Source organism: Artemia franciscana, chromosome 5 (genome assembly GCF_032884065.1).
Source record: "Artemia franciscana chromosome 5, ASM3288406v1, whole genome shotgun sequence".
NCBI classification, from domain to species: domain Eukaryota; kingdom Metazoa; phylum Arthropoda; class Branchiopoda; order Anostraca; family Artemiidae; genus Artemia; species Artemia franciscana.
In genome coordinates, this window is record NC_088867.1 from 60,711,635 (window position 1) to 60,783,723 (window position 72,089).

Sequence of the window (72,089 nt, forward strand, 5' to 3'; positions counted from 1 at the left end):
ATTAACCTTGTCTTTTGGGCTATCCAGACTCCCCTCCTACTGCCCCCAGGGCAGGGGCTGTAAGTTCTGGATTTTGACCCTTGATTACATACAACATTTACCTTTGAGAAAGGTTGGCACTTTTGACCATTAATGTCAAAAAAGATTCAGGATTTTCACGTGAACCTTTCAGGGAATATTAAGGAGAGTGTTAAACTAAATCATAACACCTTATACATATGGGTTGTCAAAAAGGTATATCATAGGAATGACTGAGTGCATTAATTTGGAACGTTTTGGAAATGGTTAGGGAGATAATTAATTAAAAAAAGGAAATATTTGCACAATACCACACCACTACTTCTGCTACTGCTACTACAGCTACCAAAACTGCTACCACTACAATTGTTGCTTCTATAGCGAATGCATTAAAATGAAAATTTGGGGAAATGCCGAGGGGAAAGTTTAAATAAATCAAAATATATTATGCGTATACAGATTGTCAAAATAGGACATCAGCAAAATATTTGGAATGATTTACTGTATTGCACAAAAGCTCTCAAGAAAAAATGAGGGGATGATTAACTGGCCAAAGGCTATATTTGCATACTACTGTTGTTTCTACTACCATTGCTCGTTCTATGATACTAGTGCTAGTCACTAGTCATTCGCCCTAAGTTGTCTTTTCTTCTTTCTCTTTTTTCCTTTCTTCCTTCATCAGTTGAGTTTCTTGTGTGTTGAGTAGCGCGATATTAATGTGGCTGTAATTCTTTGAGGGTGATAACTTCGTTTGCCCTTCCAGTCTTATTGCCTTCCATGACAGGCTAAGGGAAAATAGTGTTTGTTTTCTTTTTTAACAAATGTATATCTCATATCCAACAGTTCATGGTAACGAACTGTAGTAAGGAGCGACCCGGCTCAACAAAACTCTAAAAAGCCGAATTTTGATACCAATAGTTACATCAAAAGAATCGCATTTTAATTCTGATTTTAAATATAGGTTTAATCAAGTTTAGTCCTACCCATCAAAAGTTACGAGCCTGAGAAAATTTGCCCTATTTTCAAGAATAGGGGGAAACACCCCTTAAAAGTCATAGAAGCCTAACGAAAATCACACCCTCAGATTCAGCGTATCAGAGAACCCTGCAGTACAAGTTCCAAGCTCCTATCTACAAAAAAGTGGAATGTTGTATTTTTTGCCAGAAGACAAATCACGGATGCATGTTTATTTTATTATTATTTTTTTTCTTTTTTTCTCAGGAGGTGATCGTATCGACCCAGTGGTCCTAGAATATTGCCAGAGGGCTCATTCGAACGGAAATGAAAAGTTCTAGTGCCCTTTTTAAGTGACCAAAACAGTTAGAGGGCACCTAGGCCCCCTCCCATGCTCAGTTTTTTCCCAAAGTCGTTGGATCAAAATTCTGAGATAGCCATTTTATTCAGCGTAGTCGAAAAACCTTGTAACTATGTCTTTGGGGACGACTTACTCCCCCACAGTCCCCGTGGGAGGGGCTGCAAGTTACAAGCTTTGACCAGTGTTTGCATATAGTAATGGTTATTGGGACGTGTACAGACGTTTTCAGGGGAGATTTTTTGGTTGGGCGGAAGGGTTGAGAAGAAGGGGTTATATGGGGGAAACTGTCCAGGGAGGAATTTGTCATGGGGGAAGAAAATTTACATGAAGGAGGCGCAGCATTTTCTAGCATTATTTAAAAAAAATAATCAAAAAATAAATATGAAAGAGTTTTTTTAACTGAAAGTAAGGAGTAGCATTGAAAAGTTAAACGAAAAGAAAATATTACACATATAAGGAGTTCACTTCCTCCTAATACCTCACTCTTTACGCTAAAGTATTTCTAGTAATTTCAACTGTTTATTCTACGGCCTTTGTGATTCAGGGGACACAATTTAAGCTTTAGTGTAAAGAGCGAGGTATTGACGAGTGGGCGAACCCTCTCATATACGTAATAAAAACATACGAATATAGAAGTTTGTTACGTAAGTTAATTCGTAAGTTCCGTATATCTTTTACTAATGAAAACGTTTGTAAAATATTAAAAGTTCTAGTTGCCTTTTTAAGTACCCAAAAAACAGGAAGGCAACTGGGCCCCCCTCCTTTTTTCTCAAAATCATTTGATCAAAACTATGGGAAAGCCATCTATCCAAACAAATAAATATGCAAATTTCACTTCAATTATTCATCTGCGGAGAGTCGAAACCTAAACATGGATTAACTGAAAAACGTTCAGAAATTAAATAAAAAAAAAGATTTTTCTAACTGAAAGTGAAGAGCGACATTAAAACTTAAAACGAGCAGAAATTACCCCGTATATGAAAGGGTCTGTTCCCTCTTCAACGCCCTCTCTTTACGCTAATGTTTTTACTGTTTTAAAAAGTAAAGTTGAGAGAAAGAGTCAAACTTTAGCGTAAAAAGCGGGGCGTTGAAGAGGGAACAGCCCCTTTCATATACGTGGTAATTTCTGTTCGTTTTAAGTTTTAATGTCGCTCCTTACTTTCATTTAAAAAAAAACTTTTTTTTTATTTAATCTCAATATAGAGGTGAAACTTAGATTAAAGGAAGAGACACTACTATGCATGCAGATTGTTGAAAAGGCGTATCTCCGGTATGGATTAGGACAATAAGCTGGATCTTTCAACAAAAGCTTAAAGGGAAAGATCAACTACCAAAAAGGTAAGGGCAATAACCTGGATATTAGCACCAAATCTAATCGGGCCTATAAGGAGATATTTCTCCCTATTTAATAATATTTACAGGCCACTACTATTACCACTACTAGCATTCTGACTAATGTTTCTGTGGCGACTACTACTTAGGTGGAGGATATTGAAGTGAAAATCTGAAGATTTTTTTAGAGGAAAGTGGAACTGAATCATAAAATAGTAAGTATATACAGATTGTCAACATGACGTATTATGTTTTTGAAAATTGAAATTGATTGGATTGAAAATCGTAGCTCAGGAGTAAGGATTGTAAGCTGCGCCTTGAGGAAATATAGGGTTGTTATGGAAGGGAAGGTTGTATGAACTTTGGATGAGGCCTATTTAATTGAAATTTTTATGTTCTAGTTCCCTTTTTAAGTGTCTAAAGTGATCGGTAAGTAACTAGCCCCCCCCTCTACCCGCACTCTCTTTCACTAAATTACCCTGATCAAATTTTGAGATAGCTATTTTGTTCAAAATAGTCAAAAGAAAGCCCTGGATGCATAGTTCCTTTTGATATACCACCACCCTTCTTCCATGTCACAATATAAGAACCAATTCTTCTCTAGCGTAACCCATATTTTTTGTTATCCCCGAACACATTATACCCTTCTGGTGTAATGCAGATACGCTAGTGCTGAAACCATGGTGTAGATTGTTTTTATGGTCTACTTTCATGCTTCACTGCGAAAATATTCTTTTCAACAGTTTAAATTCCCTTTCTCTCTTCCTTCCAATCTATCACTACCTGAAAGTTTGAACTTGACCCCCCAATCTGCTTCCTATTGCTCTTTGCACACTTCTTAAACGTTTCAACTATATTTCGAAATCTATCCCCAAAATACAGCGTATATGTAATGTTGATTAGTTTGAGGCATATCGTGTCAATTTGATTTAGTTCTATCCTCTTTTCAAGTCGTGGTCTAGTGTTCACTTGTCTTCCCCCGCAACACCCCAGAAAGTTTTGACTTGAATGCAAGCTGTTCTCGATATCTTACAGATGCTTTATTTTGACGGCGTGAAAAAATATAATTTATTGTGATTTACACATCTACTTTACTATAAACTTTACAAATATTATAAGTTCAATGATCTTACAGGGCAAAAATGTTTCGGCGTATTAGAAGAATCGTGGCTCAGTCCTTTTCCCCTAAAAAATTGTCTTGCTCCACATTCCTCCTTCCTTTATATAAAGGTACTTGTAGTTTTAATTTCAAACGCTAAGCTATTCTTGAGATACTGCATATATAGTGTTTTAAGAGTCTGATAATACAGGATGTATTTCTGTTTTCCTTGCCACTCTCCTCTAAGTCAAACGTTAAATTTAACTTGTCTTCTAAAAGTTGTTCAATTTACGGAAAAAAAACAGAATTTTTCCACTGAAGGATGGGGTAAATTGGACATCTGGAATGAGGAAGTGGTTTGCAGCAATAAAAGTGTTACAGAAGGATTCAGGGGCCGGTGAAAAATTCCAGCAAGTTATATATTGCATATCTCTTTAATCTTGTTGTAACATTGGTTTGGTTTATTTGATCAGAGGTTTTTAATATAAGGTTAAATTAGTTCAAATTGACTTTTGCAATAAAGAGAAACGAAATTTTGTAATCTATGTCATACTTTCTGTCAGTCTTTCTTTGTATTAGTCCATTATATTACAGCTATTAGCTCCAGCCTTATATCCTTGCTTGAAAAGATTTATCTTCTTCTTATCGATCTTTAACAAGAGCAGTCTACCTACAGTTTATCACTAGAGAACTTCAAATTTTTTCTCCTAAAAATATAGCTGTGATTTTCTTCTATTTTAAATTTAAAAAATACTATTATAGGGTTTGATTTTCACCCAAACCAATATTTACTTTTTTCTTACTAAAAATCTAAGGGTTCAATAAATTATAATATAATAAAATTATAACATATCAAGTGCAAACTTGACAAAAGTGTTTTATTTTCATTACAGCAGTTCCGTATTCTAACATCTCCTAAGTTAAGAAACCTAAATAATACAACTCTCTTTTGTCAACCTAATTGTTTTCTGCCAATGTATATCAACATTTTCTTTGCTTTACAGCATATTCTCTACACCTAATGTGGGTTTAATTTCAGTTAGTGTAATTTTGGCTTGTTTTCCTGTCTACTCTTATGTTTGTTTAGACACATATAGCATGGGGAACTCGATTGTCGTATTCTTAGTTTGTCAGACTAGGTGGGAAAATTTTCCTTCTTGAGTGAAAATTGACAGATTTTTTTTTATTTTAAAGATGAAACCAATATTTTATATTTATTTGACTTGATTTACTGGGCCATAAAAGGGGCTATTCGTGATTTTTGGGAGGAGCAACCTTTTAATTGTAGGTATTTGAAGATTTTTTCCTCGATAACATGGGTAACACATAAGTTCCAGTCCAGAAGGTGAATAAATTATAATCTGCAGATATCTTTTAAGTCTGTTGCGCTTTCATTACGCGCTCTTCGTGTATCACTAGTCAAAACTAAAAGGAACATTACTTATTTGCTTGTGTTAGAAGTCAAATCTCTTGAATTTTCAATTTTCTGATTGCGGTAAATATGTATAAAGAATTTTATAGGTGATCAGTCAGTCCTGAAATCGAATGTCTGCTCAAACGGTAATTATGAGTCTCTTCGTTGATGGTAAAACTGGTGTACATGTAACTGAGCCTTCCTGTACCTAAACACGTGCAAGCAAACCAATTTAATTGAACTATCATGCAACTGAACCCTTGTGGTACTGAACCTCATTTAACCGAACTTTTGTTCAACTGAACTTCCATGCAACGTGTCCGTTTAACAGAACCGTTGTTTAACTGAATCCCGTTTAACTCATCTCTCATTTTACTAAATCCCCCTGCAACTCAACCAGATTTAGTTGGACCTTCGTTCTACTAGCCACCCAAGCACCTCAACCCCGTTTCACCAAACTCTTGTTCAAAGAAAGAAAAAACTGACGCTTTCGGTTATCAAACACTTTTTTCAGAATTCAAAAGAATCTTTTTTGTAATTAATTTTGGCGTTGACATGAAAGTAAATAGCATCTATCATTGACTAATTAGGTCATAATTTGATTTTTTTTTAAACTAATATTTATTACAAACCTTTAATTTATATTTCATGCTTGTAAACGAAATGGGAAGAAGAGTATTCAACAGGAAGATTTTGAAAACCAATTTAAGGTTTATTGATCATGAAGATTTCAGTGGTAGATTATTTATGGTTTCAAGCCTTTACACTTCAGAAATGACATTGAAATCGTCGTTTGGTGCCATAAGGGATTGTACGATGGTGTTGTCATGACGAAGCTATAAAAAACGCGTAACTATAAATATTGGCTTTCAAATGATCTTAAGCATCTCTCTACGATGTTCTAGTGCCAAATTAGACTGGAAAAATTAAACAGAAACAAGAGAGACTTGTAAGCGTTTCTAGCTCTTTTAAAAAATTCCCATAATTTTGTTTCTGCAAATAGCTTTGAATATTAAGACGAATCTAAATAAAACTATCATTCCTAAATCAGCATCAACGGCAAAAATTTTTAACGCTACATGTTTTTTAATGTGTTTTCAAGGTTATGATAATGGTTTTCCGCAGTTTTCTCGGTACTAGGGTGTAACTACTGCTGCAACCATGAGATTCAAGTGTGCTCGAAATTTCGCTATTTTTTCAAGTATACAAGACAGAAGAATAAATTGTTGGTTTCTAGATGGGTAATGGAGGAATAGTTTGCATTGGATAAGCATTATTTAAATAAATAAAAAAACTTATGCAGAATTAAACAATAACTAAAGGCGATTTAATTTGAGTCAGCTTTCATCACTTCCGAAAAAAACGAGTTGAATTAAATTTTCAAGTTATATTTTTGATTTGAGGACGGTTGAGTTGAAAGGGATTGATTTGAATGGGGGGTTTAGTCAAAAAGGGTAGGGTGGAACGGGGGAGAGGTTGTAAGAGTTAAAAAACGATTGAATTGCAGGGGGGCTGGAGTTGAATGAGGGTTGAGCTGCATGTAGAATGAGTTGAATGACCTTTGAGTTGCATATGAATTCAGCTGTATAGGGTTTCAGTTAAACGGGATTTGAGTTAAATGGGGTTGAGATGCAGCATAGGGGTTGAGTTAAACGGGGATTGAGTTGTACAAGGGCTCAGTTAAATAGAGTCGAGTTTCACGAGGTTTCAGTTGCACGGGGTTCAGTTACACAATGGTTCAGTTGAATGGAGGTTGAGTTGAATGAAAGATCAGTCCAATCGAGTGAGGTTGAATGAGTGTTGAGCTAAACAGAAGCTGAGTTAAACGACAGTTGATTTGCAGGGGGGGGGTTCAATTATACACGGGTTTAGTTGAACGATGATTCGATTGTACGGGGGTTTATTTACAAGGGCTGAATGGCACGGAGCTTAGCTACGAGATTGTTCTGTTGCAATCGGACCGGAAATGCTGTGTCCCTTACCGAGGTATTCACTTCAGTTTCACCAATATTAGTAAGAATATCGTTTCTACTACCTCATCTCACTCCAAACCTGATTCCAGACCTTGTCTTGGGCTTTCTTTCTTCAAGTTTATGTTTCTGAAGTCAATTTTAACTAGACCAACGTTGCCTGAACAACGTGAAGTTTTGCGGCAACCTTTGTCCGGCTTCGCCGAATAAAGTGTTGCGAGAGCAACACTTTGGTTTTGTTTCTTTGCTATCGGTTAAACGCTGAAATTGTCAGCCTATCGAAGCTTTTAAAATGTTATGTTCAAAGAAGAACGCGATCAGTAATCACATGATCAAAGGCTATTCCTCAGGGTCGAAAAAACATCAATAACAAAATAATATCGAAAGAAGGGACTAAATTGACTTTGCAGACAGTTGAACTTTATCCTTTTCGATCGTAGACATCGTGACAGATAAAAGCTTAGAACAATATGCTGTTGGATTATGGATTATATACTGGATTATATCCAGTTGGTATTATAAACCTATCTGTAACTTTTCAGGATCAGAATACCATAAATGACACTATTAATTATGAAGAAACTACTATGACATATTTTTTATCAGCTCATCACGAGCTATCGATAATACCGAAAGAAGGGACTAAATTGATTTTGCAGTCAGTTGAACGTTATCCTTATCATCGTGACGGATGAAAACTTGAAACAGTATTTTATATGATCTAGTTGGCATATAAAGCTATCCGTAACTTTTCAGGATCAAAATACCATAGATGACACTCTATTAATTATTACGAAACTGCCTCGTTGTTTTACGTTATTTTTGTACCCGTTGCGTAAACACTTAATTCTAGGCTACAGTGAGTATGGGTATGCTACACCAACTAGCAAAAGTTACAAACCCCTCTTCACTAAAGATGACTGTAGCCCAACAGACGATTATTACTTAAAAGTCCCCTACATGTCTTACCACTGGAACCATCTCTGTCTTACCATCAAATACACTGGAAAGAAATAATGGGTACACCAAATAGCGAAATTTGCAAACCCCTCACTGCCGAAGATGATTATGAGCCAACAGCCGACATTTCCTTATAAGTCCCCTACCTGTCTCACAATTGGTATTGTCCTATTTTTGGTTTCAGTGTGTACCCTACTACTGAAGTTGTCAACCCCTTGAAACTTTCAAACTAGTATATCTCATGAACGAATTTTATACCAAAAAAAGGATGACATATACCTTGATGAGCTCATCAAGAGCTATCGATTGCCGTCGAAAAAAAATTCTATCTGTCTTAGTTCAAAAGTTGATTTTTTTTGCTGTAGGCCAACTTTCTGATGTCACCACTTAGAAAGGAGCAAAGGATAAGCTCTAATTTCTTTAGCAATGACAAAACTTTTAAAGTTTAAGAGGTACATTTGATAACATTTCTCTCCCAAGTCCGTAAAAACAAATGATAAACCCAGCCGAAATTACGGCAGCACTTTCGGACCCGTGGAAAATGCCGCATTTTGCTTCTGTAAATTTTTCTATTTATCACTCAAAGAAGATATATTAGCTGTGGGGCCGGGTAACTGCCGCATATATTTAACACTTATAGATTTTAGCCATCTTCAATTTGAAAGTGGTGCCTGCCTGCTTGCATTCTGGAACGGAGCTTTCCACTCGAAAGCAGAAACATAGTTTGATGAAACAAAAGTATGGCTGCACAACTTCAGATATTCCTCTCTGACATAGGCTACATAACTCAACTTCACTTCGCACACCATAGGCTCTGGTTCGGGGACAAGCAAAAACCATCCTTTTTAGCCCCAGGCAAGAGTTCTGCGGAGCTTTCCGAAATGTAATGCCAAAAAAAAACTGGACAAAACCAAAGTGTTGCTCTCGCAACACAAATAAAGAAATTAGCTAAATTGTTATTGATCTACAAATAAATGATCACCTCATCTCACTTCTGTTTCTACAACAATTGAAAAATTCATTCCTCCATCAGTAGTGTCTCTTCTGATAAATTTTACTAATATTTCATTTAAACACAGTATTTAACGGCTGATTGACACTCAAAGCTGTCAGTAATCAAGATAGCTATTTATTACTGCTGTTATAGTGGAGGAAATATACGGAAAAAAATGGTCAAACCTAGGGGAAATTGCAACAGAATTTTTTTTTACACCAAAATGTTCAAAAAATCAGTTTAATCACACAAAAATATCCCCCTTGATTCCCCTTGCACAATTATCCCAAATTTGCCCTTGGAGGGGAAAAATGTGGGGAAAAATCCGACTTTTGTGTTTATAAATATTTTTGAGTTTAAATAGTCGTTTCCTATCAAATCAAGTATGCCGACTCCAAATCTGAATTCAGATTTTCCTTTTTTCTGTACCCTAATGCGCATTTCCACACTTAAAGGCTGGGGGGGGGGGTAAAACTCAGAATTGGAAGTATTTAGTGAGATAATGTTTAATATTTTGCTTTTGATTTTGGAAAAGAGTGGATATTCATTTCTGCTTTTCAACTTCATTTGTACAATGCCATCTATTGTGTATTATTGAAGCTGATGATGGGTTGAATTCCGATTGGATTGTGCCTGAATTTACTGAACAAACAAGTTGTATGAAATAATCAGTCTCTTTTTCTTCTAGAACCTTCAATGAAGAGAACATGGTCTGCCCGATATGCCAAAGCAGCATCAAACCCGGTGAAGACACTGCCATATTATCCGAGAAAGGAGCCGATGCCGAGAATAACGCAAACAAAGAAAGAGGTAGTAGCATAGCTGTGATGACCGGAAATGAAGTCCACACCGCGTGTCGTCGTAACTTCGGTGACAGACGTCGAATATAAAGAGAAAATAACGCTCAAAGGAAACCTGACCAGAAAGAACTGGTTGCAGCCCCTCGACCAGATCTTCAGCTCCACGCTTTGATTTTTCGAAGAACTGCCTATTCTGTGGTCAAGCAGTGAAATTATGCAAGATCACAAGTCTTGAATTCGCTAAAGCTTATGCAGTACAAACTCGTAGCTTCGACTACTCGATTAGTGAAATTTGTAAGAGCAGGAACGATCAGTGGGCCATGACAGTGTTTGGTCGGATAAATTCAAAAACTTCTGACCTTCATGCAGAAGATGCCGTTTATCATCAAATATGCTCAGTGAACTTCAGGACAGGAAAAGAGATTCCACAAAAATTATGTGGTCAAGAAGAAGTGAGTGACGTGCCTACACCAAAGAAATGGAAGGGAAGACCGTGCGATAGTGCAAGGAAAGCCGCTCTCAAAGAAGCGCTTCGGTGCTATGCCAATAGGGAAGATTCTGTACCTCTGGCGATCATTACAAGAAAGATGGCTCATATTTTCTCTGAAACTGACTGTGATATTTTGGCCTACAGTTTTCGTCAAGCAAAGGATTTGCTAGTCAGTGAGCATGGCGAACAAGTGGTAAAGACACACTCGTAACATTTAGAGATATGGTTGACAGGATGTTATGAGAATATCACCAAGAGGAAAAAGCAGACAGTGAAAAAGGAGAAAGGGATCAGGTCATCGTTGCAAAGTCGTTGGAAAGATAATAAGAAGTGAAATCAAATCCATTACGACAATGAAGGATTCCTACGAATTTCTCAACGAGATTTCGTCAGTAGAGAAGTGTTTGAGCTTCGTGTGCCCATCTCTTTGTCTACTGCTTTCATCGATAGGGGTCGACACTCCTCGTCTAATACCTTCTATCGGACAGTCTATAATGCAGGCATGCAGACCACGCGGTTTAATGTCTCCTGTACAAATAGGACTGGCTTCGTAGTTGCATCACCATTTCTCATCCCGATTTTCAATTGACACACTGCACAATCTTGGCTTCTGCTCTTCGTAATCAGAGGTAGAAGAAATTGAGAGATGTGCAGCAGTGAATCAAACGTTGTTGGAAGCGTCCGAAGAGAAAGCACATTTTTTCAGTATGTAGGAGACAACGTCGATCATGATATTGCCACTATAGACGGCCTGAATACCTTTCATGGAATGGGACTTATTGAAGTGTCTACAACTGAGTAACCGGCAACGGAGCTTTCAGTGCCAAGAAAAGAAGTAAGTGGAGATAAGATGAAGTCAATCAGCACCGTGCCGTTCTACACCTACCAAAAATCCACCAAGTTGCAACCAAGGACTTTTGTTTGCTTGACAAACAGTGATGACATGACAATGAATGGAAAGGTGAAACGCTCTAGCGCATCTCTGGCTTTTTCAAAAGCTCATACATGAGCTGGTCGGCCTTTATGTGGTCAATACACCATAAGCTACCTCACCCGGGAAAGTCGAATATTCGTTTTTTGCCAATGATTAACCACAGCCCAAGCGAAATCTCCTGTGTTTACTCTATACTTATGCATACTAACGAGCACGCTAGTCGAGCTGAAAAAACTCTAGTCAGTAACTTTGACCGACAGCTTTACTGGAAGGTGAAGTTTATCGTCGATGCAGAGCCTGTCACAAGTGCTTTAAGAAATGCTATCATTGTCCTAGGTGGATTTCATACACGCATGAGTTTCCTAGGAGCCATTGGCTTCTAGCTACTTTCATGCTACTAGAACCCCTTAAAAAGGAAAAACAGGTGTACGAGTTGCTCCTTGAAGGAGATAACATCGACGAAGTGCAGGTGTCAGAAGCAGAAAAGTTTATATATGAAATAGTTCAGAGTGCAAAAGAACGATTATCTGAGTCCAGAACTGCCCGTCTTTGGTTTCAGTATCTGGACCTACTTGAAATCCTGGGAAAGAACCTGAGAGCTGCATGAAGTGGCAACCTTGAGCTTTATTACAGTCGTTGTTGGAAATAATTCCTTACTTTGCTGCTTCCGGACACAATCTTTATACAAAGTCTACTTGGATGTTCGTGCAGTCCATGTTTCAGTTGAGGAAAGACAACCCAGAGCAGTACAGAACGTTACAAGAGTACCTGTTCATCAGAAGAACTGACAACTACTGGGTGGCACTTTTTCCTGATTTGGTGATCGAACAGACGTCAATGAGAAGTCTGAAAACGAGTGGCGGTCTGAAGAGAGGTAGAGGCATGACTGAATTGCAGCACACAATTTGGACATCTGCTATGCCTACTTTGGTTCTCGTTAACAAACGCATGCAGAACCTGACTGGCCTTGCGGAGTTGACTGTTGAAAATCACGCAGAAGCAATATCTTCGAGGAGAGCTAGAGATCTGGCGGACATCGAAAAGATAGTTTGATACATCGAGCCCCTAGAACCCTTCAGGCAGGATTCAGAGCTGTTGAGCGTGGTTAATAGTGTCCACGCTTCATCATCTGTAAGCGCAGACGTTGCCAAATCTGTCGGAGAAACCATTCTGAAGGATATGGAAGCGAAAGACATTGACAAGTATGTTTTCAGGAGAAAGAAGAAAGCTGTAACTATGGCTGAGAGGTCATCCGTGGTGATAGATAGTGAGAGGGTAATGGCCAGCCCAGCTCTAATCTTCCAACGTCTTGCCGCAGTCGCTAGCATCTGTGGTTCTGACTTGAGAGAGGTTCTTTCGTTCGAGCTCTGTAGTTTTCCACCATCGCTTTTTAGTTCACTCTAGGTGATGAGGACAGCCGAAAAAGCCTCTCTAACAAATGCACTGATGAAAATTGAGGGGCTCAATGGTCCAGTGCCCTAGCCAACCTCCCATAGAGTATTGGACGGTGGCTGGCTAGTCCACAAAATCCCGTGGACTGCCGGATCCACATACTCTGAGATGACAGGATCTTACGTAGGTTATGTCACAATACATTTCGGCCAGGCAGCGGTAGTTTTTGACTCTTACACTGATTCACCAACGACGAAAAACTGCACACAACTGAAGAGAACCAAAGGCTTGTCGTGTCCAACGATTCAATTCTCTCCTAACATGATGATTATCAAAAGTAAGGAAGATCTTCTGAGAAATCACAAAAACAAACAACGCTTCATCAACCTACTTGCTGAGAGGCTGGGGAACTCAGGATGCAAAGTTCTACACGCTCAGGATGATGCCGATGTCTTAGTTGTATAAACTGCAGAAAGTTGCACTGAAACTCCGTCGACCACTTTGATTGGGAATGATACCATGCCAAGTACCCTTCTGCTATACCATGCCAAGCTTGATGCAGGTGATTTCTTTATGCAGGCAGACACACATGGAAATAACCGACGACCGTACGACATAAAAAGGATCAAGAGCAAACTAAGAACCGAAGCAGGAGAAAATCTACTCGTTTGCCAAGCAATTTCTGGCTGCGATACAACATCTAGATTTCACGGCGTAGGGAAACCAGCAGCGGTTTCCTTGTCACTTAAAGATGGGATTTTTAAAGGTGTTTGCGAGACCTTCATGACACCAGGATCCAACCACAAGGATATCACAGAAGCTGGAGAGAAAGCTTTGCTCCGCATCTAATAAGGGAAAAGCAATGAGAAGACCCTGAAGGATGTTCGGGTGTGAGCATTTACAATGCGGATTGCAAGTGCGATTGCTTTTATTCAGGCAGAGCGGCTTCCGCCGACTTTGGCTGCTGCAAAGTACCACTTTTACAGGTGCTATTTGCAAATAATGAAGTGGCAAGACACGTCCGATTCGCTAAAGCCCAAAGAATGGGGTTGGCGCCTCTGTTCGTCACGGAATATGTATCTTACCATAATAACGGATGCTTCACCAGCACAGGGAAACCTGCTTAAGATGGTGCGGTGCCAGTGTACCAGCGGTTGCGATTCACTCAGATGCAGCAGCCGTTGGAATGGTTTGCCTTTGCTTGTGGGGACTGTAAAGGGGCGTTATGGGCTAACGCTGCAGCAATGCAGGATGAGGATGATAACGAAGACGAGCAGGAAGAAGAATTAGCTTTAGATTGTGCTTTACAATCAAGAAGTTCTAATGCAATCAAATCAAACAAATGTTACAATCAAAATGTTGAAAACAATCAAAGAGTTCTATGCGTTCCTTTTTATAACTGATTGATCTGAAGTTTTGATCTCGATTAAACAAGTGGTTTTTCAAGATGTTATACTTAGCAACCCTTCATATAACAGGCCTCTTAGAGGTGAAAATGAGGTGAATAGTTAAAAAAAATCCTGCTTTTTGACCTCATATCTGGCAATACAGTACTTTATTTGATATAAAATGATCCTTTAGCCGCAGGAATCCGGCAAATAATGTCCTGCGTACTTTAACCCCCCCCCCCCCGTTCCGTGAAGTCTAAAATTGATACTGGGGTATCAAAAACTTGATTTCTGACGTAGGATTAGGATTCGCCATGCTTGATTTGATAGAAAACGACCACTTAAACCCAAAAATACGTCCAAATAGAAATTTTGTTTTCCCCCATTCAAGGGGGGGGGGGTTTGGGTAGTTGTGCAAGGGGAATTCGGGGGGATTTTTTTTTGTGATTAAGCTGATTTTTCTGAACATTTTGGTGTAAAAAAAAATTCTGTTGCAATTTCCCCGAGGTCAAACCGTATTTTTATTCCACTACTACGAAAACGTAATAAAATAACAGCACCAGGCCACCCGTGGACAGCGAAGCTGTTCACGGCTCCTTCTCCAGCCCAATCAATTCAATTTAAACCCTACCAAAACTTAACATTTTTCTATTTCCTTACTTATGATCTCTTCCAATCCCATTTTTGGACGGCCTACTTTAAGTTTGGTCTTAAATAGATGACTAAAAGGAACGATCTTCGGCAATTTCTCTTTCTTCATCCACATAACTTTTCCTAGAAAAGTTATATACTAGTCTAATCGTTTGGTCTAGTATATATACTATATATGCTGTATATATACTATATAGTATATATAGTATATATACTAGTATATATACTAGTATATACTTCAATCGTTTGGTCATGGTACTCAATAAAGCGGAATAAAACTAAAAGCCTTCCCTACTGTTTGAAATAATGTTCTGAAAAACATCTATTAAATCCACCTCCCTTTGCCGAAGCACTCGCGATTCAAAACTATACTTCACAATTGACATCATTTTAGCTTCTAATATTCCAGTCTTGTTTCACAGACTTGTCTTTCTGTTCCTCCAAAAAAATTCGAAGGTGAAAAAAAAACATCCCGGGCCTTGACTATTCTGCTTTTAACATTTTTACTGCCTGCGTTATCTTCACTAATAATCCTACCCATGTAAGCTAAGCTACCCACTTTATCAATCTTCTTATAAACGGCCTGACCACATCGCCTTCAGTTATTCCTAGTTATATCTACTTAGTTTTTTAACATTAGCTTTTAAACCTATTCTAGCACCCTGAACTCTCATAACTCCAAAAATCGTTCATTTTGTTTTTATTTTTATTTTCCCATTGGTTTTTTTAAATAATGCTAGAAAATTTTGCGCCCCTTCATTGAAATTATTCTCTCCCATGACAAATTCCTCCATGGAGAGATCCTCCCGCATAACCCCCCTTCTCAGCTTCTCCCCTCCCCAAACCAAAAAAATCCCCCTGAAAACGTCTGTACACTTCCCAATAACCATTACTATATGTAAACACTGGTCAAAGTTTGTACCTTGAAGCCCCTCCCATGGAGACTGTGGGGGAGTATGTCGTCCCCAAAGACATAGTTATTAGGTTTTTGATCCGGTGACTTTGGGGAAAAAGAGCGTGGGAGGGGGCTTAGGTGCCCTCCATTTTCCTTGGTCACTTAAAAAGGGCACTAGAACTTTTTATTTCCGTTAGAATGAAATTATAGGGCTAATAAAATTAGCCCTCTCGCGACATTCTAGGACTACTGAATTGATACGATCATCCCTGGGAAAAAACGAAACAAAAACAAAAATAAAAAAAATAAATAACACGCATCCGTGATCTGTCTTCTGGCAAAAAATTATCTTGATTCTATGTATACACAAATTATTGAGTTTATTGTTACCCATCAACAGTTACGAGCCTGAGAAAATTTGCCTGATTTTTAAACAGGGTAAACATCCTCTAAAAGTCGAGGAATTTTAATGAAAATTACACTACCTGACTCAGTGTATTATAGAAGTTTCAAGCTCTCATTAACAAAAATGTGGAATTTTATATATTTTGCCAGAAGAAAGATCACTGGTAAGTTTTTACTTGTTTGTTGGTTTTTTCTTATATTTTTGGCTTGTTTTGACCAGGGAGATCGCATCAAACCAATATTCCTAGTTTATCTAGAAAGAACTTACTGGAACATCAGTTAAAAACTCTAGTGCCCTTTTTAAGTAACCAAAAAGATTAGAAGGCCACTGCCCCCCTCCCTCTCACTCACATTTTTTCCTATAGGTCATCCGTTTGAGACTTTGAGGTTGCCATTTTGTTCAGCATAGTTGAAAATACCAGTAACTATGTCTTTGAGGATAACATAACCCACCACAGCCCCTGGGGAAAGGTTTGTAAATCATAAGATTCGCCCATTGTTTACGTATTTCTTATTGGGAATTATCGTAAATATTTCGGGGACGCGGAGAATTTTCTGCAAGGAGGGCTTTCTATGGGGTTTATTTTCCGTGGGCATGGATGTTCCTGGGGTGACCCTTCCAAAAGAATTATTGTACTGGGGGAACCGTTATTTATTTTTTATTGTTATTAACTACAACAGCATACAATTGTTTATTACAGTCTTACAGCAAAGAAAAATAATTTAGTGTATTTATGATTTCAGCTCTTAGAAAAATTATTTTGCTAGCTTTTTTTGTGTTGCCAATGAAGCTTTTTAGTACCCCTTACTGATGTTATACAGCTTAGAATCCGCAAATGAACTTTCAAGAGTAAATTTTACACAGGGGGAGGGGGAACGTTGCCCAAATTAATGTACAAATGTAGTTTCTATTTATATTTTTTATGTACAGTGAGTCAAATTTGAACCTATAAAAGTTGAAAAAGGTTCAGAAATTAAAAGAATTTAGAAAATAAAAATAAGTTATTACTTAACTAAGAGTAAGGAGTGACATTATAACGTAAAATGGACAAAAATATCCCATATATAAAAGGGGCTTTCACTCCTTAATGCTTCACTTTTTACACTAAAGCTTGACTCTTTGTCAAAACTCTACTTTTAAAAGTAATCTAACCCTATAGCGTAAAGAGCGGGGCGTTGAGGAAAGGAGCAGGGTCCGACAGATACATATGTCGACTGAAATTATCGGGTCGATATAAGGGTTAGTGTCATTATTGGATACTGGAAAAAATATCGGTTATCATCCGATTATGTGCATTTACATATATATATATATATATATATATATATATATATATATATATATATATATATATATATATATATATATATATATATATATATATATATATATATATATATATATATATATATATATATATATATATATATATATATATATATATATATATATATATATATATATATATATATATATATATATATATATATATATATATATATATATATATATATATATATATATATATATATATATATATATATATATATATATATATATATATATATATATATATATATATATATATATATATATATATATATATATATATATATATATATATATATATATATATATATATATATATATATATATATATATATATATATATATATATATAATTTTTGTTCATTATGAGTTTATTTTATGGTAGTTTACCCTTGAAAGATTATTTGACTTTATTTCTGCTGATATTTAGTTTAACGGAGCTCTTTACTTTCTTAGAAAAAATTGTTTTGTGAAAAAAGTTTTCTAAGTTAATTTCTGTTTTTTTATTGAAATAGTCTTTTTCACAAAAAAATATAATATTTTTATAACTTTTCGGTTTTTTTCTTTGATAATCCATAGTTTGGTTATTTGTAAGTTGGAGAAACTTTTTCAACAATTTTTAATCCTGGCATAAATAATATTGTTTAATTGAATTTTATACCTCCCCATATTAAATTGAAAAATAATACTAAATGTCATTCCTAAAACAGTCTATCTATGCTCTTTCGTAATCTGGATACACATACAGTCTTTTGATCATTTAAATTGTAAGAGCAGAAGTAGCTATAGTAGTAGCCCCATAATTTTCAATTCAATATTCCTAGTCGTTCTAGAGATATTGCTTAGGTGTCTTAGCAACCATACACGCAGTGTCTTTTGATTTAGTTTCAGCGCAACATTTAGTTTTAAAGCAAAGTGGGTCAATTGTACCGTTGCGAGGGGGAATTGACCTAACCAATATCCCTAGAGAAAGAGTTCCTGGACCATTCTGCTATGTTCAACGAAATGGCTGTCTTAAAATTTTAACTAGAAGTGTTTGGAAAATTAATGGGCTTGGGGGAAGGGCTGCTCACCCTCCAATCTCTTTTTAATATTAAAAGGGGAACTAGAACTTTTAATTTTGAATTGTATTGGCTTCTTTAAGAGTTTGAATGATATTTCTAGTTATTATAAAGCGGGACTGCCTACGATATTGCTTATATGCCCTTTTGAAAACAGGCATGCACATAGTTTTTTCGTTTAATTGAATTCCTCCTAAGCGTTCCCTAAAAGTTTCATCTTAGTCCCATTAGCGTTATGAGTTACTGAAAGTGTAGTAGTAGTATTAGGAGCATGCACATAGTGCCTTCTCGCTAGTTCGAAATCCGCCACGACTTTCCCTTAAAGGTCTCACTTAACAAAGTAAGTCGTTCTTGAGATATTGCTTTGTCACTTTTTTGAAAATTCACATGTTCATAGTTTGTTTTAATTTAGTTCAAAATCTGCCTGAATATTACTTAAGAACTTTACCTTAATACCCTTAGCTTCGTAGTAGCAATAGTTGTAGTAGCAACAGTAGCAGCATGTGCATAGCGCCTTTCGTTTCTTCAAAGTCCCCTTTAACAAACGCTTCCTGAAACATTTCTGATACGTCCTCTTGACAACCTGTGAAGGCATAGTGTTTTACAATTCAGTACAATAGAGTTGCATTACGTTCCAATTTTTTCGCCTTAATTTTCTTAATTTCAATAGCAGCAGCAGTAGAAGTATAAGTGGAAGCAGTAGCATTAAGATGCGAATATTTCCTTTTGGTTATTGCAACATCCCCCATAACAAGACCTGCTAGTTTTAGCTTCATACACTGTACTGTTTCTAAGATATTGCTGATACTCTTTGCTGATAAACTCTTTTGACAACCTGCATCTGTATGCCATCTGTATGGTGTGTTGTGATTAAGTTCATCCCCAACCCTCCAAAAAAATCTTTGGAAATTTTGCTTTCATTCCCCTAAATATAGTTTTTATAGTAGTCACAGCAGTAGTATTGTATTGCTAGAAGTAGTATTAATCGTAATAACAGTAGTCCTAGTAGCACCAGTGGTATTTACATAAAACATTTTGGACAGTTCATCATCCTTTGCATCATGTTGAAGTTTCAACTTCATGCAATTAATCATTGTTATGGCGTTGTTGATATGTTTTTGTTTTTTGTTTTTTTTTTACAACCTGGTTGTTCATTTACTTCTGGAAAGTTTCATCTCCAGGCTCTTAGCCTTACAAGTAGTTACAATAAAAGCGGTAGTACTAGTAGTAGTAGTAGTAGTAGTAGTAGTAAAATTAGCAGTGAAAGTAGTATTAGTAGTAAAAGTAGCAATAACAGTGGTACTAGTAGTAGCTTCAACCCATTGACTTTTGGTATGGTTATCTTCCTCTTCAAGAATTCTTTGAAAGTTCCAAATTATTACCGAAATCAATTCTTGAGATAGACTCTTTTGACTATGTACGCGCACGTAGCACCTTTTAATTTAGTCAAGTTTTCCCTAAATATTGTAAATGGAGTAATGTAGTGGTAGTAGTGGTAGCAGTAGCAGTGGTTGTAGTTGTAGTAGTAGTGGTAGCAATCAAATATTACCTTTTTGACCATCTCCCTTATCGTCTCCTGAAAGTTCAAATCTAATGTACTCAGCCCTTTTGATGATCCGTATACACATAACGTGTTTTGATTTAGAATCAAAATTTAAAATCAAAAAATTCTTTAAACACTCTGCTCAAAATTCTCTAAATGGCTCTGCTGAATGCCCTTCGTCTTTTTGAACTGAATTTGAAAATATATACCTTTCTCAATAACCTATGCTACATGTAAATAATGAATGAATTGCCATGAGGACTATAGGGAGATTGATATCCCAAAGACATAAATACTGGATTTTTCAACAATACTGAACAAAATGGCTCTCTTAAACTTTTGATACGATGTGTTTTGAGAAATGAGAGGCTTGGGGGTGATGATTACCCTCAATCACTTTTGACTCTTAAAAATGGCACTATAATATACCATTTCCAATCAAATAATCCCCATCCGATCCGACGTTTATGAAACCACAAGCTCAATAGAAACTTTATATGCCCCAGGGCATAACCAACAACCCTTAAGCCTGGGATCCAGGGGGGGTCTGTGTCCTCCCTGAAGATATTTTAATATGCTCTCTGGACTATTGTGAAAACAAAAGCTATCTCACAATTTCGATTGGAAACGTTTGGGAAAAAGAATATGTCAGGGGGCGGGGGGCTAGTTGCCTTCCATCACTTTTGACTGTCTCTTAAAAGAGAACTAGAAATATATATTTTTAATCAAATGAACCTCCTCTAAAGTGCGTGCGACCTCTCCTTCTATAAGAACTTTATACCCCCCCGGGGCATATCTAAAAACTATTGCCCCCAGATACTAGGGAGGTCAACTCTAATGACCTTTTTATGTGTTCTTTGGACTGTTTTAACAAATGGCTATCTAACAGTTTCTATCAGAGGCATTTCAGGAAAAGACGACGTGTGGGATGGGTTGCTGCGCTCCGATGACTTTGACTCGTAAAAAGGGCATAAAAATTCTGGTTACCAATCCAATTACACCCCTCAAAAATTTTTACAGCTATCCTTTCTATAAAACTTTATATGCCCCCAAGGCAAATTTACAACCCTTTCCTGAAGGGCTGTGAGGGGGTTGACATCTGGAATTTTCAAGTATGCTAAAAAGAATGGTCATCTCAAAATTTGATTGGATGTGTTTGGGGGAATGATGGGCATGGGAAGGGGTCTTTCATACGAGGTTTCTCGGTCTAAAACAACAATAAAAAAAATATTACTACATTCATCACACATCACTCTTTACTTAGGCAGCACTTATTGCACTGCTGTGATTAGTATTGCGCACATTGTTTAACATAATTAAGGAAAATAAAAGTTACAATGAGGTTATCATCCAATTAGAAAAATTCTGATATAATGATTAGAATCTTGAAAAATATCAAACAGTTCGTGGTAACGAACTGTAGTAAGGAGAGATCCGGCTCAATAGTAACCAAAACTCTAAAAAATGGAATTTTGATACCAATAGCTACATCAAAAGAATCGCATTTTAATGCCGATTTTAAATATATAAGCTTCATCAAGTCTAATCTTACCTATCACAAGTTACGAGCCTGAGAAAATTTACCTTATTTTAGAAAATAGGGGGAAGCAAACCCTAAAAGTCACAAATCTTAACAAAATCACACCATCAGATTCAGCGTATCAGAAAACCCTATTGTAGAAGTTTCAAGCTCCTATCTACAAAAATGTGGAATTTTGTATTTTTTGTCAGAAGGCAGATCACGGATGCGTGTTTATCTGTTTGTTTGTTTTGTTGTTGTTGTTTTCCCCAGGTGTGATCGTATCGACCCAGTGGTCCTAGAATCTTGAGAGAGGGGTCATTCTAACGGAAATGAAAAGTTCTAGTGCCCTTTTCAAGTGACCAAAAAAATTGGAGGGCATCTAGGCCCCCTCCCACGCTAATTATTTTCCCAAAGTCACCGGATCAAAATTATGAGACATCCACTTTATTTAGCATAGTCAAAAAACCTTATAACTATGTCTTTGGGGACGACTTACTCCCCCACAGTCCCCGTGGGAGGGGCCGCAAGTTACAGACTTTGACCAGGGCTTAGATATAGTAATGGTTATTTGGAAGTGTACAGACGTTTTCTGGGGGATTTTACGTTTTCTGGGGGCGTTTTCAGGTTAGGCAGAGGGGGTTGAGAAGAGGGGAATATGTTGGGGGAAATTTCCCTGGAGGAATTTTTCCTGGGGGAAGAAAAGTTTCATGAAGGGAGTGCAGGATTTTCTAGCATTATTAAAAAAAAAACAATGAAAATATAAATATGAAAAGTGTTTCAACTGAAAGTAAGGAGAAGCATTAAAACTTAAAACGAACAGAAATTATTACGCATATGATGGGCTCACCTCCTCCTAATACCTCGATCTTTACGCTTAAGCATTTTTAGTAATTTCAACTATTTATTTTACGGCTTTTGTGATTTTCTTATATTTTACGGTTTTTGTGATTTTCTTATATTTTATATTATTTATTTTACGGCTTTTGTTGGGTCATTCTTAAGAAATTGGGACAAAATTTAAGCTTTAGTTTAAAGAGCGAGGTACTAACGAGGGGGTGAACCCCTTCATATACGTAATAAAAACACGAGAATACAGAAGTTCGTTACGTAAGCTAATTTGTAAGTTACGTATATCTTTTACTAATAAAAACATTCGTAAAAAATTAAAAGTTCTAGTTGCCTTTTCAAGTAACCAAAAATCGGAGGGTAACTAAGCCTTCTCCCCCGCTCCTTTTTTCTCAAAATCATTCAATCAAAACTATGAGAAAGCCAATTAGCCAAAAAAATAAATATGAAGTTTCGTTTTAATTATTCATCTGCGGAGAGCCAAAATCAAAACGTGCATTGATTCAAAAACGTTCAGAAATTAAAAAAAACAAGTTTTTTTAACGGAAAGTAAGGAGCGACATTAAAACTTCAAACGAACAGAAATTACTTTGTATGTGAAAGGGGCTGCTTCCTCATCAATGCCCCGCCCTTTACGCTAAAGTTTTTTACTGTTTTAAAAAGTAGAGTTAAGAGAAAGAGTCAAACTTTATCGTAAAGGGCGGGGCGTTGATGAGGAAGCAGCCCCTTTCATATACGAAGTAATTTCTGTTCGTTTTAAGTTTTAATGTCACTCTTTACTTTTCGTTAAAAAACTTGTTTTTTTATTTACTTTTTAAATAGAACGATATATCCAAAGCATGATGTAAGTAGGACATATGGAATTTTTTTTTGCTGAGCAACAAAAAATAAAAGTATCCAAAAATCTCGTCTCGTCCTATGAGCAACCATTTGTTAATTCTGAAAACCAAATGGTTTTACGGCTTTTTTTGTGTCCGAAAGTATAACAGTTATTTTTCTTAAAATCAAGTAAAATATGTAAATATACTAGGCAATGACGGAAATTTTTTAAGGTTTAAATATGAAGTCAAAAGAACTATCATTCACCTCACTCTCTTATCCTCTAATCTCCTACGGATAACTTTTTTTCGTTAAATTTTTCTTAAAATATTTCCTTTTATATGAAATGAATATATTAAAATTAAAATTCTCATTGTATATGAGAGTTGAAAATTTTATGTTTGACATTTTCTCCTCCATTATAATTAAATTTTCTCTGCTCAAGAGTGAATGAATGGCTTGATATTCTTTCGGCTATCATTTCTTCCTTCTCAAGAATGTAGTGCTCTGATGTTCTTTTTTGGGGCTACATTAGGTTAGGGTGACGAAATCTTCTGTACTCAAGAGGACAATTCGCATTCAATCCAAACCCACAGTTGTTAAAATATATATGTCTGCAGAATACAAAACTAAAACCTCTCTGATTAAGCGTTAGAAACTTGAAAGAACTTGTTATTAGTCAGGGTTCTTTTCCCTTGGTGATTTGAAAGCACTTTATATCGTTGAATTGAGAAAAAAGCAATCAATATCAAAGGAAATATTCTTTGAAAGGACTTTCAAAATATTAATATCCCTGATCCTTGTTATGTTTTATCTGTTGCTACCTCTCCTTTTCGGTTTTTATTGTTGGATAAAAGAAAATGGACATTTTGATCTTGTTTTTACTATTTTAGTTATGCTCTCTTTCTTGAAAAATTAAATCTATGATAAGAGAAAAAGTATTTTGTCTCTGATTTTTGTCTGATTAAAAGTTCAGACAATTGTTGTGGCATCTGCCTAAAAGCAATGCTACGAACAATTCGAAGACTTCTAACAAGGTAAGATATTCTTAACTTTCTAAAAAAAACAAAGAAGAAGACCTAACAAAGGGAGGGAGATGGGAAAGATCTGTTATTTCCTGAAAGGAGTGCAGTGATGACAGTTCTTTAGGCAGTGCAAGTGAAGAAGATAAAAACAGGCAGTCAGGACACAATCAGATGACGATGAGGAAAATGTCCTTATTACTACGTAACATAGAGAAAAGCGTCAGAGGAACAGTGGCAAAAAGTCTTTTTTCATTGGCAAAGACCGGCGAACAAAGTTAAGTAAGTCTGAGCCATCTGATAACAGCAAGAGAGCCTATAATCTTGTTTTCCACTTTCCAGATCTCAAAGATCACGCAAGGGAACAGAGACTTAGAGCCCGCTGAAAATGCTTGGGACTTTTTCATCACAGCCAGATGCTTCAGAATCTCGTCCTTTACACTGGCTTAAATAGGCTCTCTTGCTGCTTTTAGGTGGCTCAGATTTACTCCACTTTGTTTGTCTGTCTTTGCCAATAAAGAAAGACGTGTTACCATTGTTCCTCTGATGCTTGTCTCTAAGTCACTTAGCAAGAGATATATTTTCCTCATCGTCATCTGATTGTCTCTTGACTGCGTGTTTTTCATTTCACTTGAACTGCCTTAAGATCTGTCATCACTGACATCAACACTCGTGTCGAGGATGACCAGATCTTTCTCGCCACCCTCGCTGTTTGATAGGTCTTAATCATTGTTTTGTAAAACATCAAGAACATTCTCCTTTTTTAGAAATCATCGAATTCTTCATGGCATCGTACCAGTTTACCAGCTGCGTCGTAGGAGACCATATATTAGCTATAAATGATCTTCTCCAGCTGAAAACGAAAGAAAATTGTGATTACCCAAAGAAATAAACTAAAAACAGAACAGTAAAAACGAAAAGAGTTTCCTTTCGAAAGTGGGACTCTTAAATGAATTTAAACGAAGAGTAATTCATCTCTAAGAAACCTGTAAAATTAAAGTTGAGTTTTGTGCTAAGCCGCAGAATTGATATAAACTACAGGATAGGTATCATATATATTCATCTGAACACTCGACAAGAGGTAGGAAATTTAAACATTAAAATATACCCTTTCTGGCATCTAGTACTCCACCACCATCCCTGCCGTCAGAATGACGCAGTTCCTCTTCTCCACAAGCAGACACGCACTTATACATCATTCTAAGTACTTTAACGAATTTTCAAGCAAATTGTCACAAAATATTTGGCTACTGCCTCTTTCCCGCTCCCCTAGCAGTAAACTCTAAACAGTAACATGTGACTCCATTAGTGTTTTATTATGTTGCGAGAGCAAGACTTGGTTTTGTTCCGTTTTTAATTGTTGTTTTTTTCCTCTGCCGCCGATCTCAGCTCATTCCTGGAAACTGGTAAAGGTCTAACCTGTGCGGTTTTTACGGAAAGTGTGGACCTCTGGGCGGATTGATGAATATGACATTACATTTTGGAAAGTTCCGCAGAACTCTTGCCTGGGGCCAAAAAGGATGGTTTTTGCTTGTCCACGAGCCAGAGCCTATGGTATGCGAAGTAAAGTAGAGTTAAATAGCCTATGTCAGAGAGGAGTATCTGAAGTTGTGCAGCCAAGCTTTCGTTTCATCAAACCATGTTTCTGCTTTCGAGTGGAAAGCTCCGTTCTAGCAGGCAAGCAGACAGGCATTATAGATGGACTAAAATCTATAAGTGTTAAAAATATGCGGCAGTTACCCAGCCCCACAGCCAATATGTCTTCTTTGAGTGATAAATAGAATGATTTACGGAAGCAAAAATGTGGCATTTTCCCACGGATCCGAAAATGCTCCCATCTATTGTTTCTACTCATTTCTGTTCGTGATTTCAGCTGAGTTTATCATTCGGTTTTTCGGACTTGGGATTGCGGTAGAGAAATGGTATTAGATGTGCCTAATATACTTTAAAAGTTCTGTCATTCCTAAAGAAATTGGAGCTTAACCTTTGCTCAGTGGTGACGTTAGAAAGTTGGCCTACGGCAAAAAAAATCAACTTTTGAACTAAGACAGATAGAATTTTTTTTCGACAGCAATCGATAGCTCTTGATGAGCTGATCAAAGTATATAACATCTATTTTTTGGTATAAAAATTCCTTCATGAGGTATACCAGTGAGAAAGTTTCAAGGGGTTGACAACTTCAGCGGTAAGGTAGATACTGAAACGAAATCTAGGCCGATACAAATTGTGAGACATATAGAGGACTTGTATGCAGCAGTCGGCTCTTAGGTAATAATCACCTTTGGCAATGAGGGGTTAGCAACTTTTGCTAGTTGGTGTATCTATTATTTGTTTCCAGTGTATTTGATGGTAAAACCAATTTAGTTCCAGTGGTAAGACATGTAGGGGACTTCTAAGTAATAATCTTCTGTTAGGCTACAGTTAACTTTAGCGATGGGGGCTTTGCAACTATGCTAGTTGGTGTACCCATTAGTTTGTTTCCGGTGAACTTGATGCATATCACGGGAGAGGGACTTATAAGTAAGAATCGGTTCAATTTGGGCAGGAAACGGCTGTTAGCTCATAATCATTTAATAAATTAAGAAATAATCGGCTGTTGGGCTACAATCATCTTCAGCGATGAGGGGTTTACAACTTTTGCTAGTTGGTGTAACCATTTATTTGTTTCCGGTGAATTTAATGTCTATCACGGGAGAGGGACTTGTAAGTAAGAATATGTTCACTTTGGGCTAGAAATTTCTGCAAATTGGTGAATATTGTGTTCGATCTCTTTAAGTCTGACAGAATTAAGTGTTTACACAACGGGTGCAAACGATAACGTGAAACAATGAGGTAGTTTCGTAATAATTAGTGTCACCTATGGTATTTTAATCCTGAAAAGTTACGAATAGCCTTATAATACCAACTAGATTATATAAGATATTGTTCCAAGTTTTCATCCGTCACGATGTCTACGATTGAAAAGGATAAAGTTCAACTGGCTGCAGCCAAAGTCTGGCTGCAAAGTCAATATTCTTTCGATATTATTTTGTAGTTGTTGTTTTTTCAACGCTGAGGAATAGCCTTCGGTCATGTCATAACTGATTGCGTTCTTATTGAACATACCATTTTGAAAAACTTCGATAGGCTGACAACTTCACCATTTAACCGATACTGAACAAACAAGCACAAACAAGACTGTAAAACAATGAGATAGTTTCGTAATAATTAGTAGAATGTCATCTATGGTATTTTGATCCTGAAAAGTTAGGCTTAGCTTTATAATACCAACCAGATTATATAAGATATTGTTCCGAGTTTTCATCCGTCACGATGTTTACAATTGAAAAAGATAAAGTTCAACTGGCTGCAAAGTCAATGTAGTCCCTTCTTTCGATACTATTTTGTTTTTATTTTTTCCAACGCTAAGGAATAGCCTTTGATCATGTGATTACTAATCGATAGCGAAGAAACAAAACCAAAGTATTGCTCTCGCAACACTTTAGTCGGCGAAGCCAGACAAAAGTTGCCGCAATACTTCACGTTGCCCGGGCAACGTAGGTCTAGTTGAAAACTATATGTGTCTTAAACTGTCTTCTTTTGTTTTTTAAACACCAAAGATCAATAAAGAATAAACTACTATAATCATAAAGGTGCCGAAAAAGAACTAATGAAAATAAACTGAATATGTAATGATATTAATTCTTCGAAACTCAGCAGCTCATAATTTTATTTCACCCAAATTTTGTATTTTATTTTTCAATATTGTAAGAAAATGTAGAAAGAAAATATTTGTAACTTAATTCGTTTTCAGTAAAGTGCAAACAATCCAATAGGCTTTTTAATCTTTTGTCTGAGAGAGAAGGAGAGGGAGGCAGTAGGCAAACTCCTGTTTGCAGTGATTTTTGTTTCGACTTCAGTATGCAATTTAATTTGTATTCGTTTTAAGAATTATTCATTCAGTTATATTACTATCTATTATCTCTATGTTTTCTATGATTGTCTATTGAATTTCTGATCTATTTGGGTCTCATTTATTCCTTAATAGTAATTTGTGGTCGTATGAGTTTGAATTATCATAGGATTTTTTTTTCTGCTGGTCTAAAGTTCAATAAGAATCTTTACTTTTGTTTGGAAAACAAAATTTATTTGGAAATCATTTATGATTAATTTTTGTTCATTTTCGCTTGCCAAAGTTCGATTATTGGCTTTCAGGCTATCGGTTATCATTATTGGCTATCAATAATCAGTTTTCATATTTCTGGCATAAAGAGTGAAATGTTTGATCCTAATTTATCAGTTCTAATTAGTCTTTTAATTTGTTTCAACATCCTCCTTAATATTCCCTGAACGTTTCAACCAATTGCCATTATTCATCCCTTGGGTATTGTTTATATGCAATTTTAAGGCTTTTCAGGCTTTCTGGAATTATGTAAGTTCCAAGCGATATGACTGACCTAGCAAACCAGCTCTTGTAGATCCTTTATGTGGAAAAACATTAGAATACTCCCTGAAAAAGCCAGTCAATTTAATTACCATTTCACATCAGTTTTTACACCGCGATCAGAGGATAGAAGTGAAGTGGCACGAATAAAGGAAGAAAATATTTGATTCTCAGTGATAGATTTCGACGAAGAGTTCATCAAGCAAAAACTTAAAAAGCTAAAGACAAATAATACACTTGAGAAGATTCAGCGAAGAGCAACAAAATCTTTATCAAAAATAAGAAGCCTTTCCTACTGTTGACAATTGGAAAAGCTGTCAATGCCTTCCATCTCCTATAGATTCGTCCCAGGTGATCTTGTTGAAACGTTCAAGCTTAGTCACAAGTACTACAATAATATTGGACCAGAGGAAACCTTCTTTTTCAACACAAACAATCTGCAAGGACACAACTTTAAGCTAACACAAAATACTTTTAATAAAGAAGTTGGAAGGTGGGCCTCCTCAAAGCGACTTATTTGACAACCTCCCCCATGTAATGGAACAACCTCCCCCAAGTAGTGGCTATGGCTGACTCTACCAACTCCTTCAAGAATAGTATTAACAAGTTTTTTAGTGAATGTGAAGTTTTATACAGGCAAAAGCCTTTTAATTGCAGTATATTATCACTATTTAACAAGCTCAATACCAGGCATTCATAGGCTCAAATAATCGCAGACACAAGCAGTAATAGTCGGAAGCAGTCAAGTTCAGAAGTTTTGAGCGTTTGCAAATAGCCTAGTCGCAAGCAGTCGTAGTCACAGTCACAATTGTAAGTAGTCTTAGTCAGAGACTAAGGCATTCGCTAGTATGTACAGTTGCAAGTAGTTACAGTGACAATTTAGTCAAATTTGTAAGTAGTTGTATTAGTAGATACAAATAGTTACAACCACAGTCATAAGTAGTAGCACTTATAAGTAGTCAAAAGTAATCACAGTCACAATTGCAAATAGTCACAATCGCAAGCAGTGGTAGTTGTAGTAACAGTAGTAGTAGTAACAGTAGTCCTGTAAGTGTAAATTTAGCAATCTTAGCCACTCCTAAGATGTTGAACATGTATCCTGCTGATAACCTGCTGATCAGCAGGTTGATCATGTATCCTGCTGATGTATCCTGCATATGATTCACACAGTCCTGGTCACAAGTAGAGACAGTCGAATTGCCATGCTGCAACACTTAAAAGTAATCTCAAACAGTCATAGTCTCAGTCACCAGTAGTAGAAGTTGCAGCCACAGTAGCAGTATTAATAGTGGTCCTGAATTTATTAAGTTAAATAAAGCTACTTAGCTACTAATAATATATTGTAAACACATCCTTTCTGTAACTTGGATGCACTTAGAGTTTTTTTCATTTAGTGTAATATACCCCTCAGCATTTCCTGAAGTCTTACCTTAAAACCTTTACTCTTTTCTGCACACTCAGGATCAAAGATTCACCCCTTTCCCGAAAATAAATCCTCTATGTAAACATTGGGAACATAGTATAGCCTGCTACCTTTTCTCCAGGGGCTGTGGGGGGGGGGTATGACGTTCCCATGGGGATAATTGTTAGACCTTTAACAAATTTGAACAAAGTGGCTATTTTATAATTCCAACCAATACTAAGGGGTAAAAATTACAACAGTGGCCCTTTACCCTCCATGCACTGTTCAACATGCCCTAAAAGTTTCAACTTAATGCCCTCAGCCAATCCTGATATATTGCTGATGTGCCTTTTTGCCAATCATCATGCATATAGCGTGTTTTGATTTGATCCACACCCACCTCAACGTTAGCTGAAAGAGGACAAAAGTCTTCTTGTATAAATCAGGGTATATGGGACAAGAATTCCCAGGGAAGGTATTCGGAGGAGGAAAATGCCACATATTATGTTTATTCCTGAAATACACTTCAGCTAGTGATGCTCAATCCCTCTGTAATTTACAATTTAACTCAAATTTTACTATTTAAAAACTATGTCATATCATAGCGGTGCAAAAGTTGGACAATTCATATTAAGATACATCTCTTAACCGGAGACTATCACAACAAAAATTAAAAATCATGCCTCCTTTCTCTAACTAATCCCAATTTCGGTCCAGTTCCTAAGGGCTAATCCATTAGGCAAAGGATTTCTAAATCAAAGACCATATCCTCCGAAAACATCCGACACAGTCGGCCTTTGAGAATGACTATTTCTATTTAAAGATTTATGTCAGCGATTCATTTAGAAACCAGCTAAATAGCATATCGGATGGCAAAATACTTAATGAGGGCCAAAGAAATACATTTTACCCTCCACCTTAACACAATTTATGAACCAGTCCCTAAATAAAACTTTTCCTGAAAAGTTTTATTAAGTCGCCAAACCGTTGATTTAAAACAAGATAGAGCTTACTCTGTTTTGCTAATCAGAAAACCAATTGGAGAACTGGATTCTGATTTTACTGGAGCTCCAGAGAGAAATATTGGCTTCATAAACCTGTTCGGCTAGATCATTGATCACATGATCGGCTAGACATTATGCATTTGCACCAATTATATAAAGGGAAATATTCCAAAATACTAAAGCTATTAGTTCATTACTGAGTGCACCTGAACATGATTCATAGGACCCTTGGGCTTTTTTAAACAATAGAATGTTAGATATCCATAATTAATGTTAAGCTATGTTACTTCTAAGATGCTACGAATTATAGTAGTCGCAACAGTGGCACTGAAAGTTCCATTTATTTCATCCTTGAGAACATTTAACAAGGATAAGATATAACTAAACGTTGTAATCATCCTTTTCTAATTAGTAGTTAGTGATTCTTATTATACCTTTTGGGATTGACTTCGATATAAGGAGAAGAAAAATCCTAAAAGCTAGAGAATCTGTTTCAAGGAGGCTACTATATTATAATAAAACATCAAAAATGATACTAGAGAATCATACTGAAAGTTGCGAATACAATGATAGCTATGGGTGAATATATACACCATAAACAAACCTTCAAAACAAAGTCAATGAAAATGAAAGAATCTTAGCTTTTTTTCAGCAGCTATCCGCACGATCAAAGCTTGAGCTTTTAAAGTCTCAACCTCGGTAATGGTTAATCCTGACTGAAATTCCTTATTGATGTTTTTGTTGTTTTTTTCTCGAAGCTAATAAAAAACGATATTGTGAAAGAGATATTAATAATAAAAGAGATATTAATAAAAAAAACTATGTAGTCACATATGACAGGAAGTGTTTAAGCTAACGAATACAGGCTTTCGATTTAACTTGAGATTAAATAAAAAAAACAAGTTTTTTGAAATGAAAGTAAGGAGCGACATGAAAACTTAAAACGAACAGAAATTACTCCGTATATGAAAGGGGCTTTTTCTCCTCGACACCCCGCTCTTTACGCTAAAGTTTTTTATTGTTTTAAAATGTAGAATTGCGAGAAAGAATCAAACTTTAGCGCAAGGAGCGGGGTGTCGAGGAGGAAAAGCCCCTTTCATATACGGAGTAATTTCTGTTCGTTTTAAGTTTTCATGTCGCTCCTTACTTTCATTTCAAAAAACTTGTTTTTTTTATTTAATCTCTGAAAGTTTTTGAATTAATGCATGTCTGATTTTGGCTCTCCGTACATAAATTATTAAAATGAAATTCGCATATTAATTCTTTTTTTGGCTAAATGGCTTTCTCTTAGTTTTGATCAGAAGATTTTGAGAAATAAGGGGTGGGGAAGGAGGCCGAGTTGCCCTCCAATTTTTCGGTTACTTAAAAAGGCAACTAGATCTTTTAATTTTTGACAAATGTTTTTATTAGTAAAAAATATACGTAACTTAAGAATTAAAGAACTTTTATATTCTTATATTTTTGATTAAATATATGAGGGGGTTGGTCCCCTCGTTAATACCTCGCTCTTCACACTAAATCTTGTTTTGTCCCAATTCTTTAAGAATTACCCCTGAATCAGAAAGGCCGTAGAATAAATAGTCGAAATTACTTAAAAAATTTTTAGCATAAAGAGCGAAGTATTTATCTCCTCCTAAATACCTCGCTCTTTATGCTAAAGTATTTTTAGAACCCCTCATATGCGTAATAATCCCTTTTCGTTTTAAGTTTTAGTGCCTCTCCTTACTTTCAATTGAAAAAACTTTTTCATGTTTATATTTTCATTGTTTTTTTTTTTAAATAGTAATGCTAGAAAATCCTGCACCCTTTTCATTGAATTTCTCTTCCCTCATGAAATATTCTTCCAAGAAAAGATCCTCCCATATAGACCCCTCCCCTGAACCCCACACCCAAACCAAAAAAATCCCCCTGATAACGTCGGTACACTTCCCAGTAACCATTACTGTATGTAAACATTGGTCAAAGTTTGTAACTTGCAGCCCCTCCCTCAGAGACTGTGGGGGGTAAGTCATCCCCAAAGACATAGTTGTCATGGTTTTCGACTATGCGGAACAAAATGGCTATCTCAAAATTTTGATCCGTTGACTTTGGGAAAAAAATGAGCGTGGGAGGGGGCCTATGTGCCCTCCAATTTTTTTGGTCACTTAAAAAGGGCACTAGAACTTTTCATTTCCGTTAGAAAGAACCCTCTTGCAACACTCTAGGACAACTGGGTCGATACGATCACCCCTGGGAAAAAAAAAAAAAAAAAAAACAACAAATAAACACGCACCCGTGATCTGTCTTCTGGCAAAAAATACAAAATTCCACATTTTTGTAGATAGGAGCTCGAAACTTCTACAGTAGGGTTCTCTGATACGCTGAATCTGATGGTGTGATTTTCGTTAAGATTCTATGACTTTTAAGGGGTGTTACACCCTATTTTCCAAAATAAGGCAAATTTTCTCAGGCTCTTAACTTTTGATGACAAAGACTAAATTTGATGAAACTTATATATTTAAAATCAGCATAAAAATCCGATTCTTTTGATAATATCTTTTAGCATCGCAATTCCGTTTTTTAGAAATTCGTTTACTATTGAGCCGGGTCGCTTCTTACTACAGTTCGTTACCATGAACTGTTTGAAAAGTCCAAAAAGAGTCACATTTTACTAAGATAGAATCATACCCAATTTCGCTTTGAAGCCATAAGTTTTGGAATATGAAAGGTAAAAGCAGTGTTCTTAAGAACACTGTGTTCTTAGAACCCAGGTGAACAGGGTTAAGAACCCTGTGAACCCAGTGTTAAAACCTTGTGTTCTTGGGATGCGAAGAACGCATCGCAATTTGTAAAAAATTACCTCCTACCTGACACAAGTTTAATTTTCTATCATTGTCACTCTTGGGATATCCCTATCTCTCTTTTCTCTACTTTTTTCTGGAATCAAATTTCTATGATAGTTTCTAGGTCATTACAAGGATTTATTCGTTAGCACAGCCAAATATGATACAATTTGACACAAAAAAGCCTATCCGATGTTATTCCTCTGTTCACTGAATATTATTACAAATGATAACTAAAGATTGTACTTGATCCTCATAAGGTTTTATCGGCCATAGAAAAATAAGGCAAATGACAAATATTTCTAGTAATCATTTTTTTTTTGGCATGGTCTATGTGATGGCTGATGGACTGAAAGTTATTTTTATTTTTCCTATTTAGGAGAATTATTATTTGGCAACCCTCCCTTCTATTTCAGTTCAATCATGCTTTCAAATGTAGCAAGACTTGTGAAATCTAAAGCACTCTATTGACCATTCCCATAGCTTTGAAATAAAATGTTCCCTTTGACGTGAATAGTGCTTTATTTGACAATGTTATTAGATGCGTCTCCAGGAAAGGAAAGGAAAGAACCATCTAGAAAAGAACCCCTAATAGAACAGGAAACAAAAAAAGATGTGAAAAGAGACAAACATTTGGCTTTAAAAACGTTGAATAATGAGAACGACCTTAACATCTCTTGGAGACACTCTATTTGAGATTTTTATAGATCTGCCTCCAAAACGTCTCTTGAGATCAAGAAAATCTTGAATAATGACAACGACCTCAAAATTTGCTGTAGACTATCTATTTGGCATCATTTGAGATCTACCTTTAAAAAATCCTAAATCATTTTAAGACCAAAATCTTGAATAATGACAACGACGTCACCTTTTCTGCATACACTCGGTTTAAGATCACCCCTATAGGATCTAAGAAGTTTTTGAGACCAAGGCAAAATCCAGAACAGTGAGATTGCCTTCCTGTGTTCCTCTACACTCTATTTTAGATCTTTTGAGATCGACCTTTAAATGATCTAAGATATTTTGAGATGAAGACATTCTTGAACAATAACGACTTCAATACTTGCTGGAGACACTCTATTTGAGATTTTAATTAAGGTGAATTGAAAATTAGCTTTAAAATGAAATCGGGATTAAATTTGAAACACATTTTTGTCATTAACATGGCTGTCAAATGTTTAGGTAAAACATATCTAAAATTTCTATAAAAATTTATAAAATTCAAAAACAATTATAAATATTGAGTGGTTGAAGTTAAGTAAACTCTTATTTTTTCTAAAAATAGTTACCCTTTTAAAAAACAGAGTTAAGAGAAAGAGTCAGACTTTAGCGTAAAGAGCGGGGCATTGATAAGGAAGCAGCCCCTTTCATATACGAAGTAATTTCTGTTCGTTTTAAGTTTTAATATCGCTCTTCATTTTTCGTTAAAAAAAACTTGTTTTTTCTTATTTAATGTATATAAAGGCTCTTCCCCAATACTTCACTCTTTACGCTATAGTTTTTTAGGACCTTTGAAAAAAGCATCTTATTGTTCCAGTTAAACGAAATTAGTATATCAGAAATCGTTCTTAAATGATTAGAACAATACTCAAACTTTAGCCCAAAGAGCTATGTGGTTTAGGAGAAATCAATATTCTTCATATACGTAATATTGCTGTTCGTTTTAAGTTTCAATGTTGCTCCTTACTTTCGGTTGAAAAAACTTGTTTTTAGAATTTAATTTCTGATCGTAATTTAAATAAACCAAGGAAATCTGGCCCCACCTCCACGGAGAAAATTAGATGGATTAAATTTGAAACGCAGTTTAGTCATTAAAATGGATGTCAAATGTTTAGATGAAACAAATTCTATAAAATTCATAAAACAATTATAAATGTTTAGTGGCTCATGTTTAGCCAATGATTAAATAAAAAAAACATGTCTTTTTAAATGAAAGTAAGGAGCAACATTAAAACTTCAAGCAAAGAGAAATTATTATGTATATGAAGGGGGCTGCCTCCTCCCCAGCACCTCACTCTTTTGCACTATAGTTTTTTTGGACCTTCGAAAAAGCATCTTGTTGTTCCAGTTAAGCGAAATTAGTGTTTCAGAAGTCGTTTTTAAAGAATTGGAACAATAATCGAACTTTAGAGTAATGAGTGATGTGTTGCGGATTAATCAACATTCTTCATATACGTAATATTGCTGTTCGTTTTAAGTTTTAATGTTGCTTCTTACTTTCAGTTGATTTTTTTTTTAATTTAATTTCTCATCGTATTCTAAATAAACCAAGAAAATCTGTCCCCACCTCCACGGAGAAAAATTTAATAGATTAAATCTGAAACACAGTTTCGTCATTAACATGGCTGACAAATGTTTAGATGAAACAAAGCCTATAAAATTCATAAAACAATTATAAATGTTTAGTGGCTCAAGTTTAGCAAATGATTAAATAAAAGAAAACATATTTTTTCAATTGAAAGTAAGGACCAGCATTAAAACTTCAAGCAAAGAGAAATTATTCTATTAAGGGGGCTGGTTCTTCCCCAACACTACTTTTTACGCTATAGTTTTTTACTACCTTTGAAAAAAGCGTTTTACTGTTCCAGTTAAACGAAATTAGTTTTTCGGAAGTCTTTCTTAAAGTATTGAACAATATTCGAACTTTATAGTAATGAGCGATGTGTTGAGGAGAAATCAATATTCTTCATATACGTAATACTGCTGTTGGTTTCAAGTTTTAATGTTTTCCTTACTTTCAGTTGAAAACAGTCGTTTTGTATGATCTAATTTCTGATTGTATTCTATATAAGCCTAGGAAATCTGGCCCCGCTTCCATGGAGAAATACCATCCCCGCGGATATATCCTCTAGACAATTAAATCCCGGTGAAAATTTACCAAGGGTGTTGCCCTTAACATCTCCACGTATAAAATTGAGACGGAAAAGAGAAAGCAAGAAATATAAAAAGAATTTTGTTTAAGAATTCTAGCTAAATCTCCATTGTATAATTTTCCCCACAAAATTCACTCCCTGGAGATTTTCCTTCACATTTGAAAATTATCCCCGAGGAAAATACCAACAGCAGAAAATTTTCCCGCCCCATCTACAAAATGTATACATACTTCCCAATAATAAATACTAAAGATAAATAATGGACAAATTTCGTAACTTAAAGACTTTTACCTAGGGGCTCTGGTGGGGGAGGGGTCATAATGTCTCATGGGCATACTTATTTGGTCTTTCAATTATGATGAACAAAATGGCTATCTCAAAATTTTAATCGGATGATTTTTAGAAAAAAGGACGTGGGAAGGAGCTTAGTTGCCCTTAAAATTTTTGGTCACTTAAAAAGGGCACTAGAACTTTTAATTTTCGTTCGAGTAAACCCTCCACCAATATCCCAGGACAATTTAGCAGACACACTCAGCCTATAAAAAAGACAGACAAACAAAACAAATATACACGCATCCGTGATCTTTCTTCTGGCAAAAAAAACAACACAAAATTGCACAATTTTGCAGATAGGAGATTAAAGCCTCTCCAGTAGGGTTCTCTGATACTCTGAATCTGATGGTGTCATTTCCTTAAATATTCTATAATATTTATGGGATGCTCTCCCTTTTTTCGAAAAGTAGCAATTTTTCTCAGGACCATAACCTTTGATGAGTATAACAAAACTTAATAAATCTTATATATTTAAAACCAGCATAAAAATTCAATTCTTTTGATGTATATATTGGTAAAAATTCCGTTTCTTAGAGTTTTGGTTACTATTGAGCCCGGTCACTCCTTAATTACGCTTCGTTACCATGAACTGTCTGATCAAGATTCAAGGGATGTACTGCCAAACAATTTAGATACAAATATTGTTTCAACTTGAATTTTTTTCACAATAAAGTATCTTGACCAACCACAAAGTATATATTGGAATGCTTTTATTGGCAAGTAAGAGAATAATTTTACAAAGATTTGTTGACCGGCACCTATTCCCTTCCCTTACCCCCCCCCAAACATTGAAGAATTTCAAAGTTAGTAACTTTATACTTACTGGTATTATGCTATATCTTAGGTTTTTTTTTTTTTTTTTTTTTTTTTTTTTAATGAAAATCTTCCGATAGAAAACCAAATTTAATGATCTTGATAAATATTGATATTTCAGTTTTTGATGATTTTAAGTAACTATCGCTAAATAGTCAAAAATGACTGTCAAATAAGAAGTTCTAAGCCACTCCGAGTCTGTTAGATAAGCGAGGGCCCTCAATCATGGGCTACAAGAGAAGAGAAAAACGATGAAAGAACTATGCTACTACTTCTATGAAAAACTGAAGCCTACGGTAATATCCAGCCCAAAAATATTGCCATCTTTCCCATTACTACAGTGCAAAATTAACCAAAGCTCTTCTCCCCTCAGAGACGATGTACGCTTGGCAATGAGCTCCCCATGAACTGATAAGGCTTGACGATAAGGATCCGACGATATTTCCAGAGCTCCTAAGCTGTGTTGGAAAGGGGGAATTACCCCAGATTTTGGGTGAAAGCCAGCATTATCCCCCTTTTACGTTTGACTTGAGAAATAGTTGAGATTCTTACAAACTACCTCTTAACTGTCTCAAATAAACGACAAACCATGATTTAGAGGATTGCCAGGCAGGCTTTCGAAAAGATCACTCACCCAGAGACTAATTTTCTCCACTTAGCAACTAATAGAGAACTATATCAAGTCAGCAAAAGGGCTGCTACAACTCTTCGTCAACTTCAAGTAGGATTTCTGCCGGCCTATGGAATCCCTGAAAATATGGTAGTCCTGATCAGAAGCACGTATTCATGTCTTGTTATCAGGAAATTACAGTAACATCAGCGGGTGGTGTCCAAGGTTACCTATTGTCACACCACCTCTTTAAACTATTCCGCAACGCAGGATTTTCTTATGCTAGGACTTAAACAAAAAATAAGAGTTGTATCAAGAAACTCAATGGCCAAACACAACTCAGAGGATCTATTCGAGACTGACACAAGTAAACCAGTTTTAGCAACCGAGGCTATAGGATAGAAGTTAATACAACCAAATCTAAGTTAATGCCAGCATTTAGAGACCCTCCTACAAAAAGTGTGGTGCTGGAAATAAAAGAGGAGCCAGAAGAAAATCTTGACTCCCTCGTCTGGTTAGGGAGCTTTCCAGCTTCTTACAACGAATGCTAGAAAATGATCAAACAAAAACCTAGCCTGGCTATCCTCAGCTTCAATAAAATCTTGTCAATTTGGAAAGGGAAGACTCTGTTAACTTCTTTAAAGGTGTGACTCTTTAACTACCTTTCAATCGCCATTGATTCACATATAAGTGAAAATGGTGGATAAAAGCCAATGATGATCGACGAACCTCCGCAATTGGAAGTAAATTTCGAGTTGACCAAGTCCCAAATGAAGACCTTAAAGAACTCCTGTGTTACCCCAAAGCCATCATGGACTAGATCGTAACCTAACAACTCTGCTGACTTGGTCCTATTTAGTGATTATTAACCACTAAGCTACCAAAAACTATCTTCGAAGGATGGTTTTACGTAACACACCCCCTGGACGACTAAATAAGAGATGGACCTATAACTGACTGGCCCATAAACACTTCCAGCTACTATGTCTAGTACCAGACAGGTTGAAATACTGTTTCCAAATTCATCGTCTGCTTCGAAGAGAAGAAGTCCCAACACACATCCAATAGCCGGACGAAATTTAAGTGAAAAGTCAAGAAAGGCTTTATAATTAAAAAGGACGGCATCTTTGAAATGGGTGTCTGCTTGGTTCAAGATTTTCAGGGAGTATTTTCTTGGCCAAGAAGAAGAAAAGTTTTTCTAATAAGAGAGAATGATAGCGGGAAACAAACTTTTTTCTCTGACCAGTTTGAAACTCATGCCTACACTTCCTTCAGCTGAGCGGCATCTAATGCATTCAAATATTTCAGAGCCAGTCCTCCCCAAAAATAAAGGGTCTTTAGCGGCCTCCCACTTGAAGTCCAACTATTTTTAAGTTTTTACTTTAATAAAATGGAAATATTATGCAATTTGAATAATTTTAACGATTTCGTAAAGCCATTAAAGAGTGTTTGTACATTTTTTCATCTCTAGGAACTGTTTGATAAAAGTAGTAAATTAAATTGGATTTGTGCCTCACCTAGATCATTCCATCAATTTACAACATTTTCAATCCATTTTATAGGTCCTTGGAAATCAAATTTAGTCTTATTTCTATAATTTTCACAAGGTGGATAGGGGTTCTAGGTCTAACATAGATAAGCCCATCAATTTATCCCATTTTCAATTGAGTTAAAACCAATTAAATGAAGAATTTCGACATTTTGATAATTTCCCATCATGAGCTTTAAGATCAAAACAGGTCTTATGATTTAATTATATTCTATTTTTACTATACTACCGATAATAATTTAATATTTAGTGGATAGTTCGATATCAATATCTAAATAATTTGTTTTATCTTTATTTTTTGTTTCAATAACCTTTAAAATTATACCTTTATCCGATTTTTATATTTCTTTTCAAGATCAGCTGCATTAGAATAAAAAAACTTAGGTGCCAATGGATCAATCATTTCACCTTTAAAATAAATAATGATAACAAGTTTCTTTCCATATTTAGTTGCAAAGCGTTTCATTTTGTAATAGTGCATTCAATTCCAATTTCTATATCATCTTTAATAATAGAGCGATAATGTTTATTTTTCAGTTTTATTTTGCTTAAGTTCTTCCATTTAATATTTGCTGATTTCATTAAACCAATTACCAATTCTAAAATTATTTTCTGTTTTAATTAGCTCTGGCTTTCTTCCCAAGAGAATGCTTTATTTGGAATTATGGGAAGAAATTCAGACACGTGCGCGCAATCTAACCAAATAACACGTTATTACTCAAATTTTTTTGATGCGTGTTTTGCTTTCTTCCCATAATTCTTTCAGTCGATGAAAAAATTTTGAGAAGAGAGCCAAGACGAGATCACCAACACAAAAAAGAATGGATAACAGCCTAGTAGAGGAGAGCGTTTTGCAAAAAAAATTAAAATATCATTTTTATTTCATTTTAGTCTATGCATATTCTATTAATTTATCTATTTTAAAATGCGAATAATTTTTGAATAAAAAAACTGGATAACAGCCTGGCGGCTGCCATTTTTTTTACCATAATTAATAATTCCTCTATTTTTTATTTTTTATTCTGTTATAGATAAATTGTTTATTTTATTTTCCACTATCTCAGTTTTTTAGTTAGATTAGCTAAAAATTTTCCATTATCTCAGTTTTTTAGTTAGATTAGCTAAAAATTTTCCATTATCTCGCGTTATTTAGTTAGATAATATATGAGGAACAAGTTGCTTGTATAGAATTAGGAAAGAGATGGTTTGTATTTATAAAGTTTTGGAGAATATAGTTTATATAGTAAAAAGGGTTTTATTTATGTTTTAAAATTCACAGACTTCACGCAATATTTATGATCATTTAGTTTTAGTGGTTTTAAATATTTTTCATGAGGAAAAACTGTAAAGTTTCTCGTAATTTATTTTCTCGCTAAGAAATTTCTTCATGAATCAATTCACCTGCTTTATACATAGCAAGCAATTCTAAATAGAATGAATAAGCAGTTTCATACTCAGCCTTTCTTTCTGCTATTCTTAGATATTGTTCAAGTATTTTAATCAAAAGTGCCCCGAGACTTAAAGAAACAAGGGGTGACATAGCAAAAGCAGACAAACATGAGACACTAAATATAAATTTGGATACTAAGAAAGCATTACTAACATTACCATATGTTTAAAATTCTACTCTCTTTTCTAATTCTTCTTCCATTTATATTGAAAAATAAACTTTCAATAAAATTCTTTGGATTCATTCCCTTAAATCTTTTTTTATAAAATTAACACACAAATGACCACAATTCACATGGTTAAAATTTTGGACTTGAGTAGAATGATATATAATTTGCTTATTTGAAGTCTTTAAGTTGCTGACGATTTCATTTCCTAGTTGGATTCCAAAAGAATCATACCAGGCGATCCTATAAAGTCACAATTGATTGCACCAGATTTTTTTTTCTTTATTTTACTTAATAAGTTGTCTTGAGAAAAAAGCTCAGAAATAAGGAATATGACCTAATTCATTCAATATATCAATATTTGTCAACAGTACCATGTGATTTTGATTCTTTCTGATGCTCCCAGTTTTTTAGAAGTGAGCATTCTTTGAATTGTGAAATCTTGGCTTCGGCAGCTTTTCAGGGTCTGCCGCTTTCTTTTTGCTTTGTATTTTTTTCACAAAAAAATATAAAAGATGAAGCTCGTTCCATGTATAACACTATGATTAATCCTAGACCTGAATTATTTAAAAATAGAGTAATTGAACATGGGAAATGGATATGTTATAATTAAAGAGAGTTAAATCATTTGAGATCTCTAGAGGATAGAGTTGTCAATAATAAGAAATATTTCAATATTTATTCAATATATTCAATATTAAATACTCCACTGTTTGAAAATCTTTTAAAGTTTATTTGATACTTTTTTCCAGTATATAAATGGCAGTGAATCAAGTTATTGATCCTTATTCGAATATATTCGAAAAGCCTATGAATGATGATTCTACAACCAAATATGAATATACGGAAATTAGAGAAAATAACATCTAAATTATAATCTCATTCTAAAAGATGTGGAATCTCGGATTCTTCCAAGTTATAGTTACCTTTATGCAAAAGTGAAAATAACATAATTGAACGGAAAAATATGTTAAATAATGAATGATAAGGCTCCTTTGAAAAATAATGGATTTAATTTGTTTAGAAATGTTGAACATATTATCAATGGAAAATGTATTGAAAGTATTGGTTATGTAGGTATAACGACTACTGTTAAAAATTTAGAAAAATTAGAATTGATGACTAGTTGAAGCGAAGCTGCTAATATGTTTTGGTATAAAGATGAAACCCAAATTCGTTGATTCTTTTAAAGGAGAAACTGAGTTTGAAAGCAATTTTACACCCTCTTCGGCGTGTGGTAAAACCATTACAATAGAATAAATAACGCTTTAATAGTGGTTTATTTAAAAGATTGAATAAAAGCAAAAAAAGTCACGTGGCTAGTATATATTTACCATTATCACGGCTATTTAGATTTTGTCAAGATATTAGTCGTCTTTTTAGAGGCATTATACATCAAAATATACTAAAAATAAATCATTTTTCCAATATAATTATAAAATCTGGAGCTCGAATTTACAAAGTAGATGTAGTGCATTTGTCATGGATGTTACCAGTATTACACCCCAGTTTACCCGTGGTGACTCAGCTAGTAGCCATATTACCAAAGAAGGCGGTGCAATTGAAAGCTCAGGAAAGGGCAGCTCATTTGAATTAAGATGAGAAGCATTTATACCTATAAAACCTATAAAAGTGATAATAAAACGGACAAAGAATTAACATGGAAGGTCAGTGAACGCTATAATAGAACCAAAACTATTGTTGCGTTACAGAAATCTGTAAAAGATAACAGTTATATATGCAACAATTTGGTATTTAATCTTATAAACACTGATAGAATTGAAGCGAGAGTAAATGGATATAAATATCCACACGAAGATATTAAATGTGATTTCAATACTGCTAATGAGTATTATTCTTAAGCTTATCAGCTACTGTTGCAGTTAGGATATAAATATAAAAATGTGCATAGTGGAACAAACGTAAGTTACAATGGATTTAAAACAGTATATTATTAATTTTTTTTGATGTTTCAAAGTAGGAATCGAATATTACTGAAGTGGATCAACTTTTGATATAGAAATAAAACTTTTAATAGATCGAGTACCTGCTAATCGATATAATATTTACTGCGTTATATTTTCAGAAAGAAAGCAATCATGGAGGTCATTGATAGTAATTTATATGTTAATTTATAAACTATTTTCGATTCGGAAATTTGTTTAGATGAGTTAGAAACTAATAAATGGAGAAATTTTTAAGCAAATTGAAAATGGAAAATAAATATAATCAAACTATTAGGAAAGAAGATAGAGAGACATTGGAATGGAACAAACGATTACACGAACAAAATTTTTTAGAACTAAAAATAGAAAGAAACTCGTTATCATTATTAAATTTTAAGATGGAATGGTTGATCTATTTGTACCTAAGGGTTCTGATTCTAAAGAAATCAAGTAAAGGTAAGGTTTTAAAGGTTATAGAAAGAATTTTGATTTTAAAGCCCAGGATGAGAAATTGTAAAAATGTCTTAAATCTTCATGTAAAATGGCGTAGACTCAATGAAAAGTGAGGTGAATTAATGACCAAATTTTATTTCCCGGACCTGTTTTCATTTTGTATGTAGGGGTGGAAAATCATCAAATGTACAGTATTTGATGTTAAAATGATGTAAGATGGATTTTAAATGTTTTAAATTAATGGGGTGATTTAAGTGAGGCAGAAACGTCTTTAAGACGCTTTAAACGTCATTTAAACGTCATCTAGAAACGTCATGAGGCAGAAAACTTCAAAAGCTGTTAAATTATTCTAGAAGATATCCTACTAGCTGATTTAACGTTTTCCAAGCAGGTATACTAGAATATACTAAAATATACTATATACTAGAATTACTAATACTAGAATGTATTGGAATTTTTCTGGGTGAAATCTTTCTAACTGATTTTAATTTTTTCGAAGCAGTTATGCTAGAATATACAAGTAAACTTGAACATGCTTAGGGACTGCCCTTTCCTGAACTTTAAAAGGAAAATCCTGCTCCACTCAATCAAAAATATATAACTTATGCTTTCAATGATGTACGTTTCATTAAATCTGAATATCTTTATATCTGGCACAAAACAGGAGAAATTAGATGGTTTGTCTAAGATTTTCCGGAATATTAGGTATCAGCTTTTAGGTTTCTGTCGTCTATTCGGATCTCTTATCCGGAATACTATCAGGAATATCCGGAATATCCGGAATTATCGGGAATATCCGGAATATTAGGTATCAGCTTTTAGGTTTCTGTCGTCTATTCGGATCAAAGCTATACAACCTATTGCAAGACACAAACCAAGAAAGTTTGTAATGGACGAGATAAGGGGACAGAATCTATACCCAATAAATTAATTACATATAATTTATTTGCTCTTATTTTTTTCAATGCAACAGCGGAAGCAAATCTCTTTGACCTTTTCGGTTTTGGTTCATTAGATTTATCTGACAAATCAGGTGGTCAGAGGTCATAGCTCGTAGGTGAGGTGAGACATACTTTATTTGATCTCAGTAAATTATCATAAATTGAATTCAATCCAAATTCACCTGTATCTCTGTTTATGAAATTATTCTTGAATAAATATTTTTTTAATTTCAATTGTTTCCCTGAAAATTTGCTTTAAACCTTGGTCCCTAGAAATCAAAGAAACATTTTCAAACAAAATAAAATGATTTGCATATTTATAAATATGTTCTGATAGAGCCAATATAAAATCCCCAGGTTGGGAATTTTGCTTTAAGGACGATGAGACAGAATTATGATGTTTTAGTAATCACATTTTTAAATTCTGGTTAGTACGTCCCACATAAGCGCTTTCACAAGTACATGGGAATTTATAAACCCAACTTTGTTGCTCTACGGAAGTCCAATCCTTTCCAAAATTTAAAAAACTAGCCAAAGAATTACTACCTCTTAAAGCTACCTTCAGACCATTATTTTGTAAATTTCTTTTAAGTTTTTCACTCTGCCCTGGAACACATGGTAAAGAACAAAAAACATCTTTCTTTTCTGTTGTTTCCAGAATATTGTTATAAAATTCTAGAAATTTTTTCCTTCTTTTCGAAAAATTCTGGTCAATTAACCAGACTGGATAATGCTTATATATTAAAATTTATTTTAACAACAATAATTCCTCCTCAATGGATTTTGGAGAACAAATTCTAAAATACCGTCAGTTAAGGATATGATTAAACCAATTTTTACTTGGAGAGCATGACCGGAGAAGAACGACAAAAATCTATTATTGTTAGTAGGTTTTCTGTAAGTTTTAAAATCCAGACTATTTTCGATTTTAAAAGAAGAACACCAAGAATTAAATGTATGTCTCACCTCACCTGTAAGCTAAGACCTCTTTCCACCTGATTTGTCAGATAAATCTAATGAGCCGGAACCGAAAAGGCTAAGGAGATTTGCTTCTACTGTTGCATCGAAAAAAATAAGAGGAATAAACTATATGTTATTAGTTTATTCGGTAATAATTTTGTTGTTCTTATTGATGTCTTTTAGTTTTACTGCTGATGATGAACACAGTATATATTCTCGAAATATCCAGCTAAAAATTTTTATATCTGTTCACTGTCGATTAAAAGGTTTCATCCCTATTTTGAACTGTTATACTTTCGTCATGGAAAGGCAGTGTGGTCTTCGAAGTTATCTTTTCAAATACTTTAGTTGTTTGGCATCTCTTTAAGTTTAAACTAACGCCCAAGGGTTTAATTTATCAATGAAATTAATCTACGTTAATTTTCATTGGCAGCACAATACCGGGGCCTAGGTAAAATTTTTATGTGTAAAATTTTAATGTGTTCAAAGCAAAATTTAATTTGCATTTGGTTTATCAGGCCACTTTTTATGGAAGAATTTGTCTTTGGATCTTCAGAGTGGGTTCATTCAACCGGAAAGTAAAATTGCTTGTACACATTTTAAGAGAAAAAGAAATTGGAGAGCACTAAAGTTCCTTCCCACTTTTAGTTGACTGTCCTTCCTCAACCCTTAAAGACTTAAAAGACGATTTTAAGACGATTAAAATTAGCCTTTTTATTCATAATAGTTGTAAGGTCCAACATTTATATCTTCAGGGACGATATGGTCTTCTAAGCTCTCTTGGGCAAGAGATCTGACTTAGGCAAGCTTCTGACAATTTACATATATGTCTGACCTTTACAAAAGAGGGTCATTTTTCGTCCTTGATCTCTAAAAATGCTAAAGGTTTTAAGGTTAAATTTTCAGATAATACTTTTGGGGAGGTTGAACTAAATACAAAGAAGACTTTAGGAATAAGCCTTGTCAACTAGGCTTATCTACAATATCTTATGAAAAGCTGCGTTATTAAGTTAAAACTTTCAGGTTTTAAAATTCAAAATCACACTTTACAACAATAGGTTGTGAAAAAAGGATCAGAGGACACTATGGTCGACCATGCTGCTAAAAGAGGAAGTCTTTCATTTCTCAGGAATGGATAAAAGTATTGAGTTGAATCTTTGAACAAATTCTATGGATAATATTGAACTAAATTAATAGACACTACGTTCATCCAGATTTTCAAAAGGTTGTATCTGCTATATCTAAAGAATGGTTAAGGATATTAAGTTGCAACTAGCACTGCATATTTATGGGAATACTGAATTAAATTAAATGAAACCATATGCATCAATTTTTTCTGCACGGCATATCTGTAATATGTCAGAAACAACTTATGGTACAAAAATGAAGCTTTCAGAGCATGTTGAAGTAAATCAGATGATACTTTGTGCATCCAGGTTTTCGAAAGGGTGTATCTATAATATCTGAGAAACAGCTTAAGGTATTTGGTTGAGACTTTCAGGGAAATTTGAACTTAATCAAAGGACACTATTGGCGTCCAGTTTGTCAAAATGACGTATATCCATTATTTCAGGAACTGCTAAGGTTATCAAGTTAAAACTTCCAGACAGTGGCGTAAATTCATAAACTTCCAGGAGGAGGGTAAATTCTATCGTCATAGATAACCCAAATTGGTAGGAATTAGAAAAACACTAGAAAGGGGAAAGTTAAGCCTGATAAACCATAAAGTATTGAAATCAGCCTTTATTATAACTTATTTTTCTCAACACTATACGAAGGTATAATACGATAACACAAAAAAAAACACATACAAATACAATGCAGACCAAAACAGAAATCACAAGAACACAAGTTACGGACTGAAACATAAAAATGAAAGATACTAAAACAAAAGAGAAAAAACATAAAAGGAGCATAGAAAAGAGGAAAAAACAAACTGAATAACTAAGTATTAGTTATATGTATTAGCTACCAATAATTAAAATGTATTTAGATAGTGTACGAAAGTTTGGAATGGGTTAAAATGAGCTTCTAGATACACTGGCAAAATGAGGTTCGGATCACACTAGCCATTTTAGCATCGTATTAAAGGCCATAAATTAGTATTTAGGTATCAGTTATGTTTGCTAGATATTAATACACAATTAGCAATGGACAAATTCAATTCCACAAACATATTAAATAATAAGATATTAGTCAATTTTTTGCAGTATCAAACAGTTCGTGGTAACGAACTGTAGTAAGGAGCGACCCGGCTCAATAGAAACCAGAACTCTAAAAAATGGAATTTTGATACCAATAGCTACATCAAAAGAATCGCATTTTAATGCTGATTTTAAATATATAAGTTTCATCAAGTTTAGTCCTACGCATCAAAAGTTACGAGCCTGAGAAAATTTGCAATATTTCAGAAAATAGGGGGAAACACCCCCCTAAAAGTCATAGAATCTTAACGAAAATTACGCCATCATATTCAGCCTATCAGAGACCCCTACTGTAGAAGTGTCAAGCTCCTATCTACAAAAATGTGGAATTTTGTATTTTTTGCCAGAAAGATCACGGCTCACGGATGGCAGAGCACGGATGCATGTTTATTTGTTTGTTTTTTGTCCAGGGGTGATCGTATCGACCCAGTTGTCCTAGAATGTTGCGAGAGAGATCATTCTAACGGAAATGAAAAGTTCTAGTGTCCTTTTTAAGTGACCAAAAAAATTGGAGGGCACCTAGGCCCCCTCTCACGCTAATTGTTTTCCCAAAGTCAACGGATCAAAATTCTGAGATAGCCATTTTATTAAGCGTAGTCGAAAAACCTTATAACTATGTCTTTGAAGACGACTTACTCCTCCACAGTCCCCGTGGGAGGGGCTACAAGTTACAAACTTTGACCAGTGCTTACATATAGTAATGGTTATTTGGAAGTGTAAAGGCATTTTCTGGAGGATTTTTTGGTTGGGGGAGGGGTTGATAAGAGGGGGGTACACTGGGGGAACTTTCCATCCAGGAATTTGTCATGGGGGAAGAAAATTTCCATGAAGGGAGCGCAGGATCTACTAGTATTATTTAAAAAAAAACAATGAAAAAGTTTTTTTCAGCTGGAAGTAAGGAGAAGCATTAAAACTTAAATGAACAGAAATTTTTACCCATATGGGGGGCTCACCTCCTCCTAATACCACGCTCTTTACGCTAAAGTATTTTTAGTAATATCAACTAATTATTCTACGGCTTTTGTGATTTAGGGGTCGTTCTTAATGAATTGGGACAAAATTTAAGATTTAGTGTAAAGAGAGAGGTACTGACGAGGGGGCGAACCCTCTCATATGTGTAATAAGAACATGAGAATAATAAATTCTTTACGTTAGCTAATTTATAAGTTACGTATATCTTTTACTAATAAAAAGATTTGTAAAAAATTAAAAGTTCTAGTTGCCTTTTACATTAACCAAAAAATTGGAGGGCAACTAGGCTTCCTCCCCCGCTCTTTTTTTCTAAAAATCATTCGATCAAAATTATGAGAAAGGCATTTAGCCAAAAAAAAAATGCAAATTACGTTTTAATTATTCCTCTGCGGAGAGCCAAAATCAAAACATGCATTGATTCAAAAACGATCAGAAATTAATTTAAAAAAAAACAAGTTTTTTCAACTGAAAGTAAGGACCGACATTAAAACTTAAAACGAACAGAAATTACTTCGTATATGAAAGGGGCTGCTTCCTCATCAGCGCCCCGCTCTTTACGCTAAAGTTTTTTACTGTTTTAAAGAGAAGAGCTGAGAGAAAGAGTCAAACTTTAGCGTAAAGAGCGGGGCGTTGATGAGGAAGCAGCCCCTTTCATATACGAAGTAATTTCTGTTCGTTTTAAGTTTTAATGTCGCTCCTTACTTTCAGTTGAAAAAACTTGCTTTTTTTTATTTAATCACTCATATTAAAACGAAGAGCCGCTATGCTTACGGGAACCGTCGCAGCTTATGGGTAGCAAACTTCTTGGCGCAATTTTATAGTCAGTATTTTCTGGTTTTTTAGATGGATTACAATCACTAATAAACAGCTAAATCGATCATTAGGCATAGTTGTTCCGAGATACACTTTAAACCTCTTTAGTATTGAAACACATTTGAGACAGTCCAAGTGGTAGGTAGGTAGGTAGGTAATTTTATTCAAAAAACAATACAATAAACTTTCATTCATCAGCTAAAAAAATAGGCCGCAATGGCCTGTAAGCATAGCTGACATCAAATACGATCCATTTCTTTAAAATATTTAACTTGCATTAAAAAGAAAAATAAATAAGATAAATAAACTACAAAAAAAGAAAAAAAACACAAAAAAAGAAACAAAACAAAAACTAATGGTCAATTTAACAAAATGGGGGGAGATACCCTTCTCTCAATCTAAAATACTCAACATTACTAATTGTTCAGAAGATGGGCCTTGAGGCGTCGTTTCAGCTGAGGCAGACTTTCTGACTCCTTAACTTGCTGTGGGAATGGATTCCAGACGGACGGTCCCATGTATCTGATGACATGAGCCGACCGGGAAGTATTCCGAAACTCATGAACAAGATTATTTGAATTTCGCGTGTCATATTCATGATAGGAAGAACCCAAGCTAAAAAATCATTAAAAATATCAGGCCCTAAATTATGTAGACACTGATACACTAAAATACCAATCTGCATGTCTCTGATTTTCCAATCATTCAAAATATCAAACTTCTTATATATAGACACAGTGTTAGCGCTTCCACGATCATAATTTACTAGAATTTTTATTGCCTTATTCTGTTGCACTTGAACTCTCCTGTAATTAGACTGAAAGTTACTAGCCCAAATTAAACAACCATAATTTATATACGACGCTATTAAAGTATGGTACAGTGACATTAAAACTTTCAAAGGAAGCACATTTTTTAGACGCCGCAGCATTCCAACTCCCTTTGACACTTTGCAGGAAACTAGGTCACTGTGCGCCTTCCAACTCACTTTGAAGGCAAGAAGAAACCCGAGGTAACACGTTTCTCGGACTTGTTTTAAAGAAACACCATTGTACTTAATATCTGAAAGTAAATCTTGGGGCTCACCAGTCCTTCTAAAAACCATGTAACTTGTTTTTGAAGCATTAACAGCAAGTTTACTGAGTGTAACAAACGTATGTAGTCCCTTTAAAGCACTGTTTGCTCGGTCTATCAAGTCCGACAATGATTTGGCAATAACAGTTATAGCATTGTCATCGGCAAAAGACGTTAAGTAACCAGGGACAAAAATTCTCATATTGTCTACATAAATTAAAAATAAAAGAGGACCTAGGACAGAACCTTGTGGCACTCCGCAATTCAATGGGTAAGCTTTTGAAACTTTATTATTTACTACGACTTTTACACTTCTACCTCGCAAATACGACTCAAACCAACTCAAACACTTATTCCTAACACCTAACTTCGACAATCTATCCAACAAAATTCCAAAGTCAACAGTATCAAAAGCTTTCTTAAAATCAATGAAAATTGTCATACAAAAATAATTTATTTCCAGTACACCGTTTACCTTATCAATTATATTTAAAGCGGCATGCACAGTTGAATGTCTTTTTCTAAATCCAAATTGAGTTTCAGACAGAAATCTGCAATTTGTTAGATGCTCATATAGTCTTTTGTGCACTATTTTTTCATATAGCTTTGAAATGATGAATAGTATTGATATAGGTCTCCAATTTGAAAGGTCACTTAGAGTCCCAGACTTCGGAAGCGGGATGACTTTGGCCATTTTCAGCGAACAGGGAAATTGACCCTCTGCCATTGACAGATTTATTAAAAATACTAGTACTGGAAGTATATTCGGAAGCACTGATTTTAGAGTTCGTAGGTTGAGGCCATCGGTCCCAAAACTGTTTGATTTTAATGAAGAAACAATCTTCTCTATTTCTACAGAATCGCAGGGTTCTAATTTCATTTCAAAATCTTGACCTCTTAGGTATTCAAAAGTTGATTCTTCTATCAGTAACTTGTTGTTCACTGCTGCTTCACTCTGAACAGTTTCACCAATCTTCGAGAAATGATAAGCAAACAAATCACATACTTTGTCAAGATCTTGAACTATTTCGCCACCAACATTTAGGCTATATTGTTGTGGAGCAGGACTACCTCTGATCACTTCATTATTAATTTTCCAAGTGGCTTTAGGGTTTGATGCATTTTTCTTAAATTATTCGCCATAAAAGTTTCTCATTTTCTTTCGTCTAGTAGAGTTAACTAGATTACGTTGATCCTTGAACTGTGCAGAACTAAACTCATTTGGTTCATTGATGTGTGCTGTATACAAAACATTTCTTATATCAATCATTCGCAAAAGCTCATCATCATCAACCCAAGGTTTTCTCGCTGCTTTTTTTTCTTATTTTCATGCTTTTCAGTGGGCATGTCAAGTCATAAATACCTAGCAGCGTGGTCTTGAACTTTTCAAAAGCCGAAGATGGGTGATTCTCCCTAAATATACTCTCCCAATTTACAGCACTTAGCTCTTCTGAAAACATTCTAACGTTCGCTGGCTTCAGATCTCGGATCTGTATATTACGCTTCACTACTTGTTTGTTTTTACCCAGTTAATGGAAACTGTTTTTGCAATTTCAAAGACCTTCAATATGGTAGAAAAATCATCTTTGTTCATGTAATGATAAACAAGAAATTTTGACGGCCATTTCACTCTGCAAATAAGAGCTTTGTGTTCTGTGTGCATCCAGGAACTTCGATGAGCTTGTATAAGAGGCTTCTAAGCATTTAACCATCAAAAATGTTTTCTCTGAACCTTTTTTTTCCCTCAACTTGTCTGAATTCAAAAGTTACCCTGTGAACTATAAGCGAAAAGTGAATATCAGTGTTTGAAACTAAGATCATCGAAATTCACGACGGTTAAATTGCTTGCTCTCGCACCGGAAGCAGTTTCAACATATATATTGAGGAGGTGTCTGTTTTTAACAGCTAAAGGTCTTGCCTTTTCTATTTTGATTGAATACTGCTCGCATAAGCTTTTCTCTGCTTCAACCCTCTGAAGCTCTGGTCAGTCTGAGTGAAATATGAATAAGATATTTTGGGGTCTGATTCCGTGGAATAACTGAATTAAGAATGAACGTCGATGACAACTGAAGATGAAACTTGGATCTATGGCACAGGGAATAATGTTTGGAGGAAAGAAGTGTCGATTCCATTGCAGGGTGAGGAACGGGAGTGGCATTACATGACAAAGATTTGGAGAAAAGATATAGTGACAAGTAATGGCAGAGAGAATCTTCCAGGGAGTCTAGTTTGGAAAGGCTAAGCCTCGGTAAAGAGATCACAACTACCAAAACATTTGTGTATCGAAGGAACTGGGTATCGTTTTTGGCTTTTCAAAGGTGATTCTCCACCTTAGAATCAGCCATATACCCCTTAGAGTTGATAGAACCAACCCTAAATCCCTTTCTAAGCTTTTCCGATTCCACACGAAATTCAATACCACCTGAAATTACCTAAACCCGTTGTAATTCATTCAATTGTTCCATTTTGTCATCTTTGATTTCCTCAATGTTTTCAATACCTCTTCCTTCGACTCAAGTTCTTTTGTCCGCCTTTAGTTTTGTAATTCTCATAAAATCTTACAGCCTACCATCGCAGACTGAATTTGCAAGTTATTTCTAATTTTAAAATTTATTTTTTCTCTTTTACTCTGCTTCAACTTCTCTGCCACGCAAAATATACCATCATCAAATGCAAACTGAACTCTTTCCGTTTCTTAGTTTATTTCCTTTTATCGGTTTATTAAATAAATTGACTTTAAATGGGAAAAGAATTCTCAAATTGTTTTGTTTCGCATCTCTTTTTTCTCTTCGCCTTTATTGTCTCTCTGGTCTTGTTCTCTTTATTCTTAGGGAAGAAATAAATAACTGGTCAGCGAATAGAAATTGAATTGCCATATTTGGTTTTCGTAATGCACTAAAATTTCTCCACCTTTATGAGGTAATACGTTTATTCTAAATTTCTTTTCAATATTCCGTGGCACACCAAGTTCCTAATCTTGGTTCCCGCTTGTCACCGCCTCATCTTTGTTGTATAGCCGAGAAATCAGTAATTTCACAAACATTTTTGTTTGCAACGAGAATTCTAGGTGTATTTATTATCACATAAGTTAGCCTTGCCAATTTCAATTCCTCCACTCTCCTACAGAATACTAAGTTATCTCCAATCGTCATAGAAGTAACTTCTTAAGATTCCCGATATATCTAAAGTTCCCTTCTATGAGAACATATATTTAAAGAGGAGGTACTAAGCCTAGCTAAATGTTTTTTTTTTCTCTGGAACGTGCCGTCTTTCCCTATAACTTCTATTTTAACCCAAGCTGATGTGTATGGGTTATCTTAATTAGAAAATAACGCATTAACTGGATATGAATAGTTGACTTCCTTTTTGTTATTAAACAACAACAAAAAATAAGTTTTTTTAAATGATAGTAAGGAGCAAAATTAAAACTTAAAACGAATGGAAATTACTCCGTATATGAAAGGGGCTTTTCCTCCTCAACGCCCTGCTCTTTGCGCTAAAGTTTGACTCTTTCTCTTAACTTTACATTTTAAAACAGTATACGATCACCCCTGGGAAAAACACACAAACAAAAACAACAAAAAAACAAATAAAAACGCATCCATGATTTGTCTTCTGGCAAACGATGCGAAATTCCACATTTTTCTAGATAGGGGCTTCAAACTTCTACAGTCAGGTTTTCTGATACATTGAATCTAATGGTGTGATTTTCGTTATCATTCTATGACATTTAGGGAGTGTTTCCCCCTATTTTCTAAAATAAGGCAAATTTTCTCAGGCTCGTAACTTCTGACGGGTAAATCTAAACTTGATGAAGCGTATACATTTAAAATCAGCATTAAAATGCGATTCTTTTTATGTAATTATTGGTATCAAAATTCATTTTTCATTCATTTTTTTGAGTTTCGGTTACTATTGAGCCGGGTCGCTCCTTACTACAGTTCGTTACCACGAACTGTTTGACTTAAATCATTTTATGCATAAGTTTGATCGCAACAAAAATCAATAGCCGCCTTTATCAACCGTCTATTTAGTTTACCGTGTATCTTCTGAGATTGTTCGAATGCATATTTTTTTCATCATAATGGGCCATAGCCCTGTCTGTTGTTTTATGGGTTTTTCGACCGTCTTTGGGGGTGTTACTTCTAGGGAAATTCCCAGGAGTACCAAAATTGTAACAAGTTAGCTGCAGTTGCTTGTGCTAAAATTTACTTTCTGCTCTGTATAATGCTGCTATTTCTATTATAATCTTTATGTCAAGATTATTCTGTGTTGAACTTCGTTCATTATATCAATCCACCTATCCACAAACTCGGTCGTTTCCTCGATTATTTTCAGTTTTTTTTTTCTTTTAAGTGTATTAGTAGACAGAGCATGATGTATTCCGACGGCATTTCTTATCTAGAACTTGGGCATTTCCTTTTTGGTAGTTTTTTCCAACGGTATTTCCTATTCAGAACGTGCTGCATTACCTTTTTGATAGGCCCTTCCTGCAGAAAAACAGGGTGCGGTTTTGTAGGTCCTTCCTGCGGCAAATCCTATGGAGAATGTGCAACTATTTTTTTTTCTTTAGGTCCTTCCTGTCGTAAGTCCTATGAACAACGTGGCGCAATTCCTTTTTGGTAGGTCCTTTCTGTCGTAAATCGTATGGACAACCTGGTTGCTCCACGAAACATCGAATTGAGTGGGGGGGGGGCTCCGAACACACTGAATAGGTCATATACGGAGAAATTGGCTTCGGGCATAGAATGAATACGACAACAAAGGATATGGGCCTTTCTCTCTATATTTTATGGGACCTAGAGACATTGAGCGGTCTATTTCTCACGCCCTTTATCTTGTAATTATATGCATTCCTGGTTTTAGATCCCCCCCTGCTATACAGGCAATTTCTACCTGGGAGACATACCCCCCTCCCCACGGCGAACTCAAGCATTCCATCAGCCCTGAAAGTTAAAAAGCCAGACTGAATCTGACCAGATTTCAAGCCCAAATGCAGTGATTTCTTTCTCTCCCTGGGAGACACACCCCTCATCGAATGTGAAAACATATTCCTCTAAAAGATACTGAAGGTTCCAGCAAATCTTGTTTACTAATACAGGTTTTATATAATGGCTAAGATAGTGTCTTATGAGGTGTTGAAGCTTACACATGAAAAATGAATGATCTTATTGAGGCATTTTATCTTGAGTCCAACGATATTTTTGATAATTATGAGGCCTCTCCATAGACAAATAGGGTATATCCAGAACCAGAGCTAGGCAATTTATATTCGCCTACAATTGGCAATGTAGATACAGATAATATTTTCGCCCAATCAACTAGTGACCCATTACTGGCCTTTTTATATGCGCCTTTGACTGGCAATGTAGATATGGGCAATTTATATGCCCCTTCAGACATCAACTCAGATACGAGTGCCCTTTCAAGCAGTGACCCACCTACAGACAATAACGCATAATTTGAATTGTTAACTCACAAACAGTTGTAAAAATTTGGATTAGTGTTGAAGCCTTTTACGAGTAACCCTTTATTGAATAATCTCTACGCTCCTACGCACAGTGATGTTTTACTAGACAATTTAGTCGACCCTACATGTGGTTAAATTAAAAAAAACAAGTTTTTTCAACTGAAAGTAAGGAGCGACATTAAGACTTAAAACGAACAGAAACTACTTCGTATATGAAATGGGCTGCTTCCTCATCAACTTTCCACTCTTTACGCTAAAGTTTAACTCTTTCTCTCAACTCTTCTTTTTAAAACAGTAAAAAACTTTAGCGTAAAGAGCGGGGCGTTGGTGAGGAAGCAGACCCTTTCATATACGAAGTAATTTCTGTTCGTTTCATGTTTTAATGTCGCTCCTTACTTTCAGTTGAAAAAACTTGTTTTTTTTTTATTTAATTTCTGAACGTTTTTGAATCAATGCATGTTTTGATTTTGGCTCTCCACAGAGGAATAATTAAGATGAAATTTGCATATTTTTTTTTTTTTGGCTAAATGGCTTTCTCATAATTTTGATCGAATGATTTTGAGAAAAAAAGAGTGGGGGAGGAAGCCTAGTTGCCCTCCAATTTTTTGGTTAATTAAATAGGCAACTAGAAATATTAATTTTTACGAATCTTTTTATTAGTAAAAGATATACGTAACTTATAAATTAGCTTATGTAAAGAAGTACATGTTTTTATTACAAATATGAGAGGGTTCGCCCCCTCGTCAGTACCTCTCTCTTTACACTAAATCTTAAATTTTATCCCAATTCATTAAGAATGACCCCTGAATCACAAAAGCCGTAGAATAAATAGTTGACATTACTAAAAATACTTTAGCGTAAAGAGCGAGGTATTAGGAGGAGGTGAGCCCCTAATATGGGTAATAATTTCTTTTCATTTTAAGTTTTAATGCTGCTCCTTACTTCCAGCTGAAAAAAACTTTTTCATATTTATTTTGTAATTTTTTTTAAATAATGTTAGTAAATCCTGCGCTCCCTTCATTGAAATTTTCTTCCCCCATGACAAATTCCTCGATGGAAAGTTCCCCCAGTATATCCCCCTCTTCTCAACCCCCCCCCCAACCAAAAAATCCTCCTGAAAACGCCTGTACACTTCCCAATAACCGTTACTATGTGTAAGCACTGGTCAAAGTTTGTAAATTGTAGCCCCTCCCACGGGGACTGTGGAGGAGTAAGTCGTCTCCAAAGACATAGTTATAAGGTTTTTCGACTACGCTGAATAAAATGGCAATCTCAGAATTTTGATTCCTTGACATTGGGAAAATAATTAGCGTGAGAGGGGGCCTAGGTGCCCTCCAATTTTTTTGGTCACTTAAAAAGGGCACTATAACTTTTCGTTTCCGTTAGAATGAGCCCTCTCGCAACATTCTAGGATAACTGGGTCGACACGATCACCCCTGGGGAAACAAAAAACAAAAAAATAAACACGCATCCGTGATCTGCCTTCTGGCAAAAAATACAAAATTCCACATTTTTGTAGATATGAGCTTGAAACTTCTACAGTAGGGTTCTCTGATACGTTGAATCTGATGGTGTAATTGTCGTTAAGATTCTATGACTTTTAGGTGGTGTTTCCCCCTATTTTCTAAAATAACGCAAATTTTCTCAGGCTTGTAACTTTTGATGCGTAAAACCTAAAATCAGCATTAAAATGCGATTCTTGTGATGTAGCTATTGGTATTAAAATTCCATTTTTTTGAGTTTTGGTTTCTATTGAGCCGGGTCGCTTCTTACAACAGTCCGTTACCACGAACTGTTTGACAACGCAGATACGAGTGCTCCTACAACAAGTGATGTTTTACTAGGATATTTAAGCAATCCTTCAACTACCATCGCTGATATAGCCAATTTATTCACCCCTCCAAGCGCCAACCCATCTATAGACACTTCATTATTATTTAGTGAGATTCAAAACTTCAGTGATAATTTTGAACTAGTCACAAGTGAAGAGCCAACAAACAAAAGGGAAAATCTTTTCAAGACACTGGAAAAAAATTCAGTAGATATTTCGGCCCTACGTCCAAGGGCCGTCTTAAGCACAATACGAGAAAGATATATATATATATATATATATATATATATATATATATATATATATATATATATATATATATATATATATATATATATATATATATATATATATATATATATATATCCCATCGTTTGAGGATATATCCCACTGATATATCTCATTATATATAAATATGTAAGCCCTACGTGGTTGGAGATGGGGCCGAAATATCCACTGATTTGTTTTCCATTGTCTTGATTTCCACTGTCTTGAAAAGATGTTCCCAATATTTTCTACTTTGTGTTTGTTTGTTATGGAAACGCAGTGTGGTCTTTGTCGCTTTTTTTTCAAATGAAGAGTTTATTTTGCCCCCCTCTCCCTCAAGATAATTTTGAAGCGACCCCAAGTGAAAACAACTTACCAAGTTACCAACATTGAAGGATGACATTTTTAAAGTCTTTGATGTTAGACAATATATTGAACCAGCCCTGGGTAGAGAATTTAATCTACCCTTTTTCTCTCAAGATAATTTTGAAGCGGCCCCAGGTGAAGAGGATCTGTTTTTATACCCCCTCCAACGCAATTTCGAGATAATTTTGAACCGGCCACTAGTGACGAGTTTATTTACCCCCTTTATTTTGAAGTATTTAATTAAGATTCAAATCAAGGTAATGTTAATCAGATAGGTGGGGGAGGAGCTGAATCTATACCTTTTTTAATGGGTTTAAAGGATATTTGCGATCATACATTTTACTATTTGTGTAATGCTGACAAACTGGGAGTTAGCACAGAAGGGTTGATTCACACGATAGGAGAACTACTTGAAAAATTTCAAAATAAAGAAAATAAAAGTATTAGAGCTCAACTTGCTGCTCAGATCGCGTTCTCTAAAGAGGGGAGGGATGATCAGCATCAAAAATGGATATATTTCACATATTCGGGGATAACAAGGAAATTTTAGACTGATGTATTACGAAAATAAGTGAAACCTCTGAGAAATATTCAGAAAACAGTTCTCGGTCTACGATAAAAGGGATCGAAGGATTATATTTGCATATAGCACTCGCTCATCATAACTATCCTATTGGCCAAAAAGAGCTCAAAATTCCTTCAGCCTCAAAGAAATAGCCAGCTATTATTGATTCAAAGTTTGACCAAGGAAATGAATGCTTTACGTGGAGGTTTTAACCAGTGGGCACCAAATTTGGAGATACAATATTAGCAAGAGACAGCTTCTAGCTTTGAACAAATCCGTCAAAACGGTGGTCCATTCCCTAGTGTTACGTTTAAATATTTCGAGGGGAAGTTACCTATTCAAATGTAACATATTATATACCGAGAGATAGAAAACCCAACAGCAAGAATAATCATTCTTTTTTATGACACAAATGAAAAAAAAACTTGTCCAATACTCTCCCTGTTTAATATTAACATAAAATATTATACATATTTATTGTACGTAGAATTTTGTTCTACGTACAATTTTTCCCATTGTATTATTTATACAAATTTATATCTCAATTGTATTATCTATTTATTGTACGACACTTTTTCCCAATAGTAGACCTGGTTTTTGCCACACGGAAAACAAGATGTTAGATTTTTTTGCGTTTATTGCCGGGCCCAAAATAGGGTGGAGGACTTACGGGAATATTTGAAATATTACTTCTTTTATGGTCTACTGGTAGTAAGAACGCAACCAAAAGATAAACCAACGCTAGAATTTAATAAATTTTTGTATAGAATTCCAATAGAACATAACATTTTTACGGATTTTAAATCTATTATTGAAAAACACAAAAGACGAGAAGAACAACTGAGAATTCTTTTCGCAAGAGAGTGGGAAACTAATTAGGATTACTAATTACTAATCACGATTACTAATTGGGAAATATAGTTGTAAGTTGTAAGTTGAAGAACAACTTACAACAAGTTAAATTAATATTACTAAAATCAATAAAAATTCATTTTAGTTACATTGATTGTATTTTGTAGTGTTTTTCTTCTTATATTGTTACGTCTCCCTGAGGACGAAATATTCACTCCGATTAGTTTCTCGTGGTCTTTCGAAAAGAAATCCCTATTGTTCTTCTTGTATTTGGTGTTTGTGAGGGAAAGGCGTCTTCCCTCACAAACAGACTATAGCGTCTTTGTCGCTATTATATTATTGAAAAAACCGGGATTATTTAGGCCGGCACAAGTCATCAGCTTTTGGATATTCTGTAGTCAAGTCAAATAAAAAATTAGTCAAATATTCGGAACATTTAGGGACTTCTTTTCATATTGATTGGTTAAAAGATTTTTTAAAAGACGCAGAAGTTCGTATAAATGAAATATACGAGAAAAACTGGGAAATGGTAAATACTAAAGACGATAAAGAAAAGCTAGAGAGTAAAATAGGCTGGATTTTTGAAAAGGCTCTAGAAAAGAACGCAAAATCCATCAGAAAGTGTTTTGTGAAAGATTATTGTCACATTACAGGGAATTTTAGACTCGTGGCCAACAGTTTTTGTAATTTTGTATTACGCAGAAAGCTTTATATACCTATAGGCTTCCACAATCTTTCTTATGATATAAAGCAACTTTTACTAGGATCTTTTACTTTTATTTTTCTTTTCGTGGTTGAATAAACAGGGGTAGAGATTAGGGTCCCAATTTGAGAAATCCATAATATTGTAGATTCGGGGAGGGGGAGAGTCAAATCCTCGACTACATTTTGTGTCTGTATTTTCACAAACAAGCTATAAGTATCCATATACCAGAGCTTTATACGTAGTTCACCATTGGGGGAGGAATATAATTTTAATAAAGGGCCCCAGTAAATTCACTCGTAAATATTTTAGAAATGGATTTAGAAATAAAATGGAAATGGCCCCTAAGGAAAACATGTCATTTTGCCTAAAATTCAAAGCCATGTTTTCTGATATTATGGTATAAGATCAAAATTTTGTCATTCGTGATAGTTGATTTAAATCAGTAATAATGTCGCATCGCTTTTGTTTTCGTTCTACGTCCACAGTCTTGTCAAATAATGCATTGTTAAAAAATTTAAAAAGATCGCTTTCACTTTTTGAAGAAGTTTGAGTACGTTTCTCCATAAAATGTTTAGTATAGGGCTGAGTATACGGATTCTGTTTAAAGTGGACAACCTTATGAATTGCGTCAAAACGAAAATCATGATTAAAAACCCATTTCAAGTTTAGATGATATAGAATGTCTTTTGTTTAGCAAAAAGAAGCAACCAACTTTTCACTAGAGGACCAAGGCAACTTTTCTTCTCTCATCGGTCATTGATTATAGGGGATTGAATCCACAAACTTAATTGTTTCTCTCGAAATCTTTATAATAAGCAGTTTTCTAAAGTCCAGGTGAATTCTACTATGTAGCCATATTCCCCATTCTCTTCAGCAGTCTTAAAATCAGGGCATTCGGAGGGATCTAAAACTTATAGTTCCCCGTTGGCATATGAAACATGGATATGCATTGAGCGTAAAGAGCATTTGCATCTAGACAGAGTCCACAGGCTGGACTTTCTTTATCTTTAGGGTTACACTTTACGTACCTATCATTATGGAAAACTGAAAAACCGTCAAAAGCCCTTTCTAAAAATGTATATCTCTTGATCTGTAATTATTTCAATTTTGCTCTGTTGCATCATTTTTAGTATTATGTCGTATGTGAGCGAGAGGGTACTTAAACAACAATTAGATTCAGGCTTATAAACGTCAAGAATTTTGGGGATAAACTCCATAAATACTTCTGTCAATGTAAGTACATCCTAAGCAAGGTACAATGATGTGTAGTCTTTCAAATTCTTACAGTTGAAGTTTTTCCAGACTGTATTTGCAAAAGCAATAACTTTCTCAGAAATAAATTCTTGAACCAAATCATTATAAAATGCTTGTTTTGAAGGTAATTTATTGTCTGAAAACCTCGGAAAACTGCCTAGGTAAGAGTAAGGAAAAATGCCGTTTCGTGTAAGTAGGAAAAATCCTTCTCCCGAGGGAAATTTTTGTCTTAATATAGGAAAATATAACGGATTTTCGCTGTGTTGGGTTTCTACCAGATTTTCTAAGCATTTTGGTAAAAAATTCAAAGTGTTGAAAAACTTCCACGAAACTCATAGGGCTATGTATTTCTTGCTCGTCTTGGCGATTAGTTTAAATTCAAAATTCATATCCTCAATTTTCCAAATTCCTAACAAAAGATGCTTAATATCATAGTAAAGATTGTGGAAGCCAATAGGTACATAAGGCTTGCTGTGTGATATGGAATTACAAACACTGTGGGCAGTGCCTCTAAAAGTCTGTAATATGACAATGATCTTTCACTGCACGCTTCCCGATAGATTCTGCGTCCTTTTCTATAGCTTTTTCACCAATCCACCAAATTTTACTCTGTCTCGTATATTTGATCCAGACAAGCTTCTGCATCTTTAAAAGCTCTTTTAACCCGTCAATATGGCAAGAAGCTTCTAAATGTTCTGAATATCTGAATAATTTCTGTTTGAATTGACTACAACATGTCCGAAAGCTCGTGGATTGGGCTGGCCTAAATGATCCCCAGTGTTTTCAACAATAAATTCGGAATCCGCAAAAATTGTATATTCCATAGGAATCCTATACGAAAAATTATTAAATTTCTGCGTTGCTTTATCTTTCGGTAGTGTTTCTATTACCTATTAAATAAAAAAAAAACAAGTTTTTTCAACTGAAAGTAAGGAGTGACATCAAAACTTAAAACGCACAGAAATTACTTCGTATATGAAAGAGGCTGCTTCCTCATCAACGCCCCGCTCTTTGCGCTAAAGTTTGACTCTTTCTCTCAATTCTTCTTTCTAAAACAGTAAAAAACTTTAGCGTAAAGAGCGGGGCGTTGATGAGGAAGCAGCCTCTTTCATATACGAAGTAATTTCTGTGAGTTTTAAGTTTTGATGTCACTCCTTACTTTCAGTTGAAAAAACTTGTTTTTTTTATTTAATTTCTGAACGTTTTTGAATCAATGCATGTTTTGATTTCGGCTCTTCGCAGAGTAATAATCAAAACGAAATTTGCATATTTTTTTTTTGGCTCAATGGCTTTCTCATAGTTTTGATCGAATGATTTTGAGAAAAAAAGAGCGGGGGACGAAGCCTAGTTGCCCCCCGATTTTTTGGTTAATTAAAAAGGCAACTAGAACTTTTAATTTTTTACGAATCTTTTTATTGGTAAAAGATTTACGTAACTTATAAATTAGCTTACGTAAAGAACTTTTGTATTCTCATGTTTTTATTACATATATGAGGGGATTCGCCCCAACGTCAGTACCTCGCTCTTTACACTAAAGCTTAAATTTTATCCCAATTCATTAAGAATGACCCCCTGAATCACAAAAGCCATAGAATAAGTAGTTGAAATTACCGAAAATACTTTAGCGTAAAGAGCGAAGTATTAGAAGGAGGTGAGCCCCTCAGAATTTCTGTTTGTTTTAAGTTTTATTGCTGTTCCTTACTTCCAGCTGAAAAAGCTTTTTCACTTTTATTTTTTAATTGTTTTTTTTTTTTAAATAATGCTAGTAAATCCTGCTCTCCCTTCATGGAAATTTTCTTCTCCCATTACAAATTCTCGAAGGAAAGTTCCCCCAGCATATCCCCCTCTTCTCAACCCTTCCCTCAAACCAAAAAAATCCTCCTGAAAACGCCTGTATACTTCCCAATAACCATTACTATATGTAAGCACAGGTCAAAGTTTGTAACTTGTTGCCCCTCCCACGGGGACTGTGGGGGAGTAAGTCGTCCCCAAAGACATAGTTATAAGGTTTTTGGACTACTCTCAATTAAATGGCTATCTCAGAATTTTGATCCGTTGACTTTGGGAAAATAATTAGCGTGGGAGGGGGCCTAGGTGCCCTCCAATTTTTTTGGTCACTTAAAAAGGGCACTAGAACTTTTCATTTCCGTTAGAATGAGCCCTCTTGCAACATTCTAGGATCACTGGGTCGATACGATCACCCCTGGGAAAAAAAAAAAAAAACAGAAAAAACAAATAAACACGCATCCGTGATCTGCCTTCTGGCAAAAAATGCAATATTCCACATTTTTGTAGATAGGAGCTCAAAACTTCTACAGTAGGGTTCTCTGATACGCTGAATCTGATGGTGTGATTTTCGTTAAGATTCTATGACTTTTAGGGGGCGTTTCCCCCTATTTTCTAAAATAACGCAAATTTTCTCAGGCTCGTAACTTTTGATGGGTAAGACTAAACTTGATGAAACTTATATATTTAAAACCAGCATTAAAATGCGATTCTTTTGATGTAGCTATTGGTATCAAAATTCCATTTTTTAGAGTTTTGGTTACTATTGAGCCGGGTCGCTCCTTACTACAGTTCGTTACCACGAACTGTTTGATAGACCACGAGGGGAACAAAAGGGTAAAGGATGCGGCACTAGACCCTTAAGGTCCAAACCGGCGGGGTTGATCTCCGTCTTAAGGCCCTTCAGCCAAGAAGTGCAATGGGGGGAAGAGGAAGAGCCATACTGTGCTTTTGCACACCCTTCCTGTTTAAAGGGGAACACTATTTGAAATGGGCCCTTAATCCCTCCTTGCTAGATTTCAGGGCCAGGCACTAAACTCTAAAAGTCTAGCAGCGTGTTTTCCATGTGGCAAAGTCCTACTAAGGTTCACTATTGGGAGTGTCCGGTTTTGTTGTATTCTACGTACAATAAATATGCATAATATTTTACATTAACACTAGACGGGAAGCGTATTGGACATAATTCTTTTTTCATTTTTATCATAAAAAAGAACGATTATTCTTGCTATTGGGTTTTCCATCTCTCAATATTTAATATTTTTCATTTGAATAGATAATTTCCCCTCAAAGCATTTAAACGAGACACTAGGGAAAAGACCATGTTTAGGCCCGCTTTGTTAAATGCTAGAATCTGTTTCTTGCTAGCATTGTCTCTCAAAATTTGGTGCCCACTGGCTAAAACACTCCATTTAAAGAATTCATTTCCTTGGTCAAACGTTAGATCAATAAAAACTAACTTTGTCTTTAAGGCCTTAAAGACATTCCATCAGGAATTTTGGGCCCTTTTCAAACAATGGGATATTTGTAATTAGTAAACAATATATGCAAATCTGATCCTTCTATTCCTTTTATCGTTAACGCAGAACCGTTTTCTGAATATTTCTCAGAGGTCTTATTTATTTTTGTAATGCATCAGTCTAAGATTTCCTGGGTATCCGTAAAAATTACCGATGGTGTTGGTAAAATTATAGATTGATGTCCCCCCCCTCCTCTTTAAAGATCACAATACGAGAAGCAACTTGAACTCTTAAACCTTTAGTTTCTTCTTTTATAATTTTTCTAAGCAATTGACCTATTGTGTGCATTAACCCTTCTATGCTAGATCCTGGTGTGTCGGCAACACACAAAGAAGAAATTTTATACCGCCGCAAAAATCCTTTAAATCCATATTTTTACGAAAAAAGAATAGATTCAGTCTCTCCCCCGTCTATCTAATTAAAAAAAACATTATTTTAATGAATCTTAACTAAATACTTCAGAATCGGAGGGGGGGGGTAATAAACTCTTCACCAGGGGTGCTTCATAATTATATTGAAATTGTGCTGGAGGGGGTATAATACATAGATCCTTTTCGCTTGGGGGTGCTTCAAAATTATCTTGAGGGGAAAGGTGTAAAATAAATTTTTCACTTAGGGCTAGTTCAAAATTACTCTCGGAAAAATCACTGATATATTGTCTAACATCAAAGTCTTTAAAAATTTCATTCGTCGATGTTGGTCAAATGTTTTTACCTGGGGCTGCTTGAAAATTATCTTGAGGTGGAGGGGATAAAACAAACTCTTCACTTGTGGCTAGCTCAAAATTATCACTGAAGTCTTGAATCTCCTTAAATAATATTGAAGAGCATATTGATGGGTTAGAGCTTGGAGGGGCGAATTAATTGACCATATCTGCGGTGTTAGTTGAAGGGTTGTTGAAATTTCCTAGTAAAACATCACTGGTTGGAGGGGCACTCGTATCTACGTTCTAACATGAAGGGGCGAATAAATTTTCCATATATGCGTTGTCAGTTTAACTGTTGTGGAAATTTCCTAGTAAAACATCACTGGTTGGAGGGGCATTCGTATCTGCGTTTTAAGATGAAGGGTTGAATAAATTGTCTAGTAAAACATCACTATGTGTAGGAGCATAGAAATTATCCAGTAAAGGGTCACTTGTAGAAGGCTTCGACATCAGTCCAAATTTTTTCAACTCTTTGTTAATTAAAAAGTCAAATTCCACGTTATTGTCTGTAGGTGGGCCACTCCTTGAAAAGGCTACTATATCTAAGTTTGAGCTTGATGGGGCATATAAATTGGCCATAGCTACATAACCAGTTGAGGGCGCCTATATATTGTCTAATAAAGGGTCACTAGTTGATGGAGCGAATAAATTACCCGTATCTAAATTACCAATTGTGCGTATAAATTGGCTAATTTGGGGTCCGGATGGCCCCTTTTTCTCTTGATGAACTCCTCAAAATTATCAAAAATATCGTTTGACTCACAAAAGTTTGACTTCATTTTTATGTATAAGCTTCAATACCTAATTGTACACTAACTTAGTCAGCATATACAACTTTTCTCGGTTGGAGAAAACCGATTGGACCGATTGGACTAGGGCATCGTAAATATAGATTTTTGTTTTCTTGTGGATTTACTGCCTTTTCCACAGCGACTTCCACAGCTGTGCGAAGACAGGAGAAGCTGATTCAATGCCAAATTGGATTTCTTCACTACATCTTCGTTGATGTCGATGTACGACCCGAAATATGTGAATTTATTGACAACTCCAATCTGCCTTTGGTTAAGAGTTATACAGGTAGAGTTTATATCTGGGTCTTTACACATAGCTTTAGTCTTGTCAATATTAAACTTGAGCCCCACTCGGACAAGAACTTCGGAGACTTTCAGAAGCAAGTTGTGGGCTTTGTCAACGGATTCGCCAAAAAGAGCAACATCATCAGCATAGTCCAGGCTGGTAAATACTAAAATAATCGACGACAAAACTGAATATTTCTGTAGAATGTACACACGTATGCTTCACGCCAAAATCCATATCGAATAGCAGTGGAAGCTCTCCGATGACCTGGATGCAAGTTTTTATGTGTTGATTGTAAGCCTGAATGAGTCGTATGATCTTACATGGTACACAATCCTCTTTCATCGCCATCCAAATTCCTCCCGGAAGGACTGAATCGAAGGTCGTAATCAAGTCGATGAACACAGCGACTGTAATTTGTTGATGCTTGGATCTGTATTCAAAAATCTGTCTCAGGGTGAGGAATTGATCAATACAGCCCAGAATGGCTTGGCAAACAGATTGGTAGCGGTGGGCTAATTCGTTTTGGGTTTTGTGGAATCGGTTGAGCAGGATAATTGAAAAGATCTTTCCCGCAATGTTCATTAGCGATATCCCTCTGTAAATTCTGCATTCAGTGGATTGTGCAATGTAGTTTCTAAGCTAAAATAGGATCAGCCTTGTGGACTCCGGTCGGAATAGAATTTGGGCCTGACACCTTCTGATTCCTCAGCTTCTTGATTGCTTCTTTGATCTCTTGTTTTGAGAGGGGGTTGAATATTGACGTTGCTGTATGGGGCTTGTTGACTTGGTGATACTGAGTTTTGGTTAGGATTGCTTGGATGGAGTGCAATGGCGCAGTTATTGGGCGGCGTTTGGGTGGACGGGACAATGTGATTGCGGTTCAGCAGATTCTGGAGATGGTAGTGCCATATTGCAATTATGTTATTTTCTGAGAAAAGCCTCTAACTCCATTTGACTCTCTAACTCTTCTTCACCTCTAACTCAAATTGAGACCTTTTTACTTTCCCCAGTTGCTGCCTTTAGCAAATGGTAAGGTTTTCTGGCATCTGAATGACTAGCTGCCTTCTGCATATCTACTGTCACGTGGTCCTAGTAGCGTTGTTTGTCGTGGCGGGTGAATTTACTGCATTCTTATCTTGGTGTTTTGTATACTGGTGACTGGATATTTCCGATCTGTTGTTTCTGGTATAATACCTTGATGCTGTCTTCTGAGATCCACTTCTTTGCTTCTGATTTAGCCTAATAAGAATTGTTTTTTAAAGGTGTCTGTCAAGATGTCTTTGATCTTCCTCCACTCGTCTTCTATTTTGACGGTGACTGGTTCGTTATCGCCTTCCAGGGACAGGATGTCAAAAGGGCTAGATAATTCCAAGCAGAGTACTTCTGCAACTGCTTTATCGTGAAGGCGTGCTATATCGTATCTCGGAGGAGGTTGCGTTCTGTTCCTGTAGGCGAGCTTTATGGTCAGGGAAGCTTTTAGCAGCAAATGATCACAGTCATTTTTCGCTCCTTTGTTGGTTCCACGTTAGGCTTTACAGTTCTGTACAGAACTTTGCCATCGGGAGGATATTATAAAGTAATCCACCTAAAATTGGGCTAAAATTGGGCTAAAATTGGGCTATCTTGAGAGCACTGGGGAATCCTTTGGGAAGTTTTGTCTTACAACAACGAGTCTTCTTCTACGCTTGCAACTGTCACCCCATCCAAATCTTCCTACAGCTCTTTCGCGGTATGTCTCAAGGCTTGAAAGGTGGACCTTATAATATCCTCCGAGTTTAAGTAGATCAAGCTTTGGGACTGTTCTCAATAATTGGATCAGAGAGTGGTAGAGCTCTTTAACTATGCTTTTACCCTTGGCACTGGTTGGTGCACAGGCTGAGATGACAGTGATGTTGAACAGGTGACCTTTAAGACGAGCCTTTGCCAAACATGATGTGACTGGCTACGAATCAACTAGAGATTTTGCTAATTTTGAACTTATAAGGAGACCAGCCCCTGCATTACCAAAGCCATCGCAAGGTCCGGAGTTGAAAAAGTGAAATTCGGACTTTCCGCCAGGGGCGAAGATGAGCTCATCTTCCTGATTTCTATTTAGCCAGGCTTAGGATGTACTAGAATCACTTCTGCAAAGAAATTATGCAAATCCTTCCCCGTGATTATAAAATCCACCTGAATCAGAATCGGTTTTATTTGCACAATCTCTCGTAGTAAACTAAATGGCACTTGTGCTTACAAAAAAAAATGCTTAAATCAAACGACGAATAGGACGAATCATAAGACGAATAGGATTAAATCAAGAATGGTTATACTTTGATACAGAGAAAGGGATGAATGAATTGGAAAAATGATTTATGCGTGAAGGAGGTGCTGCTAATCTGTCAATGTTCTTCGACCTAGTACTTCGATGTTTCACTAAGACTGGTGGTAGTATCGATCTGTGTTTATCACTTCTGAGAAGATATTGGTCAGATTCAAGGATCAAACTAAGACGACGCTTTTGAAGAGAGGGAATTTCTAAAGTGGATAATGCTTACTTATATTCAGTAAAGGCATCGCAAGATATTACCTTGACTGCTCTTTTTTGTATTGACTCAAGCTGGTCACTTAGGTAAATACTGTTTTTGACTTTTGGGCCCCATACGGGACATGCATACTCTAAAATTGGTCGGATGTAAGTGAGATAGGCTATCCTTAGTTGTGACACTGAGAAACCAAATCGACGCATTAGTATAGGTGTCCGCATCGCACTATTTGCTTTTTTGATAATTGTATCGGCATGAAGGCTGAAAGAGCAGTTAATGCTAAACTTGACACCAAGCACTATTGTCGAAGATTCACTAGGATAAGGGGGAGGAGGGCACACAAAGTCTCTCCTCAGGGGATTAAAACGAAGGATTTTAGTCTTTCCTTCGTTGATTTGGAGGCTGTTCGCAGTACATTCATCTTTAAAGTTGTTGATTATTTCGTTACAGAATTGGGGAACAACCTCAGACTTCTCAACAATGTACTTCAGTAGGACTGACAAGTCGTCTACATACTTAAGTCTTTCTTCATAGCCGGAAAGGATGAAATTTGTCACTGCCAAAAACAGTAGACTAGCGACCTTAGTACCTTGTGGGGCTCGGCATGTAAGCTCGACCCATTCGGAGTCGGTATCTCCTAGGAAAAGACTATAAGCGCACTGATAGCGGGCTTGTAAAAAATTGATCACTAAAAGGAGAATATGTTTGTGCGCACCCGTGGTGCGTAGATTTGTGATAGCAACAGAATGGCGAATAAGATCAAAAGCCTTTCGGTAGTCTACGAGGAGAAGGACGACTATAGCACTTCCTCGGCCGAGCCACTCGACAATGAGATGGTACATCCGTGCTAAATAAACAGTTGTACTTCTGCCTCTTAAGCATCCATACTGATACGGGTTTAGATGTGCAGGGACCTGTGACATAAGTTTGCGGTAAGTAAACGTTTCTGCCACTTTAGAAAGGTTCGGAGTTATTGATATAGGTCGGAGTTGATCACAAGATTATGGACACCTTACTTTTGGAATAACGCGGACATATGCCCTTTTCCAAGCACTAGGGAATACTTGGTAACGGAAACATTGGTTGATCATATAAGAGAGTGGCTTAGCAAGAAAAATGGCAAATTCACGTAACAGCTGTACTGGAAGCTCACCTGGGTAGGACGCACAGTTCGCTTTCAGTCTTAGGAGTTCCTTATAAACAGAGAGTTCAGAGACTTCACATACGTCATCAATCTCTGCACCAGCAATGATAGTATCAATTTCGGATTTGGTGATTGATGAAAATGTGGTACAAATGTCAGCAAAAAAAGAATTGACTTCATTAGCTGAGATCAAGGTACCGTCCTCTCTGAGCAGCCTTAGATGTCTGAGTGTTGTCTTACTGGTAAGTCTTTTTACTGAGGAATGCCATTTGTGGGGGTTTAGTGTGAGTAAGGGAGTAATTTTATCCCTCACATACTGCCTCTTGGCGCGCTTGTTTAGTTTAACAATATGATTACGCAAATTGGCCGAAGCGACGGTATCACCAGTGATATGAAGGCGACAACGGGTTTTTAGTAAATTCTTTAGATCATTGTTTATCCTCGGTTCATCAGTGTCACTCACGGTAATGACTTTTACGGGGAAACAAGTCTGAAAGTGTTCCTGAAGCAGAGTATTCAGCTTATTGACTTTGATAATAATATTCTGTTCAGAGCAAATGTCCTCAAACTGATAATTATCGATCCAGCGACCAAATGTACGCAGATACTAGCATACCGAGAATGCGATATATGTAATTTGTATATTACATTGTATAATCACCGTCTTTCATTTAGCTAACGTAATGACAATAATGGTTTGTCATTATTGGTTGACAATAATGACAATTAGCTAACGTAATAACTGAATGGTTTTTCTATTTATTTTCACTTAACGCACATAATTTCGATTGCGCCAGAATTTTCACAGGACATCCCTTGCTTAATCACAGTGTTAAAGAATAGCAATTTATTATACATTAGAAATGTGTCTTATAAGGATTAAATTAAGAAATTGTTGGTTTGCTTTTTGAATGCTGATAACAGAGAAATGAAAAATGAACCAGTAATCTCTTACGAAAGTAAAACAGTTCAAAATAGGAATGATACCTTTTTATTGACAGTGAATAGATATAAAA